We start from the raw sequence: 60,811 nt of genomic DNA, 5'->3' as shown, positions 1-60,811 counted from the left end.
GTCCTTGAAAATAACTTGCTGAATTAAATAATGTAAATTAATCAAACATGAGCAACCAATAAATATGGACACACAGGTTGGTATCACTCTGCTCTCTTATTTACCCGTTTTGCACTCCTGTATACTGCATACTACGTTTATGCCGAATGAATATCCTATAATGGAAAGCCATACTCCTGACTCACACCAATTCCAGCTTGGCAGTAAGGCATAAGAGTGTGAGCCAAACCGTGTCAAGACCAACATTATGCTGAAGGATAAACTGACCTTGTATTTATGGGCACTTTTGTTAGACGGACCTCTGCTGTTGAAGTATGAGTTGCAGACCACTGAACGGGATACATTAGGATAACAGCAGGTAATTGAGAGACCTTCAAAGCATTCAGTGAGCAAGTCGCATTCAAATGAGAGCACCTCCACTAAACACGTGTATTGGCAAATTTGCCGATGAATACATGAAAAGCTCTGAAAGATATCAAAAGCTGTGGGATCAGGGTAATTGGTCGGGTGGAAAATTACCCCAGAATACCTCCAGGCCGTGTTTCAGCAAAATGCAAGCGGCTGGTGTGTGTGTAGAGAGCTAACATGAGGAATTGTCGCAGCAGAAGGATTTCTCCAACCTTGCCTATAAATCAAATCAATTGTATTGGTCAGATACACATATTTAGTAGAGGTTATTGCGAGTGTAGCGAAACACTTGTGTTCCTAGCTCCAACAGTGCAGTAGTATCTAACAGTGCAGTAGTATCTAACAGTGCAGTAGTATCTAACAGTGCAGTAGTATCTAACAGTGCTGTAGTATCTAACAGTGCAGTAGTATCTAACAGTGCAGTAGTATCTAACAGTGCAGTGGTATTTAACAGTGCAGTAGTATCTAACAGTGCAGTAGTATCTAACAGTGCGGTGGTATCTAACAGTGCAGTAGTATCTAACAATGCGGTGGTATCTAACAGTGCAGTAGTATCTAATAGTGCAGTAGTATCTAACAGTGCAGTAGTATCTAACAGTGCAGTAGTATCTAACAGTGCGGTGGTATCTAACAGTGCTGTAGTATCTAACAGTGCAGTCGTATCTAACAGTGCTGTAGTATCTAACAATGCGGTGGTATCTAACAGTGTGGTGGTATCTAACAGTGCGGTAGTATCTAACAGTGCGGTGGTATATAACAGTGCGGTGGTATCTAACAGTGCAGTAGTATCTAACAGTGCAGTAGTATCTAACAGTGCGGTGGTATCTAACAGTGCAGTAGTATCTAACAGTGCAGTAGTATCTAACAGTGCGGTAGTATCTAACAGTGCGGTGATATCTAACAGTGCTGTAGTATCTAATAGTGCAGTAGTATCTAACAGTGCAGTGGTATCTAACAGTGCAGTAGTATCTAACAGTGCAGTAGTATCTAACAGTGCGGTGTCATCTAACAGTGCTGTAGTATCTAACAATGCGGTGGTATCTAACAGTGCAGTAGTATCTAACAGTGCTGTAGTATCTAACAGTGCTGTAGTATCTAACAATGCGGTGGTATCTAACAGTGCAGTAGTATCTAACAGTGCGGTGGTATCTAACAGTGCTGTAGTATCTAACAGTGCGGTGGTATCTAACAGTGCAGTAGTATCTAACAGTGCGGTGGTATCTAACAGTGCAGTAGTATCTAACAATGCGGTGGTATCTAACAGTGCAGTAGTATCTAACAGTGCGGTGGTATCTAACAGTGCTGTAGTATCTAACAGTGCGGTGGTATCTAACAGTGCAGTAGTATCTAACAGTGCTGTAGTATCTAACAGTGCTGTAGTATCTAACAATGCGGTGGTATCTAACAGTGCTGTAGTATCTAACAATGCGGTGGTATCTAACAGTGCAGTAGTATCTAACAGTGCTGTAGTATCTAACAGTGCTGTAGTATCTAACAATGCGGTGGTATCTAACAGTGCAGTAGTATCTAACAGTGCGGTGGTATCTAACAGTGCTGTAGTATCTAACAGTGCGGTGGTATCTAACAGTGCAGTAGTATCTAACAGTGCGGTGGTATCTAACAGTGCAGTAGTATCTAACAATGCGGTGGTATCTAACAGTGCAGTAGTATCTAACAGTGCGGTGGTATCTAACAGTGCTGTAGTATCTAACAGTGCAGTAGTATCTAACAGTGCTGTAGTATTATATTATTATATTATTATTATTATTATTATTATATTAGTATCTAACAGTGCAGTAGTATCTAACAGTGCAGTAGTATCTAACAGTGCGGTGTCATCTAACAGTGCTGTAGTATCTAACAATGCAGTAGTATCTAACAGTGCGGTGGTATCTAACAGTGCAGTAGTATCTAACAATGCGGTGGTATCTAACAGTGCAGTAGTATCTAACAGTGCGGTGGTATCTAACAGTGCTGTAGTATCTAACAGTGCGGTGGTATCTAACAGTGCAGTAGTATCTAACAGTGCTGTAGTATCTAACAGTGCTGTAGTATCTAACAATGCGGTGGTATCTAACAGTGCTGTAGTATCTAACAATGCGGTGGTATCTAACAGTGCAGTAGTATCTAACAGTGCTGTAGTATCTAACAGTGCTGTAGTATCTAACAATGCGGTGGTATCTAACAGTGCAGTAGTATCTAACAGTGCGGTGGTATCTAACAGTGCTGTAGTATCTAACAGTGCGGTGGTATCTAACAGTGCAGTAGTATCTAACAGTGCGGTGGTATCTAACAGTGCAGTAGTATCTAACAATGCGGTGGTATCTAACAGTGCAGTAGTATCTAACAGTGCGGTGGTATCTAACAGTGCTGTAGTATCTAACAGTGCGGTGGTATCTAACAGTGCAGTAGTATCTAACAGTGCTGTAGTATCTAACAGTGCTGTAGTATCTAACAATGCGGTGGTATCTAACAGTGCAGTAGTATCTAACAGTGCGGTGGTATCTAACAGTGCTGTAGTATCTAACAGTGCGGTGGTATCTAACAGTGCAGTAGTATCTAACAGTGCTGTAGTATCTAACAGTGCTGTAGTATCTAACAATGCGGTGGTATCTAACAGTGCAGTAGTATCTAACAGTGCGGTGGTATCTAACAGTGCTGTAGTATCTAACAGTGCGGTGGTATCTAACAGTGCAGTAGTATCTAACAGTGCGGTGGTATCTAACAGTGCAGTAGTATCTAACAATGCGGTGGTATCTAACAGTGCAGTAGTATCTAACAGTGCGGTGGTATCTAACAGTGCTGTAGTATCTAACAGTGCGGTGGTATCTAACAGTGCAGTAGTATCTAACAATGCGGTGGTATCTAACAACGATTCACAACAATACAAACAAATCTAAAAGTAAAATGATGGAATTAAGAAACATATAAATATTATATTGAGCAATGTCGGAGTGGCATTGACTAAAATACAGTAGAATATAATAATTTATAAACATATGAGATGAGTAAAGCAGTATGTGAACATTATTTAAACATGATTAAAGTGGCCAGTGACTCCAAGTCTATGTATATAGGGCAGCACCCTCTAAGGTTCAGGGTTGTGGAAGCTGGCTAGTGATGGCTATTTAACAGTCTGATGGCCTTAAGATAGAAGCCGTTTTTCAGTCTCTCAGTCCCAGCTTTGATGCACCTGTACTGACCATGCCATCTGGATGATAGTGGGGTGAACAGGCTGTGGCTCGAGTGGTTAATGTCCTGGATGATTATTTTTCTTCTTCAGCCTTCCTGTGATATCGGGTGCTGTAGGTGTCCTGGACGGCAGGTAGTTTGCCCCCGGTGATGCGTTGGGCAGACCGCACCACCCTCTGGAGAGACCTGCTGATGCGGGCGGTGCAGTTTCTGTACCAGGCGGTGATACAGCCCGACAGGATGCTCTCGATTGTGTATCTGTAAAAGTTTGTCAGGGTGTTGGGTGACAAGACTAATTTTTCAGCCTCCTGAGGTTGAGCCATACTGAGCCACCCTGGGTTTACTGCAGTGTGTGTGAAGAAGAGAACACACCTCAATCCCTTACTGAACACACACAGCAGCAAACCCATCAGCTTTATGAATTATTCATTGAGAAAGCCATCGTTATTCCCTCCGACAAGACCATCACGGTGCAGTCTGTTTGGCTAGTTGGTTCACCCAGTCAGAGGAGGCCCATACTGACTGAGACAACAGACGTGGTGTGATTTATGATTTCACATGGCTTTCTCCACCTTGACTGAGTCTACTGGTCTTCCCCATTGACTTCAATGTGTCAATGTAACACTCTTTGTTCTATAGCTGTGTCACTCTGCTGAGAGCGTGAGGAGCCAGAGGTAGAACCAACAGCTTCCATATTGCCTTACCTTGCCCTGGTTCACTCCCAGACAGTCTCTTATGGAGATTGGAGGTCTAATCCTGGCCTGGGGTGGCCTCTGTGAGCTGCCTGCCTGCCGCCTTCGTGTTTAGGCTGTTGATGCTGGAGGGAGTTGTTTTGTGGAGGATGCTGTGGCCAAATAGGCAGAGATGAATCACACCTCTTTACCTCAGGTCTCTTACTCACCATCACACACATGAGACTCACTCGCTCTGACTATGTGGCAAGGAGCAATATTCTCTTTAATGTATCTGTCTGCACAGTGGTTATATCAGGAATTCTAACAACCCCCACAGCATCCTTGATTTCACTGTTTTCACCCAAAACTCCACGGTAGCTCTAAACCTAAAACAACAAGCGGTTGTTTTTTTTGGAAAGTCCCTTGTATTATTTATTGCAAGAGATGGCATTGCCGAGCATGAGGCACATTGTACTAATTTAGTGCTCTGGCTGACCCAGATCTCCTGGCTCATCTGCTGATGATGAGGCCTAGCGTGGCTCTCTCTCTTTGTGGTACCCTGTTACTGTTGCTCAGGGAACATAGGGACCTCAGGACCAACATCTTTCCTCTGCTTGGATTTGATTTATTTTGCAGCTGAAGAACCATGGAGAATTAAGCATTTACAGTAAATAGTGCCCTGCTTTTAGGGAACAGAAAACATGCATTAAAATAACATGGTTTTAGCTGGAAACCAATGTAAGAGAGAGATTGACTCACTGGATTCTATTTTTGTTCTCTGCCCTGTCCTGAGCTGATTCGATTCCATTCAAATTTATGAATGGCCCAGGCGTGGGCTGGGCTGACTGACTCCTCTTGTTGGGTCAGTTTGGGAGGAGCCTTGAGAGAAAATAGAAAGGACGGACCCAATAATCAAATTATACAGTGCCACTAAGGTCCTTTGGCATACAGTAGCCTCCACTCATACAGTATCTGTGGAACTGACTCAATGTTAAGAACAGCACTTCTCTGCACTGCATGATATTTAGGCAAACACACCTCAAGTACTCTGTGTTATTTGTAGTTCCCCTCTCAGGCCTGGGAATGGAATATACACCGTCCTGGGAGTCTTAAAGGCTCTCTAGCTGGTAAAGTGTCATAAAAACACAGCGGCAATTGATGGAAGCAATGTACAGCAGCACATAAGGTTGCCTGCTTCATAACTGGGGTAAAATAAAAAGCAATAAAAATGTCAGATAGGATTATCCCTCTGTTGCAGAAACAGTATTATCATTGCTGTTTTATTCCCTGTCTATAAGGACTGCTGTTACACAGGGGAAGATGGACATAATAGGATTGGGCCTAAACAACTGTCTTTATAGTCACTGTTGTGCCCAAGGTTCAGATAACTTTGTGGTTGGGTGGCATGACAATGTGCTGTGCAGAATACAACAGTTTAAGGGCAGATTACGGAAGATTTGCTAAACGCTAGTTAGAAACTGTGCTAACGCTAGTTAGTAACAGTGCTAACGCTAGTTAGTAACAGTGCTAACGCTAGTTAGAAACTGTGCTAACGCTAGTTAGTAACAGTGCTAACGCTAGTTAGTAACTGTGCTAACGCTAGTTAGAAACTGTGCTAACGCTAGTTAGTAACAGTGCTAACGCTAGTTAGCAGCTTCCTTCAAACTGAACACAGATACACAAAAAAACTATCCATCAGTTCATCTGACTCTGGGGAAGTAGATAAAAGGGGCCTCATTGCCAAAATCCCGAACTATCCCTTCCATGACTAGAAGATATTAAAGACATATATATGTATAATATGAAGTTAGCCCATACCAAAATAAAACACAAAGACCTTTAAATGTTAACATGTTTGTTTACTCAATTCGTAATGCTTACATTGCATTGTCCAGAGCCACGTGTTGCTTAAAGTACTGTGTACTAAAAACTTAACAAGGTTGACAAAAAAAGCACCAAGAGAACATTGTTCTGAAAACAAAACAAAGAAACAAAAAAGAAGAATTCATATAAATACTGCAAAGCTTTATAAGTACTGTGTTACCAGTTGGTTTATGCTCCATGTACAACATACTTTTGAAAATATATTTTTGGGGGGATTTAAAATAAACAATGTGCTGTTGTTTAAATAAGAGTTTGGACTTCATTAAAACTGTTCAAAAACGAAAACTACAACATAAGAACAGTATCATTAAACATATCAGTGACATCCTGTTGTGATTCATTGCAGGACAGACCTACAGCAGAGCAGGGAGAAAGTTGAGCAAGAGTCTCACAAAGTAGGAATAGAGCATTGACAAGGTAACCCAGGGTAAAGGGCTATAAAAAAGGAATAGCCCCAAATAAAAAATGTCCCTTGTGTATATTTGGCAAGAACATGTATCTACATTGAAATGAGTATTTGGGAACATATCTAATATTGTTGCTGTTACATAAGGTGGAGAGTTTGTTTTCCTCCGTGCATGTCAGGAAAGCAACAGAGCGTTCACATCTCATAGCAGTGCAATCTATATCCACCCATTACATGTATCTCAACTGATGTCTGACAGGTCTGTTAATAGCTAATATTTCAAGTCCTACAGTAGTTCACCAGAGTGTTGCTGAAAACAAGGGACAACAACTGCAAAAAGTGTTGTCTTTGTTCAAATAACAGTCATGCATAATACAGGCAATTAACAAAACTGAATCGTCTTAAAGAACAAAACAACCCAAAACATATTTCAATTCTGAATAATGTTTTTGAAATGACATTGTTACAGCTCACATAATCGGCACATACTCAGTGCTTATGGATCATGTATATCTGAGGTCTGTACTCTGTCAAGACATTCCACAAGTGAATAAATTCACTGAAATGTGCCAGCAGCACTGGTGTAAATCAAGTAAACGTAAGGTATTAAAACCTCGTACGGTATGGTTGTCTTTGCCGTTGCTTTGTTATACCTAGTGACTGGGAAAGGTATGATGATATGACCAAGCTCATAATGAAGAGCAGTTAACCAACAAGTACTTTCCACCACCAGTAAACAAGTTTCACTGACAAAAAAAAACAAGAATAGAAAGGTAAGACATAGTTATAATTATGAAAAAATATTACTCACTGCTGTTGTTGTTGATGTTTATCGTTGATGAGTGTATCTCATGGTGGGGGGGGGGGAACTCTGCCCCCAGCCATTAGTCAGATCCACAGAAAACAACACACAGCACACAGCAGCATTTCCTCTGGTGGAACAGGAAGTGGAGCTCTGGAACTTCAAAGTCCAAGTTTCTTTTATTCTCTGGCCTACTTCTCAACACTTTGTCGAGCTGTTGTTGCTGACTGTGGATGCACGTGTCCTTGGAGAAAGACAGTTTACTGTACCGCTGCAAAATGTATGGATAGATAGTAGATAGATACCATACAGCAGGCTGAGACAGCTACAGTCAAAACAAAGTCATTGCTCAGCCTTTACGCTCAGGGATTCACAGTATGGGCTCTCAAGTCACCATGTATTGTCTATACAGTTGAAGTTGGAAGTTTAGCCAAATGCATTTCACCTCAGTTTTTCACAATTCCTGACATTTAATCCGAGTTAAAATTCCCTGTTTTAGGTCAGTTACAATCTCCACCATATTTTAAGAATCAGAATATATCAGAATAATAGTAGAAAGAATGATTTATTTCACCTTTTGTTTCTTTCATCACATTCCCAGTTGGTCAGAAGTTTACATACACTCAATTAGTATTTGGTAGCATTGCCTTTAAATTGTTTAACTTGGGTCAAACGTTTCGGGTAGCCTTCCATAAGCTTCCCACAATAAGTTGGGTGAATTTTTCCCATTCCTCCTGAGAGCTAGTGGAACTGAGTCAGGTTGAGTCAGGCCTTTTCAGTTCTGCCCACACATTTTCTATGGGATTGAGGCCAGGGCTTTGTGATGGCCACTCCAATACCTTGACTTTGTTGTCCTTACGCCATTTTGCCACAACTTTGGAAGTATGCTTGGGGTCATTGTCCATTTGGAAGGCCCATTTGCGATCAAGTGTTAACCCCCAGACTGATGTCTTGAGATGTTGTTTCAATATATCCACATAATATTCCATCCTCATGATGCCATCTATTTTGTGAAGTGCATCAATCCCTCCTGTAGCAAAGCAACCCCACAACATGATGCTGCCACCCCAGTGCTTCACTGTTGGGATGGTGTTCTTCGGCTTGCAAGCATCCCCCTTTTTCCTCCAAACATAACGATGGTCATTTTGGCCAAACAGTTCTATTTTAGTTTCATCAGACCAGAGGACATTTCTCCAAAAAGTATGATCTTTGTCCCCATGTGCAGTTGCAAAGCGTAGTCTGGCTTTTTTACGGCAGTTTTGGAACAGTGGCTTCTTCCATGCTGAGCAGCCTTTCAAGTTATGTCGATATAGGACTCGTTTTACTGTGGATATAGATACTTTTGTACCTGTTTCCTCCAGCATCTTCACAACGTTCTTTGCTGTTGTTCTGGGATTGATTTGCACTTTTCACACCAAAGTATGTTCATCTCTAGGAGACAGAACGCGTCTCCTTTCTGAGTGGTATGACGGCTGTGTGGTCCCATGGTGTTTATACTTGTGTACTATTGTTTGTACAGATGAACGTGGTACTTTCAGGCATTTGGAAATTGCTCCCAAGGATGAACCAGACTTGTGGAGGTCTACAATTGTTTTTCTGAGGTCTTTTGATTTTCCCATGATGTCAAGCAAAGAGCCACTGAGTTTGAAGGTAGGCATTGAAATTACATCCACAGGTAAACCTACAATTGACTCAACTGATGTCAATTCGCCTATCAGAAGCTTCTAAAGCCATGACATAATTTTCTGGAATTTTCCAAGCTGTTTAAAAGCACAGTCATCTTAGTGTATGTTAACTTCTGACCCACTGGAAATCTGTCTGTAAACAATTGTTGGAAAACCTACTTGTGTCATGCACAACGTAGATGTCCTAACCGACTTGCCAAAACTATAGTTTGTTAACAAGACATTTTTGGAGTGGTTGAAAAACGAGTTTTAATGACTCCAACTTCCAAGTGTATGTAAACTTCCAACGTCAACTGTACTTATCGTCCCTTCGGTTGTAGCGAGGAAATCTAAGCTCAGATCCAATATTTTCTTTCACATGGTCTTGAAACATGGACTCCTGACATCAAGTCTCGTACTGAGCTGAGCCCAGTTAAATGCTGGACTCAGCTCAGCAACACCATTATCAGAAAAGGGCACACCTACTTGAAAATGCAGTGCCCTCCTTTATGAGACAGTAAAGCAAGTACTTGCAAGTAGTTAATTATCTGGTCCCATATTCACAGCACGCAGTGACTACATCATGTTTGTAACTCTACACATTTACTGGATGCATTTGCTTTTATTTTTGGTTGTGTTTCAGATGATTTCGTACCCAATAGAAATGAATGGTAAATAATGTATTGTGTCATTTTGGAGTCACTTTTATTATGAATGAGAATATGTGGATGTGTGGATGCTGCCATATTACGGATAATCCTGAATGAATCTTGAATAATGATGAGTGAGAAAATTACAGACGCACACAAATTGTAACCTCCACTCTTATGGTAATGGTGAGAGGTTAGCATGTCTTGGGGGTATGATATTTTTGTGTTTGTAACTCTTTGTCTGTAACTCACTCACAATATCACGATTCATTAAAAAAGTATCCGTAATCATATGGTACCATTTACATTGATGTATAAGTGTTTTCTATTGTTATTTACAGTAAAAGGGACTGCACAACCACAACCACAACCACAACCACAACCAAAACAAACAGCAAATGCATCCAACAAGTTTGTAGTCACACGTTTGATGTAGTCATTGCGTGCTATGAATATAGGACAAAATACTTACATTTGTACTACTTTGTTCCAATACTTTTGCTTCCCCAATACTTTTTGCACAAAAAGTGCTGTAATTTCTAAACGGTTCAACCGATATGGATGAAAATACCCTCAAATTAAAGCTCTCAGTCAGCACTTTAATCTCATTGTCATTGTTTGATTTAAAATCCAAACTTTTGTAGTACAGAGCCAAAATAAGAAACAAATGCTTCACTGTCCCAATAATTATGGAGGGCACTGTATTTCAGCAGTTGGCTGCTGCACATAGAAGCAAGCGCCATGATAGGATGAGGAAGTCACCCACACCTATATATCACAGGATAACATCATAACGCCATCTCACGATAATCATTGTTGGTCATAAAAAAAAACGTGTGGACAGTCATTGACTTGACCTCCTCTAGTGTTGCATTCTCATTACACAGACTCCTCAGAGGAAGAAGAGAGAGAGCGAGAGAGAGGTTCTTCTGGTTAACAACGGGAGCTCCCATGAGTAATTCTACCATACTCAATATCCCACAATCCTTTACCGACATGCCAAGCAGCAAAATACAAGCTGATGCAGTTATTTACATGGAAGCAATACATTAAACATACAATACATAAAACAACATCACAGTGTAAGTGATGAGTGATAGGGCCATGTTCATGTGTGCATGTAGATCTGGGCAGATGTATACAGTAGGTGTTAGCATGCCCGTGAACCATATTTTATAACGTCTGACAATGAGCGGACACGTTTACTGTAGGTGAAAACTCCTGGTCATCTTTGTAAGGGGGACTACATTTGAACTTTTTTTCATTAACTAATGATATTATGTCTGAATCTAAAATATATATTAGGGCCATTTTTAGGCAAAAACAAATATCTATCCTCTTTCTTGACCAAACTATGATGCACAAAGCCACACAATTAAAACAATATATTTTCTGAAGATCTTCCCCACTGGGCACAGACGTCAGTTCAACGTCTAGTTTTGATTTACATTTGGTTGAATTGTCAACTAACGCGAATTCAACTTGAAATCAACAACAAATGGCACCATGTCATTAGGCTTAGGTTAAAAGTTGGGTGAAAAGAATATGAAATTACGTTGACGACTTAATCGAATCAGTTTCCCACGTCGATTCCACAATCTTCACATCTATTTTTTTGGGGGGGTTGAAATTACGTGGAAACAACGTTCATTCAACCTGTTTTTGCCCAGTGGGTCATTGTTTATTTGCAGTATCGTTTGTACTCTGGATTTGATGCGCAACTTCTACAATAGTGTCTCAAAATATGGTTTAGGATTTCCTGACACAGGTCAGGCACAGAGTGCAATATTAGCAGGGCATGACACACATCAACAGAAACCTACAAACATGGACATGTTCGGCCAAAGCGAGTAACATTATTCATTTGTTATTGCACAGCATTTTCAGTGAGTTTCCTTCAACAAAATAGAATCAAAACATGAAATGAAACTCCTAACTCCATTTATATCCGAGTGCCATAGATGTATGGCCCAAAAATCATTAACTTTGAAATCATGAACTTGATGAATGTTGCGATGTAACAAAAATAATGGTGTGAAGTAACCATTCGACAAACGTAAACGACAAGATTTAACATCAAGATGTACATTATATACATTAGAGGACATTGAACTTCAGCTAAAATACAAATGATATGCATGTGTACATTGCATTTGGTTGAAATGTACAAAAATGATCAATTCCATTTGCTGCTGAAGGTGATGTATCCATAACCTACACTCCGTTCATAATAAATACATCAGAATACAGAGAAATACAGAAAAACATAGATCACAAAGAATTCAACACTGAGCGCTACACTCTTCGAAAAAAATGGTGTAATCTAGAACCTAAAAGGGTTATTTGGCTGTCCGCATAGAATAACCCTTTGAAGAACCCTTGTTGGTTCCAGGTAGAACCATTTTGGTTCCAAGTATAACCCTTTTGGGTTCCATGTAGAACACTGTCCACAGAGGGTCCTACATGGAACCCAAAATGGTTCTACTTGGAACCAAAAATGGTTTTACCTGGAACCAAAAAGGATTCTCCTATTGGGACAGCTAAAGATCCCTTTTGTAACCGTTTTTCTAAGAGTGTTGAAAAAGCAGCAAAGCCACAACTAAAGGAAAGGAAATTAGGGGCTTAGAAACTCACGGGAGCTCGACCGGTCATAGAAAAATAAATAATACTGTACTGTCCATCCATCCTTCCCCTTTAGTTCGTGATTGTCCTCCGTTTTCAATGAGAAGCCAGTGGGTCAGCAGTAAATACAAGCAGCGCCACCTGCTGGTTAAGGTTTAAGTGCAGACTGAGATGAGGGAGCAGCATAGGGGTGAGGAGCTCGTCTACTGTCCCACTGCTCTGGCTTTCTGCTGCTGCACCTGCTGCATCATCATGGACTGCATGGCTGGGCTCATCGACACAGGGGTCACACCAGGGGTGGAAGGTAGCAAAGGGTAGTGGGCACTCTTTCCACCAATAAAAACACACTGCAAGAATGTTTGACCTGTAAGGTACAATGAGGAAAAATAAGGAATAAATTAAGGATTTGTTATTTTTGCATGTGTTTGCTAACAGGAAGAAGAAGCATGATGCTGTGGCCAATATCTTGAAAACTGCTGACATTTTGGGACTGTATCAACAGTGGACTAATGAAACAAATACCAAAAGACCGTTTTTGAGTGGAGTTTCCCTTTATGATGGACAGAACCTTCTCCATCAGTCATCTTACCCGACGTCTTCTTCTTGTCCGGGGCACTCTCCTCAGTCTGAGAATCTTCTGACGTGGGATAAGAACACAGAGAATCAGAGATAGAACTTGTATGAGAGTGAGAGGACAAAGACTATCAAGGTACCCAATGTATATATTCTCCTTGTATAAATACACAATGTGATGGGTCTCTCTTCCCCCTACTGTAGATTTAATATATCCATTACAGAGAATATTAAGGGAATTTCAAAGCAGACCCTTTCAACCCCAATGGGACTTATCCAGCCCTGTGGAGACTACAGGGATGCAGGGAATGTGTGCGGCTGTGCTGACATGAGAAAGGCTCACTCTCCTGGGGAATTCTGATCAGAAAGTCTATAGTAGACCACTGGGAAAAATGGACTGTGAATTTCAATGATACAAATGACCTTAAAAACTACTGTGATGGATGAAGAAAGTAGAATCATTTCCCCATTATAAAGAGATGTTTTTAATGTTTTTAATCTGATCAAATATGACACAGGTTTTTTGTTTGGTCCTTAGGGAGAAAAACAGAGAATCCACAGCATAAATCCAAAGCGCAACACCGGTTGCTAAATAAGGAAAATGTGGCTAAATGCTGGAACCTTGGATACTCTTAACTAATAAGATGAATGCATTAACATCGTGAAGCAGGAAGGAGAGCTGTTACCATAGTAAAATGAAAGAAAAACCCTTGAATGAGTAGGTGTTTCCAAACTTTTGACTGGCACTGCATATCAAAGAACATGACATGTTATTTTTTAAATATTTCATCATATATTTAAAACCCATATATAAACGTGACATACATTTTAAAATATATGATCTTATATTTTAATAACATATATAAGTCACCCCCCTTGTTAAATGCATTTATTGCTTTGAAATCTATTCCAGAAACATTTTCGTTTTTTACATGTAGGAATAAATTATTTTCTAATTGCATTTAGTGTTAAGCAAACATATTATTACTTTGTTGTTTCTTGTATCTACTGTATATGATACTTGCCAAATCATTTTGAGATTAGATTGGGATGGCGTAGTTTATTATATAGGTTTATGATTTTTGATGTATACGTTTTAAAAACACACAAAAACCTATCTAAGAATGAATGTTAATTTTTGTACACTATAGTTGTGGCTGCCCACAAGGTTATGGAATCACATTGTATTTATTAAACATGGTTTAGATGTTGTTGTTTTAATCCATGACTGTATATCGTTGAAATCCACGTTTATTTGGGCCTGAGTCCTCCAATGATTTCATTTGGGTATTGTTCATGCCTTTTGCCACCAGCAGGGGGCGGGGGACCACAGTGGTTTGTGTCCCCCCTCCCCTCAACAACACTCGAAGAAGTGACAACTAACCGTTTGGGAATGTCCATTTTACTCATTCCAATTCTATGCGACAATGGCTGTGGTACAGTATGTCTATGTATGTATTATCTGTAGTGTTGTACAGATAAACCAGTCATTCCCTAATCTTACTTTATTTGCACACTCTGTATATATAGACTATTTAGACTTTTCTATTGTGTTATTGACTGTACGTTAGTTTATTCCATGTGTAACTGTCACGTCCTGACCATAGAGCCCTTATTTTCTATGGATGAGTAGGTCAGGGCGTGACTTGGGGTTAGTCAAGTTTATATTTTCTATGTGGGGTTCTAGTTTTGTTTTTCTATGTTGGTGATTTTGTGTGATTCCCAATTAGAGGCAGCTGATAATCGTTGTCTCTAATTGGGGATCATATTTAGGTAGCTTGTTTCAACCTGTGTTTTGTGGGATATTGTTTACGGTTAGTTGTATGTTAGCACTCCATTGTCGTCACATTTCATATTTCTTTATTGTTTTTGTGTGTTTCACGAAATAAAGATGTGGAACCCAGATCACGCTGCACATTGGTCCGAGTGTGCTTCAAACGATTGTGACAGTAACTCTGTGTTGTTGTTTGTGTCGCGCTGTTTTGCTTTATCTTGGCCAGGTCGCAGTTGTAAATGAGAGCTTGTTCTCAACTGGCCTACCTGGTTAAATAAAGGTGAAAAAACAACAACATTATCTTCAGAACTAACTCACATTTGAATATCTGGCTGTGTTATTATGACTTTGGAGAATTATTTATGACACACTTATTTCATTTGAAAACATTCTAGGTGGCAAAGCTGAAAGGGGAGAAGACTGGGAGAAAAAAGTGAAAAAAGTACTGCAATAACTGCCGAGCAGTTTTTTTGTTCATCCATTTCAAATGAGCGTTTGACAGTGTGCGGGTATAGTCATGCTATTTCTAAAAGACTATGACATCACTCATGGCATGCTAACTTCAAGCATCTCCAAACTGCATGCAGAGATTATATTGGTATTCATGAGTTAATCTCTGGGTAAGTAAAAATAAAAGACCTAAATCTCGATAATCTGTCAGTATCCCTTTAGAAATGAATACCCCATAACAGGTTGGGGTCAATTTCTATTTATTATATAAGTGAAGATGTTAAAATGATAGGTCACTTTTTTTTACACCAAATAGTCAGTTGGCTAACAAAAAAACACACATTTGACTAAATTACATGTTTGTGGCTAAATCCCCTCAAGTTAATAGTGACTATTTAAACAACTTTGAATTATGGATTACAGTTCCTACTGGCCCATAGACTGCTTTCAGGGTAAGGAACCATCTGACTGGCTATAAGGTGAAAACAAGTGAACTATCCCTTAATTGAATTTACAAGTCAATCATTGTACATTTACATTTACATTTAAGTCATTTAGCAGACGCTCTTATCCAGAGCGACTTACAAATTGGTGCATTCACCTTATGACATCCAGTGGGACAGTCACTTAACAATAGTGCATCTAAAACTTAGGGGGGGTGGGGTGAGAGGGATTACTTATCCTATCCTAGGTATTCCTTAAAGAGGTGGGGTTTCAGGTGTCTCCGGAAGGTGGTGATTGACTCCGCTGTCCTGGCGTCGTGAGGGAGTTTGTTCCACCATTGGGGGGCCAGGGCAGCGAACAGTTTTGACTGGGCTGAGCGGGAGCTGTACTTCCTCAGTGGTAGGGAGGCGAGCAGGCCAGAGGTGGATGAACGCAGTGCCCTTGTTTGGGTGTAGGGCCTGATCAGAGCCTGGAGGTACTGAGGTGCCGTTCCCCTCACAGCTCCGTAGGCAAGCACCATGGTCTTGTAGCGGATGCGAGCTTCAACTGGAAGCCAGTGGAGAGAACGGAGGAGCGGGGTGACGTGAGAGAACTTGGGAAGGTTGAACACCAGACGGGCTGCGGCGTTCTGGATGAGTTGAAGGGGTTTAATGGCACAGGCAGGGAGCCCAGCCAACAGCGAGTTGCAGTAATCCAGACGGGAGATGACAAGTGCCTGGATTAGGACCTGCGCCGCTTCCTGTGTGAGGCAGGGTCGTACTCTGCGGATGTTGTAGAGCATGAACCTACAGGAACGGGCCACCGCCTTGATGTTGGTTGAGAACGACGGTGTTGTCCAGGATCACGCCAAGGTTCTTGGCGCTCTGGGAGGAGGACACAATGGAGTTGTCAACCGTGATGGCGAGATCATGGAACGGGCAGTCCTTCCCCGGGAGGAAGAGCAGCTCCGCCGAGGTTCAGCTTGAGGTGGTGATCCGTCATCCACACTGATATGTCTGCCAGACATGCAGAGATGCGATTCGCCACCTGGTCATCAGAAGGGGGAAAGGAGAAGATTAATTGTGTGTCGTCTGCATAGCAATGATAAGAGAGACCATGTGAGGTTATGACAGAGCCAAGTGACTTGGTGTATAGCGAGAATAGGAGAGGGCCAAGAACAGAGCCCTGGGGGACACCAGTGGTGAGAGCGCGTGGTGAGGAGACAGATTCTCGCCACGCCACCTGGTAGGAGCGACCTGTCAGGTAGGACGCAATCCAAGCGTGGGCCGCGCCGGAGATGCCCAACTCGGAGAGGGTGGAGAGGAGGATCTGATGGTTCACAGTATCGAAGGCAGCCGATAGATCTAGAAGGATGAGAGCAGAGGAGAGAGAGTTAGCTTTAGCAGTGCGGAGCGCCTCCGTGATACAGAGGAGAGCAGTCTCAGTTGAATGACTAGTCTTGAAACCTGACTGATTTGGATCAAGAAGGTCATTCAGAGAGAGATAGCGGGAGAGCTGGCCAAGGACGGCACGTTCAAGAGTTTTGGAGAGAAAAGAAAGAAGGGATACTGGTCTGTAATTGTTGACATCGGAGGGATCGAGTGTAGGTTTTTTCAGAAGGGGTGCAACTCTCGCTCTCTTGAAGACGGAAGGGACGTAGCCAGCGGTCAGGGATGAGTTGATGAGCGAGGTGAGGTAAGGGAGAAGGTCTCCGGAAATGGTCTGGAGAAGAGAGGAGGGGATAGGGTCAAGCGGGCAGGTTGTTGGGCGGTCGGCCGTCACAAGACGCGAGATTTCATCTGGAGAGAGAGGGGAGAAAGAGGTCAGAGCACAGGGTAGGGCAGTGTGAGCAGAACCAGCGGTGTCGTTTGACTTAGCAAACGAGGATCGGATGTCGTCGACCTTCTTTTCAAAATGGTTGACGAAGTCATCTGCAGAGAGGGAGGAGGGGGGGCGGAGGATTCAGGAGGGAGGAGAAGGTGGCAAAGAGCTTCCTAGGGTTAGAGGCAGATGCTTGGAATTTAGCGTGGTAGAAAGTGGCTTTAGCAGCAGAGACAGAGGAGGAAAATGTAGAGAGGAGGGAGTGAAAGGATGCCAGGTCCGCAGGGAGGCGAGTTTTCCTCCATTTCCGCTCGGCTGCCCGGAGCCCTGTTCTGTGAGCTCGCAATGAGTCATCGAGCCACGGAGCGGGAGGGGAGGACCGAGCCGGCCTGGAGGATAGGGGACATAGAGAGTCAAGGGATGCAGAGAGGGAGGAGAGGAGGGTTGAGGAGGCAGAATCAGGAGATAGGAGGGAGAAGGTTTGAGCGGAGGGAAGAGATGATAGGATGGAAGAGGAGAGAGTAGCGGGGGAGAGAGAGCGAAGGTTGGGACGGCGCGATACCATCCGAGTAGGGGCAGTGTGGGAGGTGTTGGATGAGAGCGAGAGGGAAAAGGATACAAGGCAGTGGTCGGAGACTTGGAGGGGAGTTGCAATGAGGTTAGTGGAAGAACAGCATCTAGTAAAGATGAGGTCGAGCGTATTGCCTGCCTTGTGAGTAGGGGGGGAAGGTGAGAGGGTGAGGTCAAAAGAGGAGAGGAGTGGAAAGAAGGAGGCAGAGAGGAAAGAGTCAAAGGTAGACGTGGGGAGGTTAAAGTCGCCCAGAACTGTGAGAGGTGAGCCGTCCTCAGGAAAGGAGGACGGCTGTAAATAGGACATTAATGGTCAAGGATTTCTTATTAAACTGAATCTTTTCACATTGATGTATGAGCCCGAGCCCAAACCCAACCCCTAACTGTTCTATGTTCTCTTTATCTTACATGTGTTTCTTCTCCACAAATTAAGTTTTAACAAGGCACACCTGTTCATTGAAATGCATTCCAGATGACTACCTCATGAAGCTGGTTGAGAGAATGCCAAGAGTGTGCAAAGCTCTCACCAAGGCAAAGGGTGGCTACTTTGAAGAATCTCGAATATAATTTATATTTTGATTTGTTTAACCCTTTTTGGTTAATACATGATTCCATATGTGTTATTTCATAGTTTTGATGTTGTCACTATTATTCTACAATGTAGAAAATAGTCAATATAAAGAAATATATGTCACATATATGAAAAGGGCCAATTCTTGTATATTTCAACATATACTGTATGAGACATACACTACCGTTCAAAAGTTTAGGGTCACATTTTTTGTCCATTACAATAACATCAAATTGATCCGAAATACAGTGTAGACATTGTTAATGTTGTAAATGACTATTGTAGCTGGAAAAGACACCTCACAAGTCCTCAATTGGCAGCTTCATTAAATAGTACCCGCAAAACACCAGTCTCAACGTCAACAGTGAAGAGACGACTCCGGGATGCTGGCCTTCTAGGCAGAGTTGCAAAGAAAAAGCCATATCTTAGACTGGCCAATAAAAATAAAAGATTAAGACGGGCAAAAGAACACAGACACTGGACAGAGGAACGCTGCCTAGAACGCCAGCATCCCGGAGTCGCCTCCTCACTGTTGACGTTGAGACCGGTGTTTTGTGGGTACTATTTAATGAAGCTGCCACTTATATACATATATAAGCATATATATTTCCACCGTATACAGTATGCCCTTATAAAACATATAAGAAATATACATGGTACATATCCTGTACTGTATGTTTGTTTACCATAACCTAAGTGTAGAGAGAGGGGAGGTCATGCAGGGAGCACAAGCATGACTACAACCCTTATTTAAAAGAAAGCAACTGCTGCAGGTCTTAAAATATATATTAATCAGTCCGTTTTGCTATAATATTATACATACAGTACTTGTAGTATTGCTTAAGGTTCAGGGTACGGTGTGAGGCAAATCACACAGGACGTGAGTAGAGAGTGACTTGGAAGATGGGTCAGGGAGGGATGGGACTAGAATATCAAGAATCCACTGGTTCACTCAATAGAACATCCCCCTAATGTCTTTAATGCATTTGGTTTAAAATCCAGTAAGTGTTATTACTATTTATCACTAGACATAATCTCTCTCAATAACCAAATGCTGGCTCCGTGAACAGTGTTTAATAGCACATCATCAACACGATTAATTTACTCCCAATAAATCACCACAGAGCAATTAACAGTTCTCTTTGAGTTGACCAGTGGAGTGGAAGATATAGCTACTACCTTAGTCCTGAGTAGAAGCTAAAGAAGATTCTGCCCCAATCTCTAGAAATGGTAAACATATGATCATTATAATGTGAAATCGCAAGGGAAACTGTTGCTACAGTAGCTAACTAATAAAAATCATATTTGCATATGATCAACATCACATCAATTGTATAAATGGTGTGTAAATATGAAATCATAAAAAAAATCACATGTATATGATTCCCACTTCCAGACTACCGTAGCAGTAAATGTTTTACGCATTACATTTGGATTTTACTAGTCTGAGACCACACACTGAGATAATCCTAAATAGTAAATGCATCAGACGTAAAAATAATAATAATTCGGTTAGACAGAGCACCCCCATGCTACATCCGTATCTCTCATTTGAATCAAGCACAGGCACAAGGCATTGGTATTTACTCACTTGCTTTACCAGGGGTCTTTACTTCTTTTTCTGAAATCATAGGAAAAAAGAATCAAGCATAAATAAGCAAAAGACATCAATAATGTATGAACTGTTTGAGGAAAGGTATCATTTGATACTTTGAGCCAACATACCTTGAGCCTCTTTCACAGCTTTCTTCTCAGCCTTCTCAATCTTCTCAGCCTTCTCAGTATTCCCAGCCTTCTCAGTCTTCTCAGCCTTCTCAGTCTCCTCAGCCTTCTCAGTCTCCTCAGTATTCTCAGCCTTCTCAGCCTTTTTAGTCTTCTCAGTCTCCTCAGTCTTTTTAGTCTTCTCAGCCTTCTCAGTCTTCTCAGCCTTCTTAGTCTTCTCAGCCTTCTCAGTCTTCTCAGCCTTCTCAGTCTTCTTAGTCTTCTCAGCCTTCTCAACCTTCTCAGTCTTTTTAGTCTTCTCAGCTTTATCTATGAGAAGATACAAATGCCAGTTAACCTGTTCTTCAAACTCTGCTTATAATCTCAAACATTTTCTCTTCAAACTGTAACACAAAGTGACATGGCTGTAATTGCAGTTTTGCCACGCATAAACGTCCTCTCTAATCAAGTGACGAGAGACTGGTTTTATTTTTCATGTGTTGTTTGTTCCGGGAAAATGTACATAATGATTGATGTGAAAGAGAATCATGCAACACTTATTCAAAACAGATCTGCGCTGTCGAGTACCCAAAGTAATTCTGCCGGGCCTTTGTCTAAAGTCATGGCGTTTGACAGATCCCATTTCTTCTTGTCAACTAGTGTTTTGTGTTTAATAAGCATGAGAAAGTTAACTGATGCTGGCATGTAGTTAACCTATCACTATAATGCTATACCATTATGCGTGGCATGGCATGCTATTCAATAAAAAATGTGCCGCTTTACAAAACACTATAATAGAGAAAAAGAGGGCATTCAGTGATTAGAATATGACATTTACAAGGTTGATCCATGGACAAGGAGCTCCTCAATAAAACAATGAATAATTTAAAAAAACAAACACATTTGATGGTGCTATTTAGCATGATAGATGTATTCAAACCCTTGAAACCCCTTTGTGGCTGCTCCACTTTTAGGCAAGAGACGGAATGCATTAAGTCCTACATGGATTCACGTGGTAAACAAACAAAAGGCAGGAAGTGACCTGCTTATCGAAAGAAAGGAGATGTCTTGCTTCGGGATTGAACATTTACTTACATGGTTTAGTGGGCTGGGCCGTCTTCACAGAGTGTGTGGCTTTAGCTTTGCCTGAAAAAAAAAGAAGAAAAAAAACATTACGTACATTTACAATAACAATACAATGACACATTTACAAGCATTTTGGTGTATGCCAGGATCAGATAAAGGTTTTGCACCATGTACACTATTCAGCGACAATGTCTTATTTAACTGTAATTATGCAAACAGCGTTTGAATGAGTTGAAACTTGAACAAGTCATTCACGAACAGCGTTCAAAGCGTTTCATGACAACTATAAGTCAATCTGTGCACCTTGCGTTGACACGTGACCGTCAATAAAACTTGGAGAATTAACTATGCACGCAGTAAACAATTCTAGTGTTTTACGTATTTATGTCGAGGAGGGACTGAAATGGCATGGAGGAACTCAATGCCGCATCACAATCTATTGATTGATCACTCTAGTTGACCTGAGGTCATTCATTAAATTGAGCCATTTGCCTCAGGTTTATTGATTAAAAGTCTTGGCAGACGCACTTTGATATAGGCTGCATTTCACATGGTCAATACCGAATTTCCACTTTTCCTCAGCTCAGTTCATTACTGGAATCCAGTGTTTTTGGCCTGGCAATGAAAGGCTGCAGCCCATCCCAAATATCCCATAGCTAGAGGATGAGGCTTAGTCAAACAAGGACTGTAATGTCTGATCGCTCTATTGGAAGATAAAATGAGATGCTGTTTGTAGTTTGTGTAAACAGATACACGGCGTAGACATTGCTATGGTAGCTAGGTTTGATAACATCCAATCCTTTTTTTTAAATTCAACAGCATCATACATTTGCACTGAAAACTATTTTTAACATCCCGAAAATGTATTAAAAAATGCCCCCCCTCCAAAAAATGACATCACATTTTTGGGAGTGGCCCACCGTTGCTAAATGAATATAGGGGAAACACTGGAGCTGTGCATTACCAACAGTGTTAGAGTATATGGTACAGTATATATAATGTACTGTATGCTCGTTTACCATACCCTAAGTGCAGAGAGTGGGAAGGACATGGCAGTGAACACAAGCATGACTCCAACCCCTGTTTAAAAGAAAGTAACCGCTGCTCAATCAGGTCTTAAAATACATGTAAATCAGTCCGTTTTGCTTTAATATTATACATGCATTACATGTAGATAGCCATCATACTGACAATAAGGATGAAGTATTGCTTAAGGTTCAGGGTACGGTGTGAGGCAAATCACACAGGACGTGAGGAGAGAGTGACTTGGAAGATGGGTCAGGAAGGGATGGGACTAGAATATCAAGAATCCACTGGTTCACTCAATAGAACATCCCCCTAATGGAATCTAGTGTTGTTGGCCAGTGCAATATGACGCTGCAGCCCATCCCATACACGCCATAGCTAAAGGATGAGGCTTAGTCAAACAAGGACTGTAATATCTGATCGCTCTATTGGAAGATAAAAGAAGAGTCTGTTTGCAGTTGTGTAAACAGACACGGTATACCGCGTCCATGTTGCTATGGTAGTTAGCTTTTACAACCACGTTTTGAATTCAGTAGCAACATCTATTCATACTAGATCCTAGCATTTATATACTTTTATATGAACAGAACCCACCGCCTGATGTCTTCACATCCTTCACCTTGTCTTCTTCTTATGCAAGGAGGAAAGATGTATATGAGTGACATGCATTCTAATGAAAACACATGCATTCTAATCTAGCTGTGAAAACGTCAAACAGTAGGAACATGCCAGTCTTCGCAGTCATCGGGTCCATCTATATCACAAATCCAAAGAGATTCCCGTCTTTTATGAAAAAAACTGTTTGAAGATGTTACATTACACATTCTCTACGCATACTCTTTCCCTAACCTTGTGTGGGAACGTATAAATCGGGTTCAGTGCTGTACAATGGATTGCCTGCAGTGCAGCAAGACATACAACAGGAGTCTGGGCTTAGACCCCAATAAGAATCCAATCTAAGAAACACCACAGATAAAATGTTCCTTCATTAGCTACCTGTTTTGCCTACATAACATTCTACAACAACACCAACATTACCCTTTACAAGATACGTGTCAGCACAAAGCTCTATAAAACAATGCAAAGGGGAATTTTTAAATTCATCTTTGGCTGGTGTAAACAGCCTCAGAGTAAAGCCAGGGTAAATCGCACGGAAGTGTGTTTTATAGGGTTAAAGGCAAGCTTTTGAGTATCTCACAAAGTTACCAGGTTCTTTCTTTGGAATTAGACAAGGGAGTTAAAAACTGTTGAAATCATTCTTCATTCTAATGAAAATAGATTCATCAGTTATGCAAAAGGATATGTAATATCCAGATGACACCCTGTTTCACCCTACTGTATGCCTATCATCAATGTAGTCCAAACACAGCAAAGCCATATAGAGTTAACCATGTTTGTTTTGTTTTCACAGATGTCCCACTGTTTGTGTTTGATTTTACAGTTCAAGTCCTTGAAGGGAATTACTGTACATCTGGAGTGAAGTTCTTCCAAACCCATTACCCAGGTCAGTAAATCGGCACTTTGCTCTACCATGCAGACAAACCGCAGGCAGTATAGGGAGGTAATTCAGAGAGGGATCCTATGGTAATGGTCTAGATACAGGGAGGACATTAGGCATTGGGTGGAAGGAGCAGAACATATGCAGAGGGTAGACAAAAAAAAGAAATGTCAGGTAAACATTTGAACCCTACATTTAACTGCTCAGGAGAGTGTGGAGACAATCAGGATGCCTGTATGAGAGACTCAAACCTACAGACATGACCTGATCGCTCCATGCTCCGCAGAACACGTATTCAGTTATTCGGTATGCTGCATTTCCGAGGTTGTTCATACTTGTTTAGCCAATACAATAATTGAGCGAGGAAATAAACTCATCCATGTTGTGGGCCTCGGGGAAGGGTTGCCATAGTAATGTGATGGAGGGTTGAGCACGCGATGACGGTATTCACCAACAGAGGAAATGGAATAGCACAATCTTATTAACATCGAGAGATAACTGGAGGAAAAACTGGATGTATTAGAGATGTTGCAGCATCCTTCTGAATGATTTTTTGCAAGTGACATTATTATATATTGTGTAAAAAACCAAGCTCCCACTCTGCTAATCGGGGTCATCCTGTAGGTTTCATAACCATTAGGTGTTTCAGCTGTTTAAAAATGGATACTTCAGGATTTTGACAACTTCCCCAGAGTCAGACGAATTAGTGGCTACCATTCTTATGTCTCTGTGTCCAGTATGAAGGAAGTTCGCCAGCCAATGCTAACCAACATTAGCGCCGTGACTGGAAGTAAATGGGTATCTGCTCGCAACTACATGTAACTTCCCTTGAAGTGTTAACCTGTTTGTTTCCAAAAAAAACCCTCAAAAGTCCACTCGAAGCATAAGTCAACTCATTCTTACTTTTTCTCTCTGCCACTTTCGGTTTCTCTTTTGCTGATGGGAAGATGTTTCTATTCATGTACCACGTAGTAAAAATGCAAAGGGAAAACAGTGAAAGACATAATACTCCGTTTCTGCTCTGCACACTAATAGATGGGACTGATGCACTTTACTGTGCCTGCTTCAGGTGTGTGAGTTAGCTTCTCCTTCATTGCAGGGGCCTAAAAGTGTGAGCACAGTTAGACAGCCTGATTCCAATTTTCATTGTATCTAACTGAAAAGAATCTGTATTTAGTGTGAAAAACATTTCAATTGCTATGTGGATACCTTTTCTCGTAGACGTGGGTCTTATAGCGACAACTCTTCCGGTGGCTTTTGCCATTGGCGCCACTACATTTGTGTGGTTACCTTTTCTCATAGTGGGGACTCTTGGAGTGGCTTTCTCTTTAGGGGCCTCGGGTTCGAAAACAACTAGGGCAGAGATTCTATTATTTATCACATTACATACTAATAAAACAAAAAGATAACAAGGCTCCTGATTGAAGAAGTTAATTAAGCCAAGCAGGATGTAGGAAGCGCTATTCCATTCTTTACAAGCGACCATTTGGCTTTGGCTTTTGCAGCAGACGGTTCTGATAGACACCATACATGTGATACGTGTCTAACTACAATCCATGGTGAGCATTTACTCAAGTTAACATTTGTGAAATACAGTATTACCTTTCTTGGTAGAGGGTGTGGTTGTCTGGCTAGTGGTTGCCTTAACTTTTTCTTTGGAGATTGCAGGCTCTAAAAAAAATATATATATATATATATATATATATATCCACACTTAGAACATATGGTAATTTGTTGACTGGAATAACTTGATCTAGTTGATATTACCTTTCTTTGTAGGAGTTATTTTGTCCTTGTCCTTTTCCACAGGATCTGAGACAAAGGAAAATAAAAAAATATATGCTTCATCATTCAAAATACAGTATTCATAGAACTCAATGTTGCTCTGAGAATCCCATGGCAACTAAATATATTTGTTACCTTTCTTGGCAGTTGTTGTTTTAGCTTTATCTTTGGAAACAACAACCTCTGAAACTCAGAACACAGACCAAAAAAAAGGTAAATTCACACACTGAACAACTCTAAAAGGTAGACATATATAAAATGCCTGTGTATACATATTACAACCTACGCTGAAGTACCTTTCTTTGTCGTGGAAGCTTTTGTATTTTCTTCAGAGACAACAGCTCCTGGAATGAAAATATCATGGTCAACATTTTCAAATAAAAGTCAAGTACTCAGCATGTTATTAATAATGTACGGAGCAAAAACTGTACCTTTCTTCACAACAGCTGGTTTGAACTTCCCTTTGGACACCGCAAGTTCTACAAGGAAAGAAAGAAATAGAGACTACCTGACTGTATTTAAATACAGAAAGCAATGATCCCGTTCAATTGTACAAACACTTGCCTTGCGTCTTAACTTTTCCTTTAGGAGACTCTGGGGGGGAAAAATGAATGATTGACAAAATCTAAGTAGAAAATCTGATCGATGTGTGTCTGCTATGGTGTAATACTTATAAGCAGCTATCTTACCTTTGCCTGAAGTAACTTCTAACACTGAAACTCTTACCATTGAGTTCATTTACATAACAAGTACGGAACATATACAGTTTTCAGTTAATGTGAAGGATGATTTGGTATGTAGAGAGCCTCTTACCTGTCTTTGAGGCAGCTGCCTTGGTATCTTCCTTTGGAACTAAGAGTGAAGAAGAATGTGTTCCGATCAGACATGAACAAGTTATAGAAGTGTTATCCTTTTGAATCAACACAATATGTTTGTACCCTTCTTTGTGGAGGCAGCCTTTTCTTTGGGAGCCTGTGGTTCTTCAATGGAAAAACAGTCTGTTAAGAGTTTCCTTTCAAGCACAGTATAAAGGGTCAATAAATAAATAAAATATTGAATTGAATATGAGAATTTTAATTTACATGGAGGGAATATGAGCATTGTTTCTATCCTTGTGGAAAAGTAATATTCATATTATTTGCAAGCACTCTGTCCCTTTAGAGAAAGATGACCTAGTTCCAATATCAGAGTTTACGTTCTGAGGTAATAATTACCTTGAGTCGATGGAGCTGGTGCAGGTCCAGGTGCTGGTCCAGGTGCTGTTGCAGGTGCTGGTTCAGCCGGTAGAACTGGAGCTGTTGGTTGAGCTGGTTGAGCTGGTGCTGGTTGAGCTGGTGCTGGTTGAGCTGGAGGAGCTTGATAAACTGGAGGAGCTTGATACACTTGATAAGCTGGAGGAGCTTGATAAACTGGAGGAGCTTGGTAAGCTGGAGGAGCTTGGTAAAATGGCTGAGCTGGATGAGCTGTTGGAATGGGCAGTGGAGATGATGGAAAGAAGTTGTAAATTCAAATGGAACCCAGATGACATATCTCATGATGTATTACGTACAACTCTAGATAAAATCAAACAGGTTAGCTAGTTAAAATTGTATGTGACGACAAGGAGAAAAAAGTAGTTGAGGTGGTGAGCAACTAGGGACTAAACCAGGGTCGTTAGATAATGTTAAACAGCAAGAAAACAGATCAGTTAGACTTCTATGTACAATGCCTTTTCATTGCATACTTGGTAACCATGTACTGTACTTAAATGGTACTGAAGTTATAAAATATGGTGCACGAAAAGTAATTCATGTGACAGAATGTAATTGAAAATAATAAAGGGCTTTTACATGTATTAATTGTTTTGTAAACACAAGATCTTTGAGGTGAGAAGCACCAGGAAACACCAAGAGACTGCTGGGAAAAGCCACTGCAACTCGAGGAGCTGACAGACCAATAAAGGAACATAGTACAGAACAGTTTAAAGATGTAAATCTTTAGTATTTTCAAAATGGTTGTTGCTAACACTACTCACCCAGAGATAATCATTAGAAACCTATACAAGGCCATAAGGACGTAAGGACATACAGTAAAACAGAGGCTGTGACGCAAATAACACTCAGCCCTAGTAACTAGGGCCTGGAAGTTTTCCTGGTCTAGACACATGGTCAAGAGAAACTCCTCGCCCAAATAACAACACAGAGCTCTGGAAACAAAATGTCAGGCACATTTAAATATTGTTAATGTTGATATTAAGTGCCTGATTGGCAGGAATTAAAATAATACCAAATACCTGTCATAGTTGTAGGTGGAAATGGATTGTCTGTGAATATATGATGCACTGGAAGAAAAATGGAATCAACACCTTTTCAGTCAAGTTTTAGAAGGATATATTACCCTGGACATGTACAGGACTGTATTATACTGCAATAGAAGAGTGACATACAGTATACAGAAAAACAAATACCACTGATATTGTACAGTATATTCAGGAGGTGCTTTAGAGCATACGTGTATACTTACAATACCAGCCAGGAGATGATGATGGCCAGTAGACTGGTGTGGGTTGACAGGCGGGAACTGCAACATACAACAACGCACATTCATACAGAACCTACATACGTTGTGATATGTTTAATGTATTCAATAACCTTTTGCTTGAAATAATGCTTTATCAAAGTACATGTTAGGAAAACAACATGCTCAAAAGTTGGTCCGATTCGTATCTACTGTATGTTCTCTCTCATTCTTGCATGTTCTCTTGTACTGCTGCAATGTGTCCTAAGATGACACAGTGCTACAGTATCTAAACGTTTTATCTCTACAAATGTACCTGGCGCAGGTGCAGGTGCAGGCACCCCAGCATCTACATGATGAGACTCTGCAATGTGACAAAAAAAAGAAAGAGGTGTTGGACAAACATAAAACAAGTACCTTTACAGAAGGACTGTTACAACCACGGTGTGATTATTGCATGACTGAGTTACCTTCCTTTGTGGCCTTCGCTTCCTTTTTAAGTCTTAGTTCTAAAGGAGGGGAAGGGAAACGGTACGGTACAGTGAGGTTACATCTGATGGGTGACTTTGAAGTCTTTTCCCACCTCTGCCGCTCTAAAGACCTTCATCTCCCCACTAGAACTGATGAATGGTGGGAGGCACTGAGAAAGAATACCTTTTAATCATCGAATAGACTTTTTCCTCCATCTAACTACACAGAAGCATGTACTGTTCTGCAGTGTAAAGGACATTGAGGAAGATTTGAATAGATGTTTACATATACACGGCTAAGTCATTCACCTTGGGCTTGTACTGTATTTCAGAATGTCCTACCTCTCTTCCTGATCGCCGCTTCTAATTCCAATTTCCTTGCAGCCTCTGGTTAAATGACATAGTTGGAGATACAGAGATTCAGCCACAAAGTGATCTTAGAATATTTACATTGATTCATTGTTTCATTTTGTTTCATTTTATTCAAACAACTTGCAAACAGCTTTTCCCTGTTATTGAGTTGAAATGCAGCAATATGGTAGGCTATTGCGCAAGATCACTTGCCGTTCATCTTTAGACATTTTTCATCTGCTATTTCAGAAATGTGATAATGAGCTGCAAACAGCGATGATTCCTACCTCTCCTTTTTGGCTTGTCAACTGGCCTGCACATGTCACGCTCTTTATGACAGAAAAGAGGAAAAACAATCATGAATACGTGTCATTGGTGTTCTTTCTCATATATCGAGCAACTATTACTTTCATGATGTTTCTTCCTTACCTAATATTCTGTATGATCAACAATTCAAATACACAGTAAAAGTACAGAAGACACATAGTACCTCTCTTAGCTCTCACTACTGGTTCCTTTTTAGGGAGCTCTGCCTCTGAAAATGAACGCAGAATACATAAGGGAACATTCAATCCACATTCTTGCTTAGCACTGTAGTTGCATGCCAAAGATGGAAGCAAGCTTTTTGAGAACACGTTCAGGCATGTAATTGCTGTTTTATAATAAAACCAGATTATATTTAGAAAATGTATGAAAATGAAAAATGTGTGAACATTTAAGTAGCTTAGATCATCATTGGCATTATTATATTGAACAGCTAACTACTTATGTCAAATGTAGCAAAGAGGTGAAGCATCAAGAATATACAATTCGATCTTTGTTCCATCTTTAACTTTGAAAAGATACCTGATCAAACCGGAAGAGAATTCAATACCCTCCACTAGTATAAAGATCAACAGATTTGCACTAAGATTGAATTGGTTCATGCGTCCCCTCTAGTCTCTATGCTACTTTCAAAGCTATTTCAAAGCAACATGACATCTCAGCTTCACAACACATGCTCTTCCTCTCGGGAGTGGCCATTTTAACTGTGGTCAACACAATTGGTATAGTCAAACATGTCACAAAGTTAAGTTTTGAAAAATGATATTATTAATACATTTTAAATTAGGCTCAGACTCAGCTAACACATATAATATGCATGTATTTACAGACCAGTGTTACATTTTGATTGTCTTTAACTTTTTATCTTACTCTGAAAAAGGTAGTTTCAGACAAGCAATAGGACACTTGAGATCCTACAAAGTCAACAACTCAGAGTGCATACTTTATCATGCAATGCTCATATAATGTGCCTATCTAGCATAGCGCTATCAAACAGAACACACATCGACGCAATGTATAGATATAGACATACTGTATTCATCACCAATGTAGATGTGCCTCTTTTCAAACAGCAGGGGCCAGCATTGTGCCTATTGCAGCAAGCTTCAATACTGCCATGCACTCTGAGGTCTCAACGTACTTCCAGTTACAAACATGTTATTAAGAAAAAAACACACTCCACCTGAACACTTCCAAGTGAAAGCTTACAAAAACATGCAAAACGTGAGACCAGCGTCACTGCCGCATATAATTTACAGCATACATGGATGCATCACAGTTTACAGTACTTTCCATAGGGCATTCGAGCGATCTTTTAGTTACTGGTCCAACGCTCTAACCGCTAGGCTACCAGCCGCCCTACACATTGTTACACATTGAGAGTTATATATTGAGAGTGCTGCTCTGGGCCTGTTAATGGCTTTGCATTCCTGTTCCTCTACTTCTATATAAGCTCTTACTTCAACAGGGACCAACACCCTCCGTAGGGAGCAAGAAGAGATACACTACTGTGCTGCTATTCCTAACCACACGAAGGATAAAGTGACTCGAACATACCTTCCCTGGCTAATTCCCTCTTGACACTTTTAGCTATATGTCACAGATATACCGTCAGTTAGTGAAATGCATCCTAATGCATGGCTTATCTAAACTTTTCCACTAGATGGCGACTTTGAGAAGCAAAACCAAGGAAACACCAACCATAACGCAATAATGAAGTCACTGAGGATTGTCATTACTGAACTTGAAATGAATGTTTGGAAGAAAAACTGCAAGTTGTAACAATGGACTTCGTGTTACTTGAGAGTTAGTATGTCAACAACACCATTTAAGCCACAAATGGAACTTACATCACGGATATCGCCAAACCAAAGTGTTACGTATTGCCAATAGACTCATAAGTCAGAAACAGAAACAGATGTTGAGTCTACTACACATAAGATCCTCTCAATGTCAGAGGATACTTCTTGACATGTATAACAGCTTCAGTTCTACAGCCAGTTCTACATTCAATGATGAATTCAAGACTAAAGCAATGCAGAAAGAATCACTCCAATATTTTGTCATACAAATGCATCTGGTCCATAGGGGAACACAGCCATTACTATGAGAAATAATGTCAGCCAAAGGTATGGTACAGATAAAAAGGGGTTAGTAATGAATGGCTCTCACTTCTCCACAACCATGCATGATATTGATCTATTATCGGTATATAAATACCTTTCTCCTCCGTTGGCTCACTTTTGGCCTCTTTGGGCTTGGACGAATGCATACAAGGGCACACTGCTGTAAAATGGAATGCATAGCTTTAAGACTACATCGAGCGGAATAGATCATTGAAATGTGCAATTCCCTATTTATAATCGTTTCTTTTTCACTTATGTTCAGATCATTGCAGACCATGCTGCTCTGATATACCTTGTTCTGCTGGAGGAGTAGCTTGCTTGACCTTTAGTTCTGAAAAAGAAGTAGATTTACTGATCAATACTAATAAATATATAAACAGCTAAATGGTCTAGTATACTAAATCCTCTTCGAAATAATCAATCAATGTAATGTATTTTTCTTTGTTGTCACACAGATATCACCTCATAAAAGACCTGTCGTACTCCGCTCCAAGACCAGGGGGGAAGAAAAGTTAGGTGAATCACAGACAATTAATATAATTAATTATTCAACCAAGAGGGAGATTCTTTTCTCCTTGGAAAATCAATATTCATCCAAAACAAGTGCTTTTCAGAGCTAACAATAAGCATGCTTCCTTCTGTAAAAGTCAGAGCTCCTGTAGCGTTTACATTATGCATTCATAAATCAAAAGGTTATGACTGGAATTAATTTGAAAAGTGGAGACAGTAAGTCACAGGATGCGAATATGACAGCTTTATTAGAAATCTGGATTGCTTGAATTTGTCAGAATTAATGTGACACATTTTGATTAAAAGGCAACCTTTCACTGGAGAGATGAGATCTTCACAGCAAACATATCTGGCTGAAAAGAGTGGCACATGACATACAGTGGGGAGAACAAATATTTGATACACTGTCGATTTTGCAGGTTTCCCTACTTACAAAGCATGTAGAGGTCTGTAATTTATATCATAGGTACACTTCAACTGTGAGAGACGGAATCTAAAACAAAAATCCAGAAAATCACATTGTATGATTTTTAAGTAATTCATTTGCATTTTATTGCATGACATAAGTATTTGATCACCTACCAACCAGTAAGAATTCCAGCTCTCACAGACCTGCACCTGTTTGAACTCGTTACCTGTATAAAAGACACCTGTCCACACACTCAATCAAACAGACTCCAACCTCTCCACAATGGCCAAGACCAGAGAGCTGTGTAAGGACATCAGGGATAAAATTGTAGACCTGCACAAGGCTGGGATGGGCTACAGGACAATAGGCAAGCAGCTTGGTGAGAAGGCAACAACTGTGGGCGCAGTTATTAGAAAAAGGAAGAAGTTCAAGATGACGGTCAATCACCCTCGGTCTGGGGCTCTATGCAAGATCTCACCTCGTGGGGCATCAATGATCATGAGGTAGGTGAGGGATCAGCCCAGAACTTCATGGCAGGACCTGATCAATGACCTGAAGAGAGCTGGGACCACAGTCTCAAAGAAAACCATTAGTAACACACTACGCCGTCATGGATTAAAATCCTGCAGCGCACGCAAGGTCCCCCTGCTCAAGCCAGCGCATGTCCAGGCCCGTCTGAAGTTTGCCAATGACCATGCATTTTTATTTATTTGATTTATTTCACCTTTATTTAACCAGGTAGGCTAGTTGAGAACAAGTTCTCATTTGCAACTGTGACCTGACCAAGATAAAGCATAGCAGTGTGAACAGACAGAGTTACACATGGAGTAAACAATTAACAAGTCAATAACACAGTAGAAAAAAAGGGGAGTCTATATACATTGTGTGCAAAAGGCATCAGGAGGTAGGCGAATAATTACAATTTTGCAGATTAACACTGGAGTGATAAATGATCAGATGGTCATGTACAGGTAGAGATATTGGTGTGCAAAAGAGCAGAAAAGTAAATAAATAAAAACAGTATGGGGATGAGGTAGGTGATAATGGATGGGCTATTTACCAATAGACTATGTACAGCTGCAGAGATAAGTTAGCTGCTCAGATAGCAGATGTTTGAAGTTGGTAAGGGAGATAAAAGTCTCCAACTTCAGTGATTTTTTGCCATTCGTTCCAGTCACAGGCAGCAGAGAACTGGAACGAAAGGCGGCATGAGGAATGGGAGAAGGTAATGTGGTCTGATGAGACAAAAATAGAGCTTTTTGTTCTAAACTCCACTCGCCGTGTTTGGAGGAAGAATAAGGATGAGTACAACCCCAAGAACACCATCCCAACCGTGAAGCATGGAGGTGGAAACATTATTCTTTGGGGATGCTTTTCTGCAAAGGGGACAGGACGACTGCACTGTATTGAGGGGAGGATGGATGGGGCCATGTATCGCAAGATCTTGGCCAACAACCTCCTTCCCTCAGTAAGAGCATTGAAGATGGGTCGTGGCTGGGTCTTCCAGCATGACAATGACCCGAAACACACAGCCAGGGCAACTAAGGAGTGGCTCCGTAAGTAGCATCTCAAGGTCCTAGCCAGTCTCCAGACCTGAACCCAATAGAACATCTTTGGAGGGAGCTGAAAGTCAATATTGCCCAGCGACAGCCCAGAAACCTGAAGGATCTGGAGAAGGTCTGTATGGAGGAGTGGGCCAAAATCCCTGCTGCAGTGTGTGCAAACCTGGTCAAGAACTACAGGGAACGTATGATCTCTGTAATTGCAAACAAAGGTTTCTGTACCAAATATTAAGTTCTGCTTTTCTGATGTATCAAATACTTATGTCATGCAATAAAATGCAAATTCATTACTTAAAAATCATACAATGTGACTTTCTGGATTTTTGTTTTAGATTCCGTCTCTCACAGTTGAAGTGTACCTATGATAAAAATGAGAGACCTCTACATGCTTTGTAAGTAAGGAAACCTGCAAAATCGGCAGTGTATCAAATACTTGTTCTCCCCACTGTAGCTGCAGATAACAGAGAAAAGAATGGTGGTTACCATAGCGTTTGAGGCCATATGTTTCATTTGGGAGATACAATTTCAGGATAACGCAATACTTCCCGTTTGTGTAAATCCAAATATCCTGCTACAGAAATCAAATCTGGAGCTGCTTCTCAGATGCTTTCAGGGGACATTGAGACTGATCTCATTGGAAAGATTTTAGCCCCAAAACAATACTACTCAACCATGTGGTCTTGTTTCTGTCTTCTGTGAACTATGCTTTCGTAGTTTGAACAGGCGTGCTAGAGAAGATACTGCGCGTACGTCCTCATCATCAACAGGTAAATGCTTAATGGCTGTAGGACAAAACAGGACAAATGAAACTATAAGATCATGTCACGATCACTGATCCGTTACACTATATGCTCATGTATCTGTTTGCTGTTTATTTTTTATATATACTAGTTTCCCTTTCCATCATATTACAATATATGTTATTACGCAAACTGTAGTTCGGAAAATTGTCCTTCTTTCTCAACCAGCTACAAACACAACAGAACATCTAGTGTACAATAGACTGTCACGTCCTGACCTTAGTTCCTTTTTTTATGTCTCTATTTTAGGTTGGTCAGGGCGTGAGTTGGGGTGGGCATTCTATGTTTTGTTCTATGTTTGTATTTCTATGTGGTTGGCCTGGTATGGTTCCCAATCAGAGGCAGCTGTCAATCGTTGTCTCTGATTGAGAACCATACTTAGGCAGCCTGTTTTCGCCCTTGATTTGGGGGTAGTTGTTTTCTGTCTCTGTCTCTGTCCCAAAACAGGACTGTGTCGTTTGTTCCGTTGTTATTTTAGTTCTAGTGTTCAGTGTAATTAAAAGATCATGAACACGTACAACGCTGCACCTTGGTCCTCTCCTTCTTCCGCCTACGACAGCCGTTACATAGACGCTCATTTGATGGAAACTTTTTTTCCATTCCAGTTTAAGTAGAGCCTTTTGCAAGACATGACAAAAATAAACAGTTATCAACAAATGCTGTTTCGAAGCTTAAGGTCAAACCACTTCACGAGACAGAAGAAAAATTGAAAGTTCCACAGACATTAAAGGGGAATGGAAACACATCCGGAAGTAAATCTAAGCAAGAGATGTATTCAATCAAGAAATACTAAACATGTTAGCTGGCGTTCTGAATCCTAGTGTGTCCACTCCCCTTTAACATAATACTTTTTGTCGTGGCAAGGTGCCCTCGTATTCTGAAGAGAATGAATTACTCATACAGTACACTGTAAGCGGACATCTGTACTTAGTTTAGAAGAGTATTGTGTAGCCTATCGGAGTGATTGGTTTACAAAATGATCTAAATATATGGAATGCATGTAAGATAACTTTGTGCAGGCAAACACTCCACCGGACAAAGTCAACAAGTGCATAAACAGAACCGTATTCAATAAATACATATTTACAAAGCCCCATGTCTGCCATATCAGAATGGACAGTGAATCCATACCAGTTTTATGATATCATGTTTCTAAGACAGTTGCAGGGGCAAAGGGGAGTTGTTCCTCTCAGGCTAGCCTACAGGCGCTCCTGTAAGTCCACTGTATGGATTCAGAACCTAGATTCCCATCTACTGCATTTTGGAGGAAATAGGACAGGGGTTCCCCATCTTTTTCTGCTCTACAAATGAATGTAAAAAGAAATCATGGGACCCCAATTAATATGTTATCTTGCCTGTTATCCCTGTGTGTTTATATTTACTCAATACTAGTCTACCCCAGGCTGCTTCAACACATAATACTGCCATCCAGGTGTAGTCTAACAGTGTAAAACACAGTTAGTTGACTTGGTTGGATATACCTATGTTCTTAATTTGTTTAAGAATGATAAAACATTTTCTCAAGGGGCCCCATTTCAATATCAGGGAACCCCACATAGTTTCCCGAACCCCAGTCTGGGAACCACTAAAATAGCGTATGGACAATTCCACGGTAACAGAATGATGCTGATACTCCGATTTTTCGCTTTCAAATGTATGTCAAACAAAAACCAATGATTGCCCAGACTATACAACTCTACTGACAATGTTACAAAAACATATTTACTTGAAGAGCAGTGCAGACACAAAGTTTGTTAACAGAAGGACGGGGGTCGTGCTGTTTGTGCTGTCCTTCTGTTACAAAACGTTTCATCTGCACTGTGCTTCCAAGTAAATGTGTCCAATTTTATGTGGAATTTCTCAAACGTCGTCCTCGAGTTGTAATGGTTTGTTTAACTTTGCATTCATTGGTGTTTTGTTTGGCATACATTCAAAAGTGATAAAGCTAAGTCATTCGTCTGTCATAGCGTCATTCTGTTATCGTGGAATTGCTCGTATTGCTGTGGAATGGCCTTGTGGTTGTGTCTCACGGACAATAACACACACTGTGGTGGTATGGATGACGTTCTATGACTTTTCAATTATTCAGATGCTTGGCTGAATGCAAATGTGGTCATGCTAACACAGAAGTCTGCTAGCAAGCTCTATTGAAAACAAAAAAAATATCTTCATCAAATGTCAGAATTCGACATCCTTACACGTCCTACTTGACTACATCACTCAAAATAGCTCTAGGAAGCAATACCATTGACCTGCAATATAATGAGAGGCATGGCATTATATCATCATCTAATAGCGGTGAACAAGGGTTCGCATCAAAGGCCATCATGATTTCCCTCTCATACTGTAGACGATCCAGTCCTGCCTCTCCACAGGGACTCTGGCTGTGCAGAGTGTACCTCCTCCCGATAGGGACTATAGGAGAGTGAAGACGATGGTCTTTCATGCAGACACTAGTTCATCGCCATTAGATGACGATGGCTTCTGTACAATCATATGAAATTGTCTCCAGCCCATTTGATGTTTAGATGTATACCTCAGAGCCACGACAACCCTGAGCTTTGTGGGAGCTACACTGTCATTTCCAGTTGCACTCCCATATGCTACCCGAGGTAATCTGGGCATCTCTTTTACTCTTGAAACCCAGAGAAATCTATACATTTCCATTCCAGTCACATCACATTTCCCTCCGATTGCAGATCAGTTCATTCACAGCGTGTCTCCAAATGTAAACAGAAATGGGAATGGCAATCCCCAAACATTGAGAATGGAATTATACCTCGGCTGTGTGATGAGTGTCCTGAATGTCAAATCACAATGAAACAAATATGTTGTAGCAGATGTGGATGGTTCAGCTGTTCTGTTTAAATGTGACCGTGGCCATTCTATATGGGGTCCGATATCACTGGAGGGAAAAACATCTGCCAAGCCTCTTAGTGTAAGCATGGCACATCAAGCAGCAGAACTATTCCTTTGATCACAACTCAACCATATCAAATTATTATCGTTCTCACTGCTACCAGGTCAGATAATATGGAATTTCAAGCTGAGGTACCTCAACGGAATGCATAGCATCTATATCATTCTGATAAAGGTTTGATTGAAGTCTTTGTGAGGGGGATCATTTTTTTGGTCATATTTTAATTAGCCCATTTGAATGTTGTTGACCATTTTGCAAATCTGTTAAAGTAAAGGTACCAAAAGAGTAAACATCCTTCTCCATGCATTTCTTTCTCCATACGATGATTCAGGAATAGAGATGGAGTGCTGAACTAAAGCCGTAAGGGTAAAGTAAAAAAAAAAATCAAAGCCAGACCACTGTTATTGATCAGGTCTCTGAGGTAGTTAGTGGCACAGCCTGTGACACAGTCTTCTGTGCAGACATGCCAACCACCAGACATATATTTCATATTGATAGAAGAGAACAGATGGGAGAATGAGTAATGTAGAAGATGGAGAGAGATCAAAGAAGTGGCCTAAAGCCTTTCTCTCCACTCCCACCCCCCTGCTCCTCCTACTCTACTCCCTCGTTCCCTCTATTCAAGCACGCCGACTGTACGCTGTCAACTCTGTTCAATATCTGTACAGCAATTAATTGAACACATGACATAGATACATTGCTATTGAACATGACACTTTTCTCTTCTTCGACCTATTTCTTATCTCTTCTCATCCCGTGTCTAACATCAACCCTCTCTTTTTATTTACCTTCGGCTGTAGGTTCTACCTCCTCGGGTTTAGGTAATACCCTCTTGGGCACTGGTGCTAACCCCTCTCGTTCAGTGATGGGTTCTACCTCCTCCTCAGGTTTGTCCCTCTGCTGTCCCTTCCTCCACTACCTTCTCTTCCAGAGCTTCCTCTATTGTCAGCTCTGGTTCAGCAGATGGTTCCTCAGTCTCCTCCTCCTCCTCCTCCTCCGGTGCTTCTGAAAGGATGATCTCTGAGAATATATTCACAGCTGGAGCTAAATAGTTTTGCCAGTATTGAATGCATCAATGCAGAAGCAAACTTAACGTTAGGGGATATTATCCAGCTTTTGTAAGGGTCATGTCGACTTTCAACGGAATAATATGCTACTAACATCAGTAGTGGTCCTTCTGTAGCTCAGTTGGTAGAGCATGGCGCTTGTAACGCCAGGGTAGTGGGTTCAATTCCCGGGACCACCCATACGTAGAATGTATGCACACATGACTGTGAGTCGCTTTGGATAAAAGCGTCTGCTAAATGGCATATATATATATAGTAGGTTACATAACATTTGGTACACATTTGACCTCCACGAGTGAGAAAAGCATGAAACGATGGTTCATTTGCATCTGTGATCTCCTCTGTCTTTTCCTCCTATACTTCTCTCTCTTTAGCCTCTTCAGAAGGTGTGGTTACTTTTCTTCAATGGGCGGTGTTACTGTAATGCATGCAATAAGTCATATTAGAAAATCTAATCAGGGGCCTCTCAAGTGGCGCATTTCATGGCATCTTTTGGCAATAAATATCATGATAGCTTCAATATGAATAGACTAATATATGAGCACCGGTACATTGCATGGTAACGTTTAAGTATAGCCAAAAGTATTTAGATAGCAAATTCGAGGTTCAACAGTTTTACAAAGATGGAAGAAATGAAGTATCTTTACTCAAGCCAGCGTCATTAGTAATATACTCCTGCTATAGTACTACAAATATTTACTCTATCAGTAACTATTAGACTATTACTAAATATTAAACTATTACTAACTATTACACTTTTACTAACTATTAAACCCTTACTAATTATTAAACTATTACTAACTATTACACTATTACTAAATATTAAACTATTACTAACTATTACACTACTAATAACTATTACACTACTACTAACTATTACCCTATTACTAACTATTACACTATTACTAACTATTACACTATTACTAACTATTAAACTATTAAACCATTACTAACTATTACACTATTACTAACTATTAAACTATTACTAAGTATTACACTATTAAACCATTACTAACGATTACACTATTACTAACAATTAAAGCTAGACTACGGGGACATATTAGTAAAATATGTGCCTGTGGTGAGTAATTATGGTAAACAAATATGATATAAGATAATGAATTATAATCCATTTCAAAAATCATGAGTAAAAAACTATTGTTTCTACAACACCTACTACAATACACCTCCAACTTCAACTGCAGGAGTAAAAAACAGCTAGCCACAGTAGTTTGGCAAGTGGCAAGTTCACACATAAAAGCTGACTCTGGTACCCCCTGCCTTAAAGGGATAGTAGGCTGGCAACCCTACAGAGCAACAGCAGCTGCTATCCTCTGATCTACACAGCATGAATACAGGGATTTCTATCAGAACCCCCAGAACATGCATGGCCACACACATCTCCTCACCTGATGTAATTAATACTCATGTCTTGGTGGGTTCGCTGCCAAACCTAACCTGTGTATCATCTTGAAATACGTCCAAATAAGACTTTATCTAAACCAGAACATTAAAAAACTGTGTGCCACGAACAGTGGTGGAAAAGTACCCATTGTCATACTTGAGTAAAAGTAAAGATACCTTAATAGAACATGACTCAAGTAAAAGTCTCCCAGTAACATACTACTTGAGTAAGAGTCTAAAAGTATTTGGTTTTAAGGGTCAAAGTAAATGTAATTGCTAAAATATACTTAAGTATCAAAAGTAGAACTCATTTCAAATTCCTTATAGCATGCAAACCAGACGCCACTATTTTTTATGTTGTACATTTTTTTACGGTTCGCCAGGGGCACACTCCAACACTGAGACATAATTTACAAATGAAACATTTGTGTTTGTTTAGTGAGTCCACCAGATCAGAGAAAGAAGGGATGACCAGGGATGTTCTCTTGATAATTGGGTGAACTAGACCATTTTCCTGTCCTGCTAAGCACTCAAAATATAAAGAGAACTTTTGGCTCTTAGGAAAAATGTATGGAGTAAAAAGTACATTATTTTCTTCAAAATATGAATAGTAAAATAAAGATACCCCAAAAACTACTTAAGCAGTACTTTGAAGTATTTTTACTTAAGTACTTTACACCACTGGTCACGAAAACAATCATGTGTTATCATTTTTCCTGTTTTGTTGTGGTAGCTAATCAGCCCGATATTGGGAAAAATACAATCTACACAAGGCCCTGTTACAGAGAGAGAAAGAATCTGATTACCCAGGCAACCACCATCTTCTTTGGTGGTTGCCATTGACATGTAAAATGTCATTATGTACTGAGGAACAGAAGATCATATTTTGTTTTTACTCTATCTACCTGTGCCACTGTGGTTGACAATAACACAATGGTTATACTCATTAATTGTACTATTGTATCACTGTATTCATGTGTCTTCCATCCTTCCATCATGAGGCTTCCTTACACTCTTTATATTATCTGTGTAAAATATCATAATTTAATATCATTTAAAATATCATGGGCAGTCTTTAGGTAACAAATCATGCTAAATATATCAATATGATTGAAGGCCTTGATACCAGGAACAATATGTATTCATTAATGGACTAACACCATGATAAATCACCATCACTCATGGATAAAAAATAGATATATTTTTGCGATGCTGCATAATGTGACAGTAACTCTAAGAACGCGTTTGTTTTAAGACATATTGTTATATTATGGATCAGTAAAAAGTGTGTAATATTCAGACACATTTTAACGCTTATCGATATTGTATATCAGATTTCAGTCCGGTACTAATCATGAATGGTAATATCAATAATGTACCCTGTGAAAAAGACAGCTCATTTGAATTCTGACCAGTTAGTTGATAACAATGTATTAATGATATTATCTTTCTCATTTACTACACAGGTATAAGGGTTATGCATGATGATGAAACATCAGTGTAATGAAAGTTATTGGTCAGTACCTGTCAAAAGAAGGTCATCAATGTCATCATCGTCATCGTCATCGTCATCATCCTTGGATAGATCATCTTCTTCAGGTGCTGAGCTATCAAAGGCTTCGGTTATGATTTCATTATCCTCATCGTCATCTTCTTTGCCAATCTCTTCAGCTGAATCCTTCACCTCATCATCATCATCATCATCATCATCATCGTCGTCATCGTCTTCTGTGTCATCAGAAATGTCTGCGACATCTCTAACGGTCTCTCCTGAATCCTCGACTGTTTTGTCATTGTCACCGTCATCAACGACGGCCCCACTGTCCTCACTGACTTTGCCATCATCGTCATCATCAGTGTCCTCTAAATCTGTAGAGTCATCAGTTGTATCCTCAGCTAATGTGTCTGAGATATCCATATCCTCACTATCAGCAAGATTATCATCGTCATCTTCTAGGTCAATGGGTTTAGTATCATCATCTGTTTGGTCAACATCTATGCTATGATCTTCCTCATCAACATCATCATCATCATCATCTGCAGTCGAAACAGGAGCATCATCTGTGGCTTCATCACTGGCAGCAGCAGCAGGACCAGCTACAGCATTTTCATCCTCTTCATTATCACCATCATCATCATAAGTGGAAGCAGCAGCAGCAGCATCACTGGCATCCTCATCTGTAATTGCTTCAGTTTCAGCTTCAGCTATGGTGTCATCCTCCTCTCCATCATCTCCAACAGAAGTGTCTGTCTCTGTGTCATCAACATCAATCAGAATGGGGCCCTCATCCTCATCAATCTCAGCAATGACCTCTGCAGCAGCTTCATCTTCACCTTCATTTTCCTCTGCCACCTCATCAGCTGCAGCTGCTTCTTCCTCCTCCTCTTCCTCATCATCAGCCTCGGCAGCAGCCACCTCTGGAGCAGCCTCTTCCTCCTCCTCATCATCAGCATGTGGAGCAGCCTCCTCCTCCTCCTCATCACCCTCCTCATCATCAGCCTCTGAAGCCACCTCTTCGTCCTCATCATCATCTTCTTCAGTCGCTGCAGCAGAGTCCTCTTCATCTGCTTCACCATCATCATCATCATCATCATCCTCATCTACCTCGGCCTCAGCTGCTGCTTCCTCATCCTCTTCCTCCTCTTCTTCATCTTCTTCCTCCTCTTCCTCATCCTCATCATCTTCTTCCTCATCTTCATCTTCTTCTTCCATATCCTCATCCTCTTCCTCATCTTCCACTTCATCTACATCATCTTCCTCTTCTTCCTCCTCCTCCTCCTCCTCCTCTACTTCTGCAACTGGTTCCTTTTCCTCGGCAAACATCCCTGCAACTACAGAATTGACAGCGTAAAAGTGACATTCAGTGCAGTGGGCCATAACCAAAAAGATAACAATAATGCCCATAATTCATTGTTTTCAAGACAACACAACACACTGCAACACAATTAACACAATATCTGTATTGTGTACTCATAATGCTTACACCTGACAAGCTGCTCTCTGCTCACCTGAGCCATATACACCTAGTCGTGAGTTTACACAACATGAATATCTCAGTGTGTATGTGCTGTGCTACCGTTATCATTATTTCATATCATAAACATGGCCAATGTAATGCTTTCTCTACATTACTGTACATTGCAGCAGTGGCGTAAACATAATGACAGTGTTCCATGCAGGACACGTCAAATACTGCCTCCATACAAAATGACAAATGCATATATAGATATACTTGCAGATGTTGACATGTTTGAGGAAAATAATAGTTCAGAAATGGTTCATTCACAAAGAGTAATTCTGGCAGTGAAGAGTTGTTATTTTCTGTGGTAGTGAGGGAGAATACTCTCATGGTTATGATGCTGATGTTGGGTATGAAAAGCAATCCAAAACATATAAAACCCCAGACCAAAAAAAACAAACAGAACAGAACAAAAACCAAACAATACAAAGTCCTGTCAACAATTAAAGCAGCAATCAGCAGTAACCCCGTTTTAGTAAAGAACTGAGGGTTGGGGCTGGAGAAATGTCATCACTCTCAAATTCATAGACAGAGCTATGTACGCAAAGACTGACCATCCATGGTGGGGGTTCTACTAAGCTATACGGAATTGTTTTAAGAAGGTCGTGCCAAGGATCATTTTGATAATTCATTCAGAATTTTAAGAATGTCATAAGGTGAATGCACCAATTTGTAAGTCGCTCTGGATAAGAGCGTCTGCTAAATGACTTAAATGTAAATGTAAATGTAAGAATCAAAAACAAATATTATGGCCTTACTGCTTGAAGAATCAAAAAATAAATATTATGGCCATACTGCTTGAAGAATCAAAAAATAAATATTATGGCCTTACTGCTTGAAGAATCAAAAAATAAATATTATGGCCTTACTGCTTGAAGAATCAAAAAATAAATATTATGGCCATACTGCTTGAAGAATCAAAAAATAAATATTATGGCCATACTGCTTGAAGAATCAAAAAATAAATATTATGGCCATACTGCTTGAAGAATCAAAAAATAAATATTATGGCCTTACTGCTTGAAGAATCAAAAAATAAATATTATGGCCATACTGCTTGAAGAATCAAAAAATAAATATTATGGCCTTACTGCTTGAAGAATCAAAAAATAAATATTATGGCCATACTGCTTGAAGAATCAAAAAATAAATATTATGGCCTTACTGCTTGAAGAATCAAAAAATAAATATTATGGCCTTACTGCTTTTAGCCCATACAAATGCATTGAATAACCGATTCACTACATGGAACAACAGATAGTCCCCAAAGAATATGAAAAGGAAGTTTGTTCTGAAGTGTCTGTCCTATATCTGAGAGGTATAAGAAAGATCAGATATATATTTTTGCACTAAACAGATATCTCTAGCTTTAGCTGTTGGAATGTTATGGGGACTTTGTTTTTTAATGCTAATTAATGCTAATGCTAATTTCCGCAGGGGCACGGACATCAACCTTCGGGGGTTTTAACGATGTTTTGAGGCTATATAGTATTTGTGGGCATTTATAGTGTTTTCTTGACATTGTCGTTGTTTACAAACATTGGCATAACAGTAAAAACAGTAAAAACAGTAACAAGGTGTGAGCGTTTCTTTGCAAGAATCAGGTGACGTCCCCGGATCAAGCCGGGAACTACACAAAAACCTCCCGGGGACCATGACAGAACGATAATCCTATAGAGAATCCTATAAATGTCCTTGAGGACATCCCCGGAACCAACCAGGTAGTAGATAAAAACATCCAGGGGACCATGACAAAATGTTCTAAGAACGTCCTATAAACATCATTGGGGACGTCCTCGGAACAAGCCGGGAACTAGACAAAACCTCCACAGGACCATGACACAACGCCGTGAAGACTTTAGACGGCCATTTCATATTGTCCCAGGGACGTCCTAAATACTCGTTATTGTTTGCAGGGCAGTATTCACATTGAAACATGTGTTTACAAGATGCAGTATTGGTGAATTCATGCTCACACAAATTAGTTGTGTTCTTAACTAATACTATTTGTACCATAGTACTACCAAATAATAAGATACACAGAGAGAAACTGTAGTGGTCTATTTAACAACTGCAATCGACTACGACAGTTGAAATGTGTATTCCCTGAATTTTATTGTACTATTTGATTTTTCCTACAACAAAATCAACATCTAGAAGACATGTACTGACCATATATTACACTGATCATGAATTAAGGCTATTGGACAAGTTGTCTAGAGTAGCTTCTGGGAGTATAATTACGGTGTCTGGGAACAAATAGAGCCAGCAGTTACACACCGGTACAGGCTAGTAATATCACATTACATCGCAATTATTGACAGGATAGCACCCATTTTCCAAAAGTTGCTCTGGCGACAGCGCAAATGGCCACATACATCACGCAGCAAAATGCCTCAATCCCATCAAAAAGATGTATCAATCATCATCACATGCCTGATGTTATTTCCTGAAAAATGAGTTTTCAATGTGAGCTTCATATAAAGAACAGGATGGCACAGACCTTGTTTTCTGGACGGTAGGAATGCAGCTATGAGGTAGGACGGAAGGGGATTCCAGCAGCAAGAGTTTAGAACACAAAACAAGTAGTAAAACACTATCCACCTTCCTTGACAAGTACACAACGTGTGACTATGGATGGAAGTAGCCAAGTTAATACGATGGTTATGTGGAGGAAAAGTAAGCATTTTAGCAAAGCCACAAAACAACAAAACCATTTGTTAGCACTGCGCAATAGCATGATTAGAGTAAATAACCATTGAGTGTGCTTACCGGTTTGTGTATTTGCTACGTTGTCATTCTAGTTGAACTACATTAGAGCTAATGTAGTTTACATATAGTAAACATCTACGTGTATGTTTACCTATAAACATGGAAAGCATGGCCATGGTACCTTCAGCCTCAGCTTGTTCCTCTTCAAAGAACCATCGTATATCTTTTGGGATGGTTTTACAGTTAAGTGCCAAGGTGAACATCCATAAAATATCACACTCCACAAAATCTACCCCATTAACCTCAGCCTGTATCACCTGTTCAAGTCCTAAAACTTGGAACAGCTAACCTACATTAATCAATGTTGAAATGTTCCAATTTGATGAGGTCATAAAAAACAAAAACACGCATTCATTAGACAATCTTTTATTTTTTTGCTTGTGCGTTTTGTCAATGATGTGAGGGCTTCTAAAGAGTGTGAGGGGAATGGCATAGTGTAGATAAGTGGTTGAAAATAAGCATGGAATGGTTTCAAAATACCATAGAGAAGGATATAAGGGCAGAATCCTTAGGTATTAGACAGCAGTGTGTTAAGAGAGATTTAGGCCTACATTCTGTTAGGGTCTCTGGCACAGCCAAGCATGTAAAGCATATCTTACAGATGTAGGATCTTAATACGAGCCAGCTTGCTATAGCAGGATCCTGCAGCAACCGGAAATGTGAATTATTATGTGGATTATAATTGACTTCTTTGTAGGGGTTGAAAACCAAGTCTGAAATTTCCAAGTGGAAATGACAAACTTCAGAAGCCTTTTTAAACCACAAATACACTACAAGTTTTAAAATGTCCTGCATTGCAGGAAAGTTCTCCTGCAACTGGGCGATCAAATTCAGATCCTACATCTGTACAGCAGATTACAAATGGTGTAGGTCTTGTCAGTCTGACTCCATGCAGTGACCCTGCATTTCAGCAGCAGGTTTGGAGTGACTAATCGCGCAGCACGTGTAAGCTCTTGCTGAAAGAAACAAGGCTTTCACTTCCAAAGCGTCATTAGTGGCCCGGATAAGTGAATTTTGTTATCTCAGGTCATGCGGACGTCTGCTAAACTCTAAAGCCAAGCCCACATCCTCACAATAACCTGTAGCTTTGTGTCAGTCCTTTAATTAAGGAAACAGGATGTAGAGTAGCAGGCAGAAGAGTTAGCGTTCACATTGACTGACAATAGCACTATAGCCAGGAAGCGTTTCTCGACAAAGAGGAGTTTTCCTTTCCCTAACAGCTGTGGCATAAAAGAGCACGAAGGAGACAGCTTTTATAATACATTGATGAATAAGTAAACGGCAAAATGAATAGATGCATGAATACAAACCTTTTTTCTTAACTGGATGTAGCTCACCTAAATAGCAGATGGGCGAAAAAGATGTCAGCTTAAGAAAGGAACCAACCAAATAGATCTAATAAAACATTGATGAAGGCAGAATAAATTATGAATGTGGATCAGAGTGGAAGAAAGGCTTTTCTTCAGCTGCAGGCAGCTTATTCTCCACTCTTAAAAATCACTAAACATCAGTAAAGAGTACAAGTCAACTCAAGGAAAGGCGGTACTGTAGGCTACGCAACAACAGCAACAACAGCTAGTAGGCTACATTTGGTTTACTATGCATCTCAGAGCAAAGGTGGATTTAGTGAAATGATTGGACTAGTCAGCCATTCTTCAAAGGAGATTTGAAAATACACCAACCTCATTTGTGCTAAACCGGCACGAGCTATGAATAGCAGATATTCACACTATGATGCATTTTTTCCGCTCAGAAGTTGGGTGAGAGGAAAATGTTAGTTCTCCAGGGTGTGTTTGATGTTTTGGGGATGTGTTTGAGATATAGCTCCTTTCAAAGCACATTACCCTGAGGGAGAAAGTTTCCAGGTTGTGTAAATAAATTAAAGCAACAAATAATATTTTAAAGCTTATCCTGAGGCCAGGGATGAAATTTATTTCATAATTTGTTATTTAGTGCTATGACTCTCTATTAGGAAATTGGCATTGCTTTGGTGTCATAACCTGGAAACTATACTGTGCCCTGAGAGTGGTTAGAGTGGCTAGGCTACAGTGAGACAGTGTGCCTGTTTTAGAGTAGCTACTCTAAAATGAGACCGAAATAGTCTCTGCCCTTTGAGTCGTAACTCACAGACAGCTGTCAAACCACCAGGCAGGTCAGCATCTTTCTGCATTAGTCCACTGAGCTATGCATAGCCATTGTGGGGACGACCATTCCCTCTTGCTTTCTCTCTTTCTCTATTATCTCCCTTTGTCTTGCACCTCCACCCCTCCACAGACTCACTCTCTCCATCATTTAACAGGGAGCAGAGGTCACAGTTACGTGTGTGTGTGCGCATGTGTGTGTGATTGCGATATGACCGAGGCAAGGAGGGATGCAGAGTGGTCAGTTAAGACACGCAGAAACTTTAGTCTGTCTGACAGACACCATTGGATGATGAGCTACTGTCATACTGAATGTATACAATACAGTATGTTCATTTTGTATTGTTAATGAACTCAAATGTGCATTATGTGCCTGTTTCCTAATGCATGTTTTTACCCAATACCTACTTGTACCTTTTAGATTTTAACGCACTCTATTGGCCTAGGCAGAAGGTCACTGCTCTAAGGCCAGAGGTACTGTTGATCCCCAGACGGCATAATACTACCATCTGAAATAACGTCCTGATAGACGTGACCCAATAACAGTGTGTGTGCATCCTGGTAATGAATGGCATATGGTATGATTTATAAAAACAACAATAATGCAGCAGATGCCTGTATAATGTGAGTCCGTCTGTGTAGGTTCTAATTGATTCACTCCAGCTCTAACTTCATGCGTGTCTTCATATTAAAACTACACTGGTTTCTTCATTGGGACTCAAATCAGTGCCTAAATGATGTGTTCCCTTTACTGCACAACAAATGTAAGTTACATTTGTTTGCCTATATTAATATTCTGTACTGTGATTCAGTTACTGTATGTGTGGTGCTGCTGCTTAATTGACTGAAAACATTTGCTCTGCCAAATCACACTGTTGTGCGTTCATTCCTCTGCCACAAATCATTACTGTTTAGCAGGAGGTTTGTCCCTGGACTGTCGTACAGTAGTTGTCCTCCACACTGTGGTATGCTTAGAGCTCCTCTTATAAAAGTCAATTGCTAGGTTGTCATTGAGATTGAATACCTGATGTCAAGTTGCCTTCCTGTTTCAATGGGGCTGGTAAAAATGCATTTAATACCCAGCAGAATCTTAGGCTAAACTAAGGAATTGAGATTAGCACCTTGGTTATATCAGATATCCCTTCGCTAACACGGTGTAAACTGCATGAGCTGATGCTGTTGTGAAAGACACGTAACATGAACTGCTGAGTATAATGTTGGTAATGATGGTTTGGAGCAAGCTTGGAGATGAGATGTGCACATTAAAGTGAGCGTGGCGAGCACAGTGGGTGGTGAAAAGACACAAGCAAGGGATTGATGAGAGAGGTGATTTCTGCTTTCTTTGGATGGCTTTATTTTTTATAGAACAGTCACACACAAATGTGGTACAGGAGTTAAAAGTATCACGCTGCAGGTCGAGAGCCTTGTTCTTCCGCTTCAAAATTCTTCCGCGTGAAAGGCTGGAAAACAGTGTCCCATTCTTTAGTTTTGGAGTTCGGGTTTGGGAATGAATGTCACCTCCTGTTCTAAGCTTGTACAGATGGGCGTGATGCTGTATTTAATATTGCAACACAGCATCTACTATGAGATATGATAAACAGTGTCGGGTTGATATGTGTGGTACACACAGTCGTGTGTTGAGTGTTTATTAAACCACAAGCTAGCCTTGGAAAGAAGCTCGGCTATGGTTCACAGGTTCTCAATCTGCCAGACTTATCCTGCATCGCACCCTAAGCCATACAGACTTAAGGGCTGAATTGTTACAGCCGAGCCATTAACTGAATATGTGAACCTATAGAGGTGAAATCAAACGGCTTGACGTTGAATGTGGCATGACCTGCCAGGTGACTGGTCAAGTCACAGCGGGTCAGCCCTTTTTCTCTTTTTCAAATACCATGGTTCGTTTGTTATGTTACTGTTGTTGCTGTTGTTTCCTCTATTATTAGGGTAGCTCAAGAGAGAACTTGTGAAATATACCTTCCATTTCCTCCTCCTCGGGTGCTACCAGGCTGGAGACAAAGGTCAGAAGCAGTTTGCCCCAGTCAGTGGACTCCTCCACCGCCTCGTTCACCATTTTCATGGGGTCCGAGCTGATATGCTGAATGCTTCCTGAGAGTGTGGTGAACAGGCTGTGTGAGCCAAGATTTAATAGCACAATATAGCCAGCATGCATTTACACACACACTTAAACCTGGACTAAAAGACTTAAGGAATACCTCATTAATTACCACCGCATTATATTATACACAATAAAAACAGTCATTTGACAATATGCTGTCCTTAATCTTTCAAATGCAATCATACTGTACACCGTTCAAATGTTCTGCACTTAGAGAACAATATGAGAACAAAGGCAGATCACAGCAAATGAATTTATACCCAGAAACAAATTCAGCAATATAGACTACAGATATGAAGATGAATGTGTACATGGCTATTAACTATAGCTTGGAACTAATCAACTAGAACCAATGTGACATAGTATAACATATCCTCTGTCCATCCATGGTCCAATGGGTAACTTCAAATGTCTGCTGGAGTATACGGTGTAGACCACCATCTGTTGCGCCATTCTTTGCGGCTTTCTGCTGTGCAGTGCAGGCAAACGGCGTGAGACAGACATTTACATTTCGTCGGAGGCAGAGACATACAGAAGGCAATAGGCATTCATGACAGGTAAACATGCAACACACTACAGGACATGTCAGACACCACTGCCAGCGGAGTGTAGCCCAGCACCGCGTTAGTGACAACTCTCAGCAGAATATGACTGACTGCTCTTTAGAGATTGCACTTTAGACTCTTTAGTGCTCTTCAGTGATCAAATATCAAAGCAGTATTACTGATATTCAGAAGAGAGTGATTGTTAGTTGTTTAATCCATCGTCGTGTTGAATCAGACTGAGTGGGTTTAAGGAAACACGGTTGATGCAGCCAAATTCAACAAAAGGAACATTTTGGTTCCTGGAATTGAAAATATTCACGTGGGAATTAATTGTCTATGCAATTCGGAAGCAAATAGATGTTTCAGCGAAAGACAATATCTAAAGGCTTGTGTCAAATGTATCCAAAGGTATTTGTCATAACATGAGCTAATGGACTGATTGCTTGCTATATTAGTCGGTTATAATCAATTGTATTATCTTTCATTTTATTCAATTCGTTAGTTGTATCTTCTCCTTTAAAGTTAGTTGCCACAGTATGTCAACCCAAACTCGCTAAGGGCCTCAGAGGCCTCTAATCGGCACGACAAAGTTAAAAGCATAATATAATTGCTTGCCTCTAGACCTTCCTGCATCCTTAATTACTTTCCTGACAGCGGGAGGTGGGGAGACCCCTGTTAGGAGGAGAGGTACATAAGCAGTGGCACAGGGACAGGGACAGTGAACAGTCTCCATCACATGCACATGATCAATGCGGGGAGAACAGACTCCAGAGTGATGCATTCTGGGAGGAAGTACTGGACAGTCTTACCACAAGAAACAATGGCACAGAGACACAATTTACTCACGATTCACAACCACCGAATGGTGACAGAAGAATTCAACGTCATCACATAGACGTTCATCACAATGGAAACAAAGATCGGCCGTAGTGTGGAGAACACATCAACATACGAACAGTAAACACCCATAGTGCAATAGGAGTGAGAAACAGGACAGAACAGCAACATGCTGTGCTGTAACCATAGCAAACACAGTATGTCTTTCACTCTTTATTGAATCTGCTATAACAACAGTTCTTCCTCTGTGCTTGGCCTGTTTTTATTTGAAATGTATTCTCATTGACTTGATTAATTTGTTCCAAGAAATGACGTGCAATAACATAATGCTGTGATTTGAAGTAGTACATCACAATTCATGGCATTGAGTAACAATGTGAAATTGACTCCAACTAGGAATACTAATGAATACTGATTAATTCAGTGGCATTTGTTTGATTGGCACTTCAACCTACGTCATAAAGCAGAAGAAAATATATCCCTCAATGCTTGTGCATTTGAACCCCTCACATTGTAGTCTATCTACACTGATTCCCGGCATGGAGACTGCAACTAAATCCACAGAAATAAATGACATATTAACCTGAAAGAAGTGGTAAAGAAGGCAAGGGACTTGGGAGTGGAAATGGAATCAACCCTCCAAACTAAGTCCCTCATTACGGAAAGGCTATGTGGATTGTTCCAAAACACTTTGGAGGGTTTAGTTTAGAGAAACCGGTGAAGTGTGGGTGGCAATATAACTAGCACCATGTCACCTGGCAACACATTCATTCCTGTATTCAGGAGGTCTCTGACACTATGTCCGTCAGGCTCCAGTTTGCAGGTGTCCCTCTTTAGCAGGAAGTTGAAGGAGCTAATGAAAGCACTGTTTTCCCTCTCTCTCGCTCCCTCTCCTCCCTCTCTCTCTCATTCTCCTCCCTTTCACGCTCCCTATCCTCCCCTGCCTCTCTCTCCCCCTCTCCCTCTACCCCCCACTCTCTAACGGGAAGCAATGGAGGCATGGCAATAGAATTGATTCAACTCCAATTGGACGCCTCCCAGGCTATGCAGTGCACATCAAGGGGAATTCCATTTCCTCACAGCCAGGACTCTTGCCCATTGTTCCAAAATGTTGGTTTAGTATTTCATTTTCACAGTGTCGCCCTTTATTGAAATGTCATGGTGGGAAAAATTGCATCTTATTAAAAGTGCAATTTTAATACCCATTTGCTGTCCAACTAAATGGTTGTGTAATGGGCAGGTTCGTAATTTCTAATTTTCCAATTTCTCAGGGCAGACAGCCTTTTGCTTCACACATCTATTAGTTTGTGACCTTGGTGAAATCATTTAGCATTTTCCCTGTTACTGTACCTCTTTATGTATTCAAAAAGTAAAGTATTTAATGGGCGTGGGGATGAAATGGGGATGAAATAAGACATCTGCTGTCACTAACCACTGTCTACAAAAATACAAAACATTTAATAATACAAATTCCAAAACTCCATGTTGTATATCCACTTGGGTCCAGTACTATAAATATTTGAAATGGTGACTGACAGGTACTCTAGCTATTCCCGTAAATTCCACTGTCTCTGGCAGTCTCCTCTCTGACAGCGAGGGGTTCAAACGAACAGAGAGGACCAGTCTAAGAAAGGGCGTCCAGCCCCACAGCCATCCCTCATAGAGAGAGACAGAGTGACACCGCTCAGGTATCCTACAGAGGACCTAGTGCTATACATAGCTACCCGATTCTTAAAAAGCAAGAACACGAGACTTCCTTTCGCTATTACTGTGTGGTCTTACAAACCAATTTTACCAACCCCTTCGATTGGAACAGATTGATAATTTACTTATTTTCAAGATACATGTTGGCTACATACATTTACTGTGGTGCAGATTACACATTGTCCTCAAAGATTGTGGCTTCCATTTCCATATATAAGATTTATATCATATGGGTATTTACATTATACTGTGCGTGTTTGTTTTTTTTGTAAATCTAGTCATTTCTTAATATGTACATAGCTCCTGTTTTTCCTTTCAAGGGTTTATCCATGGTGCCATGGTTTTGTGTGGTGATTCACCCTCCCATTCCACATGTGTTGTCCTGGTGCCATACAGTATCCCCTGGTATTTTCTTGGCTAACCATAACCCCCCTTTCCCTAATCTAATTTAGGGATGCGTGACCCCAGTATTTTTGCTATCAATTAATACGTCTACTGTTTAATACATTGGTTAAAGGGACTTCTACACCTAATAAAGACTCTTGTATTGTTATGACTCGGCTGAGAGGCTTTGATAGAAATGGCCACAGCGTCAATTCCTTCTCATGATTCCATGTGGAATGGTTCAGGAGGTCAGGAGGTCATTCCTCCGTAGATGACCTTCGGTATTGGCCACATTCAATGCTCAGTAGTATGCATTGTAGAGGAAATCTATATCTCTCCTTGCAGGCTTATCTGCAACATAGAATATTCAATTATAAATATTAAAGCACATCAGATAAGTGTATCCTTCTCAAAAGCAGAACTCAATCAAAGAGAAAGGCATTCTCCATGGCCAGAAGGAGTTATTACTCAATACCACACAGTTAATAACACCAACACAAGCTGATATGCTCTCAATGTGTCATTATTGATGTTAGCATCAAGGCAATTGTGTATAAATTGAGATGGGAAAGGCAACTAAAGTTAACATAGGCCGGATGCATGAGAGCGATTGGCACACAATTAATTGGGATCATGTTGCCAGGGAATAAGGTTAAATAACACTGTCAAATAAATCAGACTGAAAAGCTCACGCCTGACCACTTGACAGTAATATAATAGTGATTTCAGGCAGTACTTGACTTGGGCAGAAGCTCAACTGAACTGAGTACTGGCACCTCAAATGTTCTTCTGCTTGAGTTCTTGCACCTCTTATCGAATATTATCTCCAAAATATTGAGGAATTCCTGCAACTAAATAGAAACGGTACCAGCACCCAAAATGAGTACCGGCACCTATTTCAGTCCAAGTCAAGCACTGATTTCAGGTGAATGTAATGGTTATTTTTCCTATAATCGTGGTGGCCTATTTTGCTCAATTATGTAAAGGGCACAAAAAACATGCAACACTCAAATTGTTGCGCCATTCTTTACAGCTTAACCTGGCACAAAACCTTCTAGTACCTACTGTGATGCAGCCTCAATACATTCTAAAGCTTTCTGGTTATGTAATAATTGGTCAAATGAAATTGGCTGCTGCAGGAAATGCTACAGCCAACTTAAAATAGTACAGTTAGCTACAGCACATTCCTCACAAATGAGCTCTTCATACACTATTTCACTGGACATCAAGTAATGACTGAAGACACACACACACACACACACACACACACACACACACACACACACACACACACACACACACACACACACACACACACACACACACACACACACACACACACACACACACACACACACACACACACACACACACACACATATAAATACATTTCTTGCAATGAATGTTAGTTTAATGTTACACACTACAGCGTTACACACTACAGCGTTATTATAGTATGTTTTGTTAAACTACAAACAAACAAAAAAAGGTAAATAGTAGCTAGTTAAATGACACATCAAGTGACTACTAAATAGGCTGTATACCTTTCCAATCACAAAGCAGAAATGAGTCAGTTCGGTGAATGATTTCTCATGGAAGCTATAGCCCTAAACTATTCACATTATTATGTGAATATTATTATGTCAAGATTATGGTTGACTTTATGAACGTATGTACAATTATGGTTGGCATCAGAGTTACTAACAGAACGGAGACACTATCTCTGTATTACCGTGAGTTTTATTAGGCAAAATAGTCCACTTCAATTGCGATAATCTACTAGTGTGAAAAAGGTGTACAGACTCACTTAGTACCAGATGTAACCTGTGCAGCCTTGAATGAACCAGAATCAACACTTGATGGACCATGTGTACATGAATCCATTATTGCGTAGCATCAAGCCACCACAACACTGACTGGAGTGTGTGACAATTGCTCCCTGTCAGCAATTAAAGCATGCAGGTTGTTAGTAGCAGAGCGGAAGCGAACACACAGATGGGTATGAGCACTACACTGCAGGCAGAGAGTCTTTACCAGGTGGCAAACAGGGGTCGTCACAGTATAATGTATGATCTTTTTATTGGATGGGAACAGGATGGCACATGGGGATGGACAGGGTGAAAAGAGGAGGAAACTAGATTAGAAATGAGAGAGTGAACGTCGCTACGGAACTCTAGTGAATAAATGAAGGGAGTGAGGTGCACGTGATTTCAGTGAAGGCTAGAATGGCTTTGGGTTGGTAGACTAGACTCCACGTCCCCAGAGTACGTCAGCCTTCAACTACTATCGTGACTTGTGAGTTAATCGGATCTACAGTACGTGACAATGGTGGCCCACTTTTGAAGTTTGCTTCAAAAATGTATGTGCAAGGTCTCACATGGAAGACCTTTGACATGAAATGAAATGTGAATGGCATATGACATGAAAATGGAGAAAGAATCCATGTACACCAATGACAATTTCTCGCACGTACTGATCGGCAAACAGCAAACTCTCAAACACTGAAAATTGTCATTGTACAACTTTATTTTTAAACCACAAAATCACACTGAAAACAACTTTAAGGAATACAATACATTACACATTCCCTCTACAGAGATTTTCACCATTACGTCTGCAACAGTTGTAATGAACTATATCAATCATAATTCTGTGATACAATAACATCTCTACTGACTGAAGCAATGCATCTCAAAACTAATCTACCAGTAAATCTATTTGGCTATTTGACTCAAAGCTTGTTTGACTGGGAGAGAGGCATGGCTAATTCTGCCAAACCCTCTCAGCAACTGCTGCAGATAAGGCCCAGGCCCAGTAAACTGCAATGCTATGCCCTATCTATCTTTGTCACTGTCAGTACTATTAGTAACCAGACAATGAGCTCCTGGCTACCCTGAGAGCCCACACACCGTTGGATAAAGTAGTGTCAGCCTGAAAACAACAAGCTACTGGGCCTTATCGCTTTCACTGAGCTCACTGCATTCCTTTGTTGCCTGTTTTAGCCATTATCTATGAACTTGTTTCACCCAAGCTAAAGGTTAAGGCTAAATTATTAAACAAACCTTAGAAGAGGAACTATTTACACTATATGACAAAAAGTATGTGGACACCAGCTCATCGAACATCTTATTTTAGAATCATGGGCATTATTATGGAGTTGGCCTCCCCCCTTTGCTGCTATAACAGCCTCCACTCTTCTGGGAAAGCTTTGCACTAGATGTTGGAACATTGCTGCAGGGACTTGCTTCCATTCAGTCACAAGAGCATTAGTGAGGTTAGGAACTGATGTTGGGCGATAGGCCTGGCTCGCAGTCGGCGTTCTAATTCATTCTAAAGGGGTTCGATGGGGTTGAGGTCAGGGCTCTGTGCAGGCCAGTCAAGTATTCCCACACCAATCTCGATGAACCATTTCTGTATGGACCTCGGTTTGTGTACTCGGGCATTGTCATGTTGAAACAGGTAAGGGCCTTCCTCAAACTGTTGCCACAAAGTTGGAAGCACAGAATAGTCTGGAATGTCATTGTATGCTGTAGTGATTTTCCTTCACTCGAACTAGCATGAACCATGAAAAACAGCCGCAGACCATAATTCCTACTCCACCAAACTTTACAGTTGACACTATGCATTGGGGCAGGTAGCATTCTCCTGGCATCCGCCAAACCCAGATTTGTCTGTTGGACTGTCAGATGGTGAAGCGTGATTCATCACTCCAGAGAACATGTTTCCACTGCTCCAGAGTCCAATGGCGGCCAGCTTTACACCACTCCAGCTGACGTTTGGCATTGCGCATGGTGATCTTACGCATGTGTGCGGCTGCTCGGCCATGGAAACCCATTTCATGAAGCTCCCAACAAACTGTTCGTGTGCTGACATTGCTTGCAGAGGCAGTTTGGAACTCGGTAGTGAGTGTTGCAACCGAGGACAGACGATTTTTAGCACTCTGTGGTCCCATTCTGTGAGCTTGTGTGGCCTACCACTTTGCGGCTGAGCCACAGTTGCTCCTATACCTTTCCACTTCACAATAACAGCACTTACAGTTGACCGGGTCAGCTCTAGCAGGGCAGAAATTTGACGAACTGACTTGTTGGAAAGGTGGCATCCTATGATGGTGCCAAGTTGAAAGTCTCTGATCTCTTCAGTAAAGGCCATTCTACAGCCAATGCTTGTCTATGGAGATTGCATGGCTGTGTGCTCGATTTTATACACCTGTCAGCAACGGTTGTGGCTGAAATAGCCGAATCCACTCATTTGAAGGGGTGTCCACATACTTTTGTATAAATAGTATAAAATGGGATCAAGTCTATATCCAAATCATTAAAAACCAGATTCTAAACGACCAAGATTACTCAAAGCATGAGGCATCATATAAACTACTGCCCCTTTGCATTCTAATGAGCCCAAACAAGGAAAAAGGAAGCCTAGCTCTAACCTACAGAGAGAGGCCTATGATGTGTCAGGTAAAATGCAAAAACGAAACCCTAACACAGATAAGTAACATCCCAATGCATGGTGGTAGGAACAGTATAGGAGGAAAGGTTCAGGACTTACCTGTGAGGCCCTTGTAGTCTATCAGGTCAAACATGATGATGGCCACACAAGACCAGGTGACGACCAGGGCTACGACCAGGATCCAGGCCATAGGGGAACTGAAGGTGGTGTACAGGTCGTCAGTCGCGGTCCTCTTGGTCACCCTGGCTGGGGGGTGTCCTGCCTCTCCATTTTTGCTCTCAATGACCATGGTTGTGGTGAAGGATTGTGCTGGAAGAAAGGACAAAGGATAGGTTGTTGGCCTGATGCTGAACCAACCATAAAGGCCCAGTGAAGGGTTAGTTCATGAATAGACTGCACTGAGACAAGTTTTTGACAGGGGAATAGCTATACACTGAAGGTACTACACTGTATGGTACACAGTGTCAAAGGAATCCATATACTTTTTTTGTGTGGATTGTGTTGTCTCTGTGATCTTTTGACTTGGCCATCAAAGAGCTCTCTCTCTAAATGAATATAAATCTCTGTAGCGTGGCAATTTGATTTGATGTTAAATGGAGAGAGATGGGCTGGCCATGCTTCCTTACAAACACAGCATATGACCTTTATGTACGGAATTCATTTTACAAGGCTGCTCATCGATTTACCAGAATGTGGCAGACTAGGTCAGAATAAGCCATTGATTCTTGTGAAGGTGCAATAGTTAGAATGCAGTGTTCAGTCTCTAAAACGTTATCTGCTGCTTTTATACTGTGAAATCAGGTCGGTGCAAACCAGACAGAAGCTGTTGCTGGTGGCACGGGTCTCTGCTGTGTTTTCTTAGTCGGCCCATAACAGAGATAATATCCGACTGAAATGCTGTTCCAGCCCCCTTGATTTTTGTGTGTTGCATGTTTATGAACGTATGTATGTCGTGAGTGTGAAAGAGAGAGAAAAAAGAAAGACAGAAAGAGATTAAGTGCATGTGTGTATTCGCCCAGCATGGCTCAGGCCACCTGTTGGATCTCTTCGCCATGGCCTGCACCCTGTTGTCAGCAATGGGGGATTATGGGCCCCCATGTCCCCTCAATATGATGACTCAAGAGGCTCTGCAGACAGACACCATATGCCCTGCTTCTTCTCACTCTGATTCAACAAAATACAATATGACATACTGTCATACTGCAACTAGCACAGTGTGTGTGTGTGTGTGTGTGTGTGTGTGTGTGTGTGTGTGTGTGTGTGTGTGTGTGTGTGTGTGTGTGTGTGTGTGTGTGTGTGTGTGTGTGTGTGTGTGTGTGTGTGTGTGTGTGTGTGTGTGTGTGTGTGTGTGTGTGTGTGTGTGTGTGTGTGTGTGTGTGGTGTTATTGTATGTGCATTTGAGTGTGTTTGCCAGGGTTACAGTAATGGCATTTACAGAGTTGTATTATCGTGGAATCCAGGAGTAGTGGAGTGGGGATAGTGATGGAATACATCACGCAAATGTGCTGTAAAAAAAAAGAGAAAAAAAGAATGTACGCTTCAACACATCTACTTTACCTCTCTCCTGACCTCTTGCTGCCTGAAGTTGACGTCCCTGTCATGGGAACCCTAAGTAGTTCTCCATGACAACTAATCTCAGGACAGTAAATTGAGAGCCAGTAATACAGTCTGATAGAGTCAGCCAACAAAACACTGATATGATCTTATCCTCTCCTGGGTGCCCTCAATATATACTCTGATATCACTTCTATTTGAATTGCTGTTGAATAGAAGTTTTACACCCAGGCTCAAGTTGGTTCAAATCAGGCCCTTCTTATTGGAACTGACATGTAAGAATGAGGCAAAACAAGGTACATCAGACAGACTCATTAAGTTTGATTCCCAAAAGTAAGATAACGTCAACTTTTCTCGGTTGTAACAGTGATGATGGACGTGGATTGTGCAGGTGAAGTGCTAGATACTACAAGCCGTGCTGACGTCACAAGTGTTTCAAGGCTGCATAGCAAATAGCCAATTATGCTATCATGATATCCACTATTTCTCAGAATCTTCTAAATCGTCTGCGGAACTATGTCACGTTTTTAAACATTTAAAATGACAAATGAAATGGCCTATAATAAGGAAGTAAAATGTAAAGACATACTTAGACTTGTGTAGATACTGTACCTTCGACTCCCTCAGTCATGGCAGTTTTGAAAATGTAATTTCAGCAACAGAGTTGTGTGGAAAAAAATACATGCAGCGCCTCGGGGCTAATCCTGTTTGAGTCCTGATCGTCAAGGAGAGGATGGGACCATGCAAAGAGACCCTAAATATATTACACCTGGTGTCTGGACTGGATGTTTAATCCCCCCTAAAGAATCACAATTGAAAATAATTCAAAGGGTCACAGTCTCAGGGTCTCTGAAGAGGTTCAGTTAATGTCCAGGAAGAGAGCAAAAAGTCCAGGGGAAAGGTTCCAGGGCCGGCCAGTGGAGAGTTCGAGATCCAGCCTAAAAGTTTCCCCTGCCCATGATTGGTGTAGATCGGGAAGCTTAGGACGGGACAGAGGCTTCAAGGTAACCTTAACCCAGGCTATTCTGCCCTGTCTGCCTGGGTTATTCTTAGAGCTAGCCGCACCAGCTGCATTCTGCTTTGCCTTTTTAGGCTGGGGGCGTGAACCCCTCCAACAGACCTGTGCTGTCATCGAGTAGGGTAGCAGAGGGGGCATCAGCACTGCTCTCCTGCACTGCCGTATCCATCTGCTGGCCTGGGACTGGGACTGGCAGACAGAGACGTCACGTCACTGACTGTGGAGGAAAATGGCCACAGGCAGGAGCTG

At 40.9% G+C, this 60,811-nt stretch overlaps 1 protein-coding gene across 4 annotated transcripts; it reads right to left on the bottom strand.

The window, feature by feature from the left end:
* Positions 1 to 11,604: 11,604 nt before the first annotated feature.
* On the bottom strand, positions 11,605 to 60,587 carry trdn (triadin). 4 transcript variants are annotated; one of them, XM_046298340.1, is made up of 33 exons: positions 60,157 to 60,587; positions 58,090 to 58,299; positions 55,576 to 55,614; positions 51,232 to 51,288; positions 49,930 to 50,061; positions 47,122 to 47,148; positions 45,543 to 45,569; positions 41,544 to 42,851; positions 31,640 to 31,678; positions 31,442 to 31,507; positions 29,388 to 29,432; positions 29,185 to 29,226; positions 28,889 to 28,933; positions 28,547 to 28,585; positions 28,393 to 28,440; positions 28,083 to 28,139; positions 27,853 to 27,900; positions 26,795 to 27,043; positions 26,519 to 26,560; positions 26,394 to 26,432; positions 26,145 to 26,174; positions 26,012 to 26,059; positions 25,877 to 25,924; positions 25,716 to 25,763; positions 25,563 to 25,607; positions 25,398 to 25,466; positions 25,005 to 25,148; positions 22,892 to 22,924; positions 21,281 to 21,331; positions 20,210 to 20,515; positions 20,076 to 20,105; positions 12,892 to 12,939; positions 11,605 to 12,666 (listed from the first exon to the last, which is right to left on the bottom strand). In XM_046298340.1, the coding sequence occupies exons 1-33, from the start codon at positions 60,173 to 60,175 to the stop codon at positions 12,506 to 12,508; spliced, it is 3,639 nt and encodes a 1,212-aa protein (XP_046154296.1). In that variant the 5' UTR covers positions 60,176 to 60,587; the 3' UTR covers positions 11,605 to 12,505. The 4 variants fall into 4 exon arrangements, with proteins under 4 accessions (XP_046154296.1, XP_046154297.1, XP_046154298.1 ...); XM_046298341.1 differs by lacking the exon at positions 22,892 to 22,924 and having other exon boundaries at positions 25,716 to 25,769; XM_046298342.1 differs by lacking the exon at positions 22,892 to 22,924 and having other exon boundaries at positions 25,086 to 25,148; positions 25,716 to 25,769.
* Positions 60,588 to 60,811: the final 224 nt, after the last annotated feature.

The sequence above is a fragment of the Oncorhynchus gorbuscha genome, linkage group LG14 (genome assembly GCF_021184085.1).
Source record: "Oncorhynchus gorbuscha isolate QuinsamMale2020 ecotype Even-year linkage group LG14, OgorEven_v1.0, whole genome shotgun sequence".
Classification (NCBI taxonomy): Eukaryota; Metazoa; Chordata; class Actinopteri; order Salmoniformes; family Salmonidae; genus Oncorhynchus; species Oncorhynchus gorbuscha.
This window is presented reverse-complemented; position numbering and strand designations above follow the sequence as displayed.

Coding starts and splice junctions, on each gene's coding strand:
- trdn (XM_046298340.1), bottom strand. Junction 51,289..55,575: donor CGACCCCTGTTTGCCACCTG/GTAAAGACTCTC, acceptor TCCTCCTAACAG/GGGTCTCCCCACCTCCCGCT. Junction 29,433..31,441: donor TGAGCCAACGGAGGAGAAAG/GTATTTATATAC, acceptor GTTCATTTTCAG/AGGCAGAGCTCCCTAAAAAG.